Below are 72,089 nucleotides of genomic sequence, written 5' to 3'. Positions count from 1 at the left end.
TGCCACTCACTTCAGCTGCAGTTTTTAAAGTTTTGAAGTGAATCGTCAAGTGGGGGCAGAGAAAAAGGGTGTGGTCCCAAGATGTGTTTTCCCCATGCAATTTCCCATAGGGATTTTAAAGCCCGAACAGCTGGACAGAATTACTCCAAATTTGGCAGAAACGTAGCTTTTGGGTCAGAAAGAGCCCTTTTTGTGATTTGGTGTAAATCCCTTCAGTAGTTTTGTAGTTATTAATGTAAAAAGAAATATGGATATCTAGGCACCCAGATCCTCCATGGATCCGACAGTCCATGCTGATATCTGATTGGCTGGCAACAGTTTAACCAGGAAGTGTTGGCAGCTATTTTAGGACTCGGATTCAGCTGAGACCCCATTCAAAGTGACAAACAAAGTACAAACAAAGAAAAAGAGGCAGGTTAGGAATACCATGACCCCCCAAGGCCTGGTGCTGGGGTCCCCTAGGGGCCGTGCCTGGGCCTTTTTTGTTTTTGCCACAAAATCACAGAGGATTTGCGAATCCAGGCAATTTTTTTTTTTTTTTAAGTGCGGTCTCTTGCGCTTGTTTAACATTTAGACCCCAGTATGCCATTTCCCGATGGCATGTAATATTTAGATTATGAGGCAGTGGTGCATGCGGTCCCCATGGCAGTTCTTGGTCCTGGCGACTGCCAACTATGCAGGGCAGGATGATTCAACTTTTAATTGGAGGGAAACCACACAGACCCCTCTCTTGAGGGTCTTTAGAGCCCTGGGGACCACCGCCTCCTGGGGGCTTCATTAATATTTTGAAGGGGAGCCACACGGACCCCTCTCCATTGTCCTGGAGGGCCAAGTGACATCATGTATGGCAGAAGGCTATGCACGATGTGGTTTGGATTAATGTAAGGTAATTCAATAATACTTAACATTAAAACAAACCTTAGAAATTCATTGAAATGAATTGTCTGTAAATCAATGTTGTGTCAACATGCCAAATAAGACAAATACACTTGTTCACTTCCTTCAATATCCACTTTTAAGACGTAGCCAGATTTTGCTGTGACTATGCCAATCACAAGGTCTCCTTTCACAGGAGCATACTGGTTTACACTGGGGATGAACCCAGTACACAGTGGGCTCCTTGTGTCACAGACAGCTGCTCTTGCTGACAGGCTATGCAGTCTTTCCGTAGCACCTTACTCCAGGCACCCAGACCACCTTACACTCACATCCGCAGAATGTAGCTGAAGCCCAAGCACACCATCCGGCTCCCAGCCTAAAGGTGGAAGCAACAATACATCCCTGGGCAGCACCACCTGTCCCACCTTCTCCTTTACTGGTGGCAACCTGGCAATGATGCTTATGCATCATTGCTCAATTGAAACACAATCTCTTCTCTGGCAACCATGAAGAGCGGGACCTTTACACTGCTCTCCTGGTAATTACTACGAGTATTCAAATGCACAAAATGACATTGAAATGCATCCCTTTGGCCCTACCCTGTTTAGGTTAGTCCTATGCATCAGTCCGCCTGTGTTTTTCCAGCTTGATGGACAGCTTACCAAAGGCCCATAAGCGTTTGTGATGCAGAGGAATACAAGCACATCTTCACTAAACACAGACAAACTTACTTCCTGTAATTGACTGTGGTGGTCATGTAATTGACTGTGTTGACTGTGATGAGTGGTATCTTTCCAGTGCGCTACTGGTTAGAGAACAGTCCATTCTTCATTATTTTAATTACTATGAGTATACGAATGTCCAAAATGACATTGAAGCGCTGCTCGTTTGGCCCTGCCCCTTAAAGGTTTGTGGTATGCATTGGTCCTCATGCATTTTTCCAGATTGATGGAAAGCTTACCCAAGGGCTCCATGAGCATTCCTGTTGCCGAGTACTATGAGCACAGCTGCACCAAACAAAGAAGCACTTACTTCAAGTAATTACCTATCCTGGTGAGAGCAGAGTCCATTCTTCATCATTTTAATTACTACGAGTATGCAAATGTGAAAACTGAACAAGAAGCTCCACCTGTTTGGTGCCCGGTATGGATTAGTGGTATGCATCAGTTCTCCCATATTTTTCCAGCTTGAGGGACAGCTCACCAAAAGGCCCTCAAGCGTTTGCGATGCAGAGGAATATAAGTAGATCTCCACCAAAAAAAAAGCACTTGCTTCATTTAATGAAGAGGAAGTACCCTTGTTTGGTGCACATTCAACACTTTGTAGACTCACTGTTTTTTCTATATGAAGGTTCATGTTAGCACTGATCTCAGTAGGAAGATACCCAAAGAACAGTGACATTCACAAAATTACACCTAACGTGGTCACTAAAGGCATTACCTCATAGTCCTTTATGTAGTGGTAAAGTAGAATATGTACTATGCAGTTACCCAACCGTATAGCACTTAATAATTAGCCCGTAGAAAGTACTCCAGTTGGGCAGACATTTTGCATAAAACTATGGACTCTTCTTGGTTAAATAAGCAGCTAAGGATCCATTCTGGCACCAATGCTCGTATGTCAGAAATTAAACCTCAGCGGGAAGCACTTATGAACATAAACATAGCAGGTGCCACAATTGAAGCTTACCTCCTGTAAAGGACAAATCCTCCCAACTTATTCAGCTTATTCAAGGCAAAGCTAGGCTGTTTTCTGTGCAATTCCATGTTGAAAAATACCTGTGATAAATCCCTGTTGCGCATAGTCAAAGGCTATTGCCAGGTTAGGTGCCTATGGGGGTTAACAACATGGCCTCGACAAAGGCCTTGCGTGGTGCCCAATTGGATGCCTGTGGGATTAGTCACAAGGCCTGGCCTGTGGCCATGCCCTGTGGCTCACCCATGGTGCACACAGCCAAATGCTGCGCATATTAGGGGTTTGTTTGTCTACGGGAGGCTGTCTGCAGGACCTGTCCACAGGCCTGACACTGCTGCCAATTCATGCTGTGCATGGCCAAAGGCCATTCCTGGTGTGGGTTTAGATTCCTACGGTGGGGGTTGGCAGCAGGGCCCTGTGGCCAACAGTCACCATGCACCGTTGAAGGCCATACATGGCAAGGTTTGATTAACATAAGGTAATTCAATAATATTTCTTAACATTGAAAAAAAAACTTACAAATTCACCGAAAGAATCAAAGGTTAGAGGAACGTTATAGGTGGAAGATAGAATTGAAAAACACCTTAGAAAATCACTAAAAAAAACAAAGGTTTGAGGGAAATTATAGTTAAGTTCAAATTTGACATACACAAAACTATAGAAATTCAATAGTTACAATTAAATTATCTCAAGACACTATAAGTTGTGCTCTAAGGTAAATATAACTTACGCCGTCGCCATGCACTACTACTTACCCTACATATTACAGCAGTCATGACATCTTCTATAACAACATTGAAAATATCACTGCAACATTTGCAGTGAAATTATTGGTGAAGAAACTGTGCATGGCAGAGAAATGTTGTAGCCGACATTGGGTCTTGTGTGCAGGGCCTGGTGAGGTTCAGAAACAAACAAATTGTAATAAGATATTGCTTTATCAAAAAAACATGGACATTTACTGGAAAAAAACAAAAGTTAACATGGAGATGTACATAGGTCTTCTAATAATAAAAATCTGACATTTACAAACCAAATCACTGAAATTCCGCAGTCATACATAATCGACAAATATAGAAATTGCACAACTATGATGTACTGCTTATGACTGCACACATTACATCACTGTTGACCTCTGAAATGTACGATAGTGCAGGTTTTACGTATGTCAGTTAGGTATAACTGATAAATGTCAGAGTTGTTTCTGTTTTCTAATGTTTTTTGAGTTTGACAGTTGGGGTACTTGTTAGACTTGTCATCCTTGGCATGGTCTCCCTGAATGTTTTGCCTCTGTATCCCAGGTTTTTGATGTGTGCAGGACTCTGTTTTTACTGTTTCTGGTACTCTTTGCACTTTACCACTGCTAACCAGTGCTAAAGTGCAGGTGCTCCTGTGTACAATGTATGTATAATTGGCTATCCATGATTGACATATTTGATTTACCAGAAAGGCCCTAGTAGAGTGCACTGGAGGTGCCCAGGGCCTGTAAGGGCCAGCAGCACTGGTTGTGTCACCCACATTAGTAGCCCTGTAAACATGGCTCAGACCTGTCACTGTCGTGTCTGTGAGTGCAGTTTTAAACTGCCAATTCGACTTGGCAAGTGTACCCACGTGCCAGGCCTAAATCTTACCTTTTTATACATGTAAGGCACCCCTACGGTAGGCCCTAGGTATCCCCGTGGGCAGGCTGCAGTGTATGTTAAAAGTTGGACATGTACTGATGTGTTTTACATGTCCTGACAGTGAAATACTGCCAAATTCGGTTTTCACTGTTTCAAGGCATATCTCTCTCATAGGTTAACATGGGAACTGCATTTAAATATTATTAAAGTGCAGATTCCCTTGGAGAGCAGTTAGAAATATGGAGTTCGGGGTCTCTGAGCTCACTATTAAACTACATCTGTTAGTGAAGTTGATTTTTGGATTGTGAGTTTGAAAATGCCACTTTTAGAAAGTAGGCATTTTCTTGCTTAAACTATTCTGTGACTTTGCCTGTTTGGTGATTGCCTGTTTGGGTCAGTTTGACAGTTGGGCTGTTTGTACCTCTCCTCTAGACAGTGAGACAAAGGGAGCTGTGGTGTAGCCTGCATATCCTGATGAGCCATCTGTGATAGGAGAGGAGGGAGTAGTGGTCACTCACACCCAAAAGGGCTGTGCTTGCCCTCACACAATGCAGTCTCCTACCCCCTGGGCTGTGTCTGGGGCCTGGCCTGGGCTATGCAGGATCTTGCAAACAAGAGGGACTTTGCTTGGAAGTTTACCAACTTCAGAGGCAAAAAAAGGGTACAACCCCTGCAAATCAGATTACTTCAAGGATTCAAGAGGAACCTCTACCTGGAGAAGAGCTGAGGAGAAGTGATGCCCTGGCTTGTGACTATGCTCTGTTGGGCTATCCTGCAGTGGCTGCTTCTGTCTGTGCAAAGGGACAGAGACTGAACTTTGTTTTGCATTCCTGCTTGAGAGGTATCTCCAAGGGCTTGGAGTAGAGCTTGCCTCCTGTTTTGAAGCCTCAGGGACACCAAAGGCTTCTCCACCCAGTTCTGAGTCTGCCTGCTAGGGACTCTAGCTTGTCAGAGGGTGGCATTCCAGTTCCTGGGCCCCCAGAAGTGAATTTCTGGAGAAAAACCTGTCTAATGATGACGGACGACGCTGTGTGACTCTGTAAAGAATGCCGCTGTTTGGAACCGCAAAGATACCTGCCCCGTGGTCGTGGACTTCGCAGAAGTGCGACAACCCTGATGAACCTGTAGGCTTTGTGTCGCTGCAGCTACTGTTCCTGCCCAACTTCGCTGACTTTGGAGTGTGATAATTCCGACGTCCGTGACATCTGACGCCAGTGCAGCATCTGCAGCCCTGTGACATCATTGCGACCCTGTGAGGTTGCCCCACAGCATCGTGACTTTGACGGACTTCATGCCTGCCAGATCTAAGGGATCAACCTCACACCCAACTCCGCTTCACCTCCATCGCTCTGCAGTAAGTACCCAATGCCGTTGCACAACGTCTCTGCCCTTCTGCCCTGTAGCACCGGAACCGATGCCGCATCGGGTCCAGCAACGCCTTGCTCCCCAACTTCGTGCACCAGCCTTTTTTCTGCTTGTTTGCTAAGGTACTGTACCTGGGGGTCAAAGGACTCCCTAAACGGCACCATTGTGTTGCATTGTAGGAAACGACTCTGTCACAACGCCGCTTAGTACCAACTTACAGCATTTGTGCCTCTTGGCACAATTTTTGTACTTTTAAGTGCTAAATTCATATTTTTAACTGTGAATCGTGGATTTTTATCTTATTTGGTCTTGTTTATTTACATGAAATAATAACTATTTTTCTAAACCTGTGTTGTGTCATTTTGTAGTGGTTCACTCTATTACTCTGTGTGTTGGTACAAATACTTTACACATTTCTTCTGAGTTAAGCTTGTGAGAAGCTACCAAGGGGGTAAGTGAGGGTTCACTGAGTGTGATTCTCCTTTACCCTGACTAGAGCGAGGGTCCTTGCTTGGACAGGGGGTAACCTGATTGCCAATCAAAGACCCTATTTCTAACAGTACTCCATCACAAACTTGATGCCTATCCTGTCCGCCAAATTATAAGTGCATTAAATCCTGTGGCATTTGTAATACATCAGACGAGATTGCTGTAACATTTGTAATGGAGTATCCCCTCCACCAAACTCTAAATCAGGCTCAAAGTCACTTTTTGTACTGAGTGCCTAATTTCCAACTCGCACCTTCTAGTATCTTAGCTCCACTAAAAAAATGAAATTATGAGCTGCAAAAATGTAGACTGCACTCATAAAGAAACAAAATGCTCACTGGACAAATAAAAAAGAATTGACCAGTGAAAGTCCAGCTTAACCTACCAAACTCGCTTGTTACCTAATGCTATATTGAGATCTATTACTTTTCTATCACCAGCCATACAGTGTTTTCGAACAAATGGTTGCTGAGTAAAGGTGTTTTACGCCTATGTTTTTGTTGGTAGATGTTTTTGCTCTTCCTTTATTTTTACATTCTATATTTCTCATATATAATTTTTGTAGGCTACATTTCTACAGCACACATTTTCATACGCCCTCCTTTTTGCTAGAGTGAATATTTTTTCTTTTCACTGTCGTAGGTCCCCGCAGTGGACCAGTGGTGGCACTGCACGTGGCATCAGGCTTGTCATTATGTGCGAGTCTGAGATACCACCTAGGGACAGGAGCACGAATAGGGGAGTCCGAAGAGGGATATTGTTGCATGTGGAAATTCAACACTTGTTCATGTCGATCTACAGAAGGGATAACTACTGCATAAATAGGCCAAGGCAGACAGGAGCTTACCTTCAGCATCAGCCGCACCGGGGCCCAGAGAACTATGGGGACCATTGAACCCTGACAATTGTTGTATTTTTCTACATCAAAATCATTCAAAGGGGGCTTTTTTTCTGTTTGTAACAGGGCCCATTGCATCCTTACTACGCCACTGATCGCAGAGCAGGTCGGACTCCGTCTTTTATTTTCCAGCGTGGAAAACAGTCTGATTATATTATTGACTGTCGCATTTAGTTTCACGCTGAGAGTTGTTTCTGAGTAGGTGTTTTTCAAGCAGTGCTCCTCAGTTTTTTTCCACCACGAAGCTCGCCTAGAAGATCACGATGGAAAAATCCAAAAGATGAATTCTGAGTCTGAGAGAGAAGTGGTACAAACAGACTCGCGCAAACAGCAGGAGCGAGAAGGCGCCACGCGGCTATGAAGCTATACCGAATAATTAATCTAGCTTTTGTTGCAGCACACAGCTGTGACATGTTTCTTTTACAATATTTCAGAAACATGGCATTATTACATTTTAAGTGCTTTCTGGATTGCCAGCATATAATTAAAGCTGCCTGCCTACGTTTTTAATGCACGACGCCGGCGCTACCTGTCGTATATGTTTGACATAATGAAGTCTAAGAAAATGAATCTGTTCCTAAACATTTTCCTTGTAGTGACATTGTGTTCCTTGCTACAGTCATCCCGTAGTTTACGGTAAAACCAGTGCCTCCCTCCTGTACTGGAACATTTACATATTTATGTTGGAAACGCACATACCCACTCCTTAGGCAGTCGGATGCTTATTTTTAAAGACTGCATATATTTATGTGTAGCAAATAGAACACTATAAATTATTGACTAAACCAGAAAGCCCCCAGGTAAGAGCACCATATTTTTTTTTTTAATCCCGTAGCTCAATCGCACCAGAAATGTTCTTATTGGAATTATTGAGAACAATACTCTGTTTGTGGTGGCACTTGAGACCACAATGGTCACCTCCCTTTGTTGATGCCCACCGACGTTCATTGTAACCAGTGCTTAACTTGAGCCGGTGGTTGCAGTTTATGTTTCCTCAACAGACTTTAGCTTCAGTTCAAGACAGAGAAAATCACAAAAGGAGGAAAGCAGAAAGACAGAAAAACAGTGGCAAAGGGAGACTGCAGGATGAAAAATAATCTGTAAAATTGAGATGAAGTGGAAGGGAGGGTCTGGCAGTTGTCGTAGTTTGACTCTTACTCTAGGCCAGACTGCTGGTTTGAGGATGACAGCACTTATGTTTGTAGGCGACTATGCCAGTCCTACAACAAGTCATAACTATTGTCCCAATCCTCCTGGCTCACAATCAGTACCTCACCAAATACCCAAACAGTAAAAGTTGATTTGTGGCAGCCTTCGCACATGGACTCATAAGTGCAACATCTCAGGGAGTGTTGTGGTGAAACAGAGATTACCCCTTTCTCACATGAACAACATGTCTCAATCAAACACAAGCAACAAAGGAGATACAGTAAAGTTTTCAATAGGTTTTATTAACAAAACTGCAATCTACGATGAGTTCCATGGGCTGCAATAATAAGGATAATGAATAATACAAGGAACAGAATTGGGAACACGAGAGTCAATAATGCAAAGACTCCCTCCATCTTGAAATAACATAAAACAACATGAGATATGAAATATGTCCTAATACCCTAGCATGATGAACCTAATCGCTAACCTAAAGAGAGCTAGGTGAGTTAAACCTAATCTGCTAATGCCTTGTCCATGAGAAGAGCCCCCCAACCCTCATTACCTTGTAATGAGGTCTCTAGCTCAGACTCCGTGGGGATACGAAGACTGGGTCAGTGTCAAAGCGACGTGCAGCATCAGTAGCAACTATGCATCTGGTCGAAATCCCTCTGACTATCTGTCTAACTGAGGTGCATTTATACAGATCTGCTCGGACTCCTGACATAGGTCTGTTCCCAAACAATAGATAACAAGACATGCTTGGGACGGCAATTTATGTAAACAATTCCCTCAAAGGAGTGAAGAAGGAAAGTACCTAATGTAAATACCTAGAGTTTATCTTTGTCACTTGATAGTGACGCCTGAACACGTTGGCACTGATAACATGAAACTAAAACATTGGCCTAACTAGAAACAATGCAGCCATCTTGAAAACATATAATTAAATGATTGCACTAATACAGAGCAAGTTAAGTAGGGTAAAAGTCACTAGGTGACGTGGGCGCAAGTCCGCGAGCCAGAAGGCTAAGCTAACTCCTGTTCCCCATTAAAAATTAAAACAAGATAGGATTCACTACATTGTGGAATCAAGGCTACATGGCCTTGGTACTTGGCACCCTGTTTTTCAATTATACTGGTGATACACTTCTGAGCAAAGCTTTGAGCCCAGCATTTTTTCACAAACTAAACACTGATGTTATCTATAACCCCAAGAATCCCTGTAAACTAAGGCTGTCACAGGGAGCAGCTATGGTGAAAGGTAGGATTGTGGGAGACCCATAGAAAATGCAATTGCTAAAAGTAAATTATAGTGTCATTATGGGTTACTAGGTTTGTAGGGGTATATGGTAGGAAGTTAATTAATTATTAGTTAACAATTATTTATTAATTTATTATTAAGGCTTAATTGTTTATTAATTATGTAAATTGCTAATTAATTATACCTTTTAGTTATAATTTAGGTGCGAGCTGCTGGGTTTCTAGTGGTATAGTATGGGAAGCTATTTAAGTAATGATTGAATAACAATTAATTATTAATGTATTATTTGATTAATTATGTGAATTGGATACTTAAATTTATCAGTTATACTTTAGGTGCAGGCTTCTGGGTTTGTAGGAGTATGGGATGGGAAGTTAATTAAGTTATATTTAATTAACAAACCAATATTAATTTAATATTAATTAGTTAATTATCAAATATGTACATTGTGGTCTTATTTATTTCAGTTATATTTTAAGTGTGGAAGCTAGGTTTGTATGGGTATGGTGTGAGAAGTTAATTAAGCAATCTATAAATATCATTTATTAAATTGATAATTAATTATTGCATTGTTTACTAATGTGAATTGTTTAATTGTTTCTATATGTTTATGTATGTATTTGTAAAGGTGAATTAACAATGTTCATATATTTTTTTTATATTTGTTCCAAATGAATAGGGTTATTCAAATATGTAATATGTTTGAAGTGAAGCTCTTTCACTACTGTTGCTCAGACTAGAGTGGGAATAGTAAATTTAATTTCTCTGAAGTCTAACGGTTTCTCTAATGTTGCACAGTCTGGAGTGGGAATAGTAAATATTACCCTCCAACATCCAACACTTTCTCTACTGGTCCACAAACTAGAGTGGGAATAGTAAGTCTTACCCCTTGGAAGTCAAATGCTTTCCCTAATTTTTCACAGACTGGAGGTGGAAAAGCACATTTTACCCCTCCTAAGTCTGATATTTTCCCTACTTTTGGAATGGGAATAGTATATTTAACTGTTCTGAAAGTCTACACTTTCCCTATTGTTGCATAAACTGGAGTATATATTATACATATATGTATTAATTTTGTATAATAGTTTTTAGTTTTTTTTTGTTTTACATTTTTTATATTTCATGTATTTGTTTTTTTTGTTTTGCAATTGACATGTTAATATTTTTATGTTTCATATATATATATATATATGCATATATATATATATATGTATATATATGTATATATATATATATATAGATATATATATATATATTTTCGATCTTCTAGCACTGACGAATGCTCTGGCCACACCCTAACACCATGCCCCCGTTCATGGTGAGCTATTTAAAAGGACTCGGAGTGTGCGTCCGCGCAGCTCGATTAAAGACTAACACGGACCTGCCCAAGCACAACGCCCATTTTCCTAGTAGCACATTGTCTGCATTTTTACTGGGAGACGCCTGGCTCCTACAACATGGATGCCATCCCAGCTAAGGATCGTTACCCGTTTTATAATGGTTTTATGATTTGCTTTCTCACTGTTTCTTTATCTTGATTTCAGTTTCCAGTATTTTCCTCTAACACGGGAGCCTGTTACCTGGATGTGTTCTCCTCCTTCTAACGCCGATGAGCACTTTGGCCATGCCCCCATGGCACACCTCCTTTTTATGGCAGGCTATTTGAAGGCACTAAGAGCACAGCGGGTGCTTTGCTGGCACACCAAAGGCGCACCTAAGGCAACCCTGTCTGCGCCGGTCCACACAAGGAACGTGCTGAGCACCTGGCCCCTTAGATCAAATGACATACACCCCCTTTGCAGATTAACTTACACGAATGACAAACTCATTGCATTGAATTGCTCAGGTAACTTCAATTCATGCGTGCCAGTAAGCTTTCTAGCTCTGGCAAATGACTCCTCCATTGTTTGCAGTCTGGTCAACAAGGAGGAGGATATCCCACAATCAACAACAGAGGAGATAAACTGTTACATTATGCCTCTCTCCGTGAACAAAAAGTCCTCATGTAACAATATACAAGTTCACTAGTTAATGCTAGATCACTAGTAAAACACAAATATGATGTAGCTAATTTTATTGAAACAAATTAGCTCGATCTTCTTTTTATTGCAGAAACCTGGGGTGACCCAATGTCAGGACATACTCACAGGGTTATGACATCTTCAGGATGGATAGACTAGAAAAATGAGGAGGCGGGTTAGCCATAATTTCTGCACCAATTTGATGATCAATTGTCAACCTGTAGTTCTTCTAAATTATGGGGTTCTCTTCTTATCCATTAAAATCTCTAACATCCAAACCTTAAACAGAGTTCTAATTTCTCGGCTTCCTCGCTTTAGAAGAAATTTGATGTGAGATCGGAGTACCACCTTGCAATCAGGCATTCTATTAAGGAACACTACTGTACTTGTAGACCTCAACGATCATTTAGAAGATCTCTAAGACAAAGATACAATGGTCTTTTTAGATTTAACATTTAGCGCTGGGCTCAACCAGCTAGTCTTAGGCCCAACTCTTTCTGTAGGTCACTATTTAGATGGCATCTTCTCATACAATGCTGAGCTAAAGAATGTTAACATTTTGTCAGTAATGTGGGTAGTTCAGCATGCAGTTCTTTTTGAGTTACCATGGCCCCCTAGGGTTGAGACAGGTACTGCATCTACCAGGAACTTTAAATCTCACCCATGGCATAAAATTACATCATATGATCTCAATCAGGCCCTAACAAACTCCATGCCCACACTCACCGAGTATATAGACACTGTTGTCGAGAAATATTCTTCTTTGATCACCAGCGCAATGAACACCCTGGTGCCAGTTAAAACCTCTTTTGCCAAAAGACAGAGTCCCTCTGCACCATGGTTCAATGAACAACCTAGGGCCCAAAAACAACGATTCAGAAGGCAAGAACGAAAATGAAAGAAAAATTACCTGCTGACAGAAAAAGAGCTACATAAGCAACTCATGACTCAGTATAAAAAATTTCTCATTAACAATAAATTAATTTACTTTAGTCAAAAGACTGAGACTGCCAAAAAAACTCAAAGAACATTTTCTCATGATCAATTAGCTAATAGCAGTCCTTTGCAATAACTCAGTGGCCAGTAGCCAACAATTCCACAATTCTTTGGTGAGTTTCTTCCAAAATAAAGTGGAAACATTTGTTTCTGGTTTTTCTTCCTCCAACTCAGACCTACTTTCTTAGGTGGCTGCCCTCCCATACCAGCCCTGGGATGAAGACTTTTCTTAATTTTACCAACATTTTCACCAATAAGGTCATTCAGCTACATTACCAAGTCACGTTCCTCCCTGGATCCGTGTCCTTCCATGGTAGCTAAATTAGCTCCAGAAATCATAGCCGAGCATTTAACAGTCATGTTTAATCAAATGTTCGGAAAAGGTTACTGTCCCAAACAATGGAAGTCTCCATCAATACTTTGTTTGATAAAAAAAACACTATCCCCCACTGATCCCAACAACTATTGACCTACCTCACGGCTACCTTTTCCGATGCAGATTGCTGAAAAAATGATGAATCAAAAACTGACAACCTTCATAAAGGAAAATTAACTTTTGGACACCACTCAATATGATTTCTGCAATAGTACTGAAACCGCTCTTATCAAGGCCACTGAAAAGATTACAGAACCACTTGATCAAGGAGGCAGTGCCACTGTTATACTATTAGATCTCAAAGAAGCTTTTAAAACTGTCCACCACAATCTTCTGATTGGTCGTTTACGAAACATCAGGATTGGTAGACCTCCTATTGCCTTATTAGGCTCCTTCCTACATGATCAGAAGCAATCAGTCACACTCAATTAATTTACTTCAGACTCCTTTTCTTTTCCCTTTGGTGTTCCACAGGACTTGTTGCTCAGTCCCACACTTTTTAACCTCTACATTTTAGGATAGGCCAAGCTAATCAGATTTTTTGGATTCTCACTTACGTCTTATGCAGATGACATGCAGATTATTGTCTTCCTACCTAAAAATGAGCAAGACACCGGATTAATATTCCTCAACTGTATGCAAGCTTTAAATGAGTGGATGGTAAATCATTGCTTGGAACTCAGCTCCGCTAAAACTGAGGTCATTCTGTTTGGAAACTCAACATCACTGTGTTCTCTGTCTTGGTGGCCTCTTGAGTTAGGATCACTTCCCACTCCTTTGAAAAATGTTTGCAAGCTGGGAGTGATTCTGGATGACAAACCTGCCTTCGGAACCTAGGTTATTACAGTCACCTCATCCTCTTTTTACACTCTGAAGCCATTGAAAAAAGTCTTGCTTTTCATTCCATCAGAGCTTCAAATAAAAGTAGTGACTTCAACGGTTCACTCAACAATAGAATATTGCAAAGCTCTCTACCTGAACATGCAACAACAACATCTGAACAACCAAAAAGTTTTGAGAATGCTGCTACCCGAATGCTTTTGTGCATCCAAAAATTACAATCTGTCTCAACTGGACTCAGACAGCTACACGGGCTGCCTGTTAGACAAAGAGTTACTTCTAAAGCTCTCTGCATCACATTCAAGGCCTTATATTGCAGTGGATCACACTATCTGAAGAATAAATTCAAATGGCACACACAACTGAGGACTTTCAGACTTTAAGATCCTCGAATGCAAAAAATGTCACTATTTCTAGATTTAGGTTTGCTTCCTGGGGAGGCAGGAGTTTTGTTACCATTGTTTCCAAAATGTGGAATTCTCTATCTCTCCATTTGAAATCTATAAATAATGTACTTCTTTTCAGAAAAACTCTTAAAACATATCTGTTAACCAGTAACCTCCGGAGTGCTCAGTCTTCAGGTTTCAGATGAGTTAAGCGCAAAAGACACCTTTGGGTATACGTGCGCTCAATCAATCAATTTAACATCACATAAAAGTATGCTTTTTTACAGCAGTAAATTAAAAAATATAATACAAATAATATGATATAAAATATATATTTTTAATAGTTTTACATCATATATGTGTTTATATCAATACACACACACATGTTTTCATATAAGTATATACTTAGGTATAGTACTACATAATATTTAATTGTATTTAATTTACATTATGATAATGTTATAAATTAAGATATCTAAGATTTACTATTTTAACTATATATTAAAAAAAAAAATTGTATGTTTTTTTTATAATATCAGTGTTAAACAATATTTTAGTTTCAAAATGTTTGTACTTACCATTATAAATATAGGGAGACAGTATTTATGTAGGCAATATTTTTGACACAATATTTTTGTTACATACTATTCTTGTCAATATTGTGTCAGTGATCCGAAAATGTATATTACCCACAAATAAAAGTGATCTTCTGGTAACATTTCCAGCAACCTCAAATGTATAAAGAAGCATATGTAGTGCCCTACCACACTCTTCCTTCTCCTTCAGTGACTTCTTTTAATTTTAAATTCTTATTAAAAACAACTGGTGTTTTGCACCCTTCACTTTTTTTCAAGCTCTCATTGATTGACCATTATTTACAAATAAACCTGCACATAGGCTGCTTTCTCCATTTACGCATGCTTTCCCTCCCTTTAACCTTCGCATAGATTTACAAAACTGCTTGTTGACCTACCATGTTCCATCACTTCCCTCTGACTTCTCCTTCTATGCATTTTCTGACTTTGCTCCTCCTGTTTTGAGGGAGTGGAAACAGCAACCATGCTTGGCATTGACTGTCAAACTGAGTGGCTACCAAGAATGGAAGTGAGCTGATGGTTCCAGTGCATTTAAACGCCTAGTAAGCAATGAAGACAGCGGATAGCAAGGGCAAAATGTCTTCCAGTAATCCTCCAGTTTTCTCGGTTATCTGGTTAGGTAGATATTTAGAGTATTAGGCTCTAAGGAGACAAGACACAGAATTGATTTAAGCTGCAACTGATCTTCCACAAGACCGATACATTCTGCCCTTCATATGTAAAATGGTCCCTGTGAGGAATCCCTAGCTTACAAATGATTGTTTGGCACACACTGCAAGGCTTTCTGAGACAAAATGGATGCAATATTGTGCAATAATCAACCCTCTCAGCAATGTAGGTCAGTAAAGTCTAGTGCCACTATCCCTGGAGTAAAAAACGAGAGCAGAAGACACAGATCAAAACAACTCTATCCAATACATAGGCAGGCAGTAATTCTTCAGTACTGCAAGCAAGGGAGTTTCTCTTTTTAATTCCTCACAGATTCTCTAGTCACTCATTTCTGATCAGGCCTAGCCAACCCCAATAAACATGCCGGGATTTCCATTGCCAGAATTGCATAAAAATAATGAGATTCCACTCCTGTGAATATGCTTTTGTTCTAAGAAAAAAAAAACTGTCATTTTATTCGGTGAGTTCCATGCATCCAAAATCCAAATAGTGTATCCCAGTTTCAGATATGAGGAGCTCTCTCCTGTTTCTCAGTTTCACCCAAGGCCCTCCTACTAGATTGCAAAGGAAATCTCCTTTCTTGAATCAACACCGGGTCCATGCTTCCTGTAGAGCCTTGATCATTGAATCTCATGGCTTCAATCTCTAAATATGAAGAGTGTGTTTTGCAGGGGTGGGTGGAACTCATGGATTTTGACTCATCAGAAATGTGCAGAGTTACATACAATCTCAGCAAGATTCTGTGGAGTGCTGCCAATGGGTGGAAATAGGCATGTTGCAGTACTCAAGCTTTGATTTAGCGCCAGTAGCTCATTCTGCACTGAAAAATCAACATGAATGGCACCATTCGCTGCCCCAGAGTTCACAACTACTTGAGTTAATTTTCCTGCTGCAAGAGTAGATTTCCTATCTGAGCAGCAGCCCTCTGACTGAAAAAGTTCACAACTGCCTATGACAGCACACGTTAGAAAAATCTCACCAGATGTCCTCCTAGTCATTGTAAATCATGCTAAGAGATGTCCAATCTCATTTGCACTTGGCAACTTACCATTCTGTGCATGAGAAAAAATGCTACCACACAGCTACTGGTAGAACTTGGCTGGAACTCTGATTACAAGAGTAACGCAAAGTTGGGAAAAATCTGCTGATTCTGCTGGCGGAATTGAATAGTCTGCCTACCCTTAATGTTTTATGCCACAGTGGAGTCATGGAACATGCCAAGAGATCCATGATTATAATGTACCTTTACTAGTGTTGTTCAAATCTTTCTGTGTATTCTACATTTTGGTGACCAGTTGCCATCTTTATCTAGTTGTAGTCATTCTTCTTCAAACATTTTAGCTCCATATCTATGGATCCTCTTTTCTTCTTCAACCTATTAACTTGACCCATTTTAATGTCACACTTCATAAAATCATTTAAAAGAAATGAATTATGGCACAAATCATTATTATTACAGCGGATTACTCACTAGCTTTTTCAAAACTTTCATAAATTACTAAACTAAGGACTTACACTATATAACTCACATTAGAAGTATTTAGTTATTTCAGACTCTATCAATCTGCTGTTACCTGGCACATAAACACCGTGATTCTTTGCCTTTGTTATCTTGTAGACTCATCCTTCGTTCACTAGGATAATATCTAATGCAAGATGATTTTCCATAACTATTGCCCTCATTGCAAACATTTCTTATTTAACTTTTATAAAAGCTTCTGATATATCTTCTGCCATTCTATATACTAAGGTTGAAAGACACCTAGGGGCATATTTATACTCCGTTTGCGCCAAATTTACGTCGTTTTCTTTCGACGCAAATTCGACGCAAAACTAACTCCATATTTATACTTTGGCGTTAGACGCGTCTAGCGCCAAAGTTCATGGAGTCAGCGTCATTTTTTGGCGTGAACACCTTCCTTGCGTTCATGAGATGCAAGGTAGGCATTCCCGTCTTAAAAAATGACTCTCAGGCATGTGCGTGGTATTTATACTCCTGGGCAAAAATCACGCGTGGGAGTGGGCGGGGCAAAAAACCCCGCATTTGCGCCTCTTTTTAGCGCCTGGGTCAGGGCAGGCGTTAAGGGACCTGTGGGCTCAGAATGAGCCCAGAGGTGCCCTCCCCTGCCCCCAGGGACACCCCCTGCCACCCTTGCCCACCCCAGGAGGACACCCAAGGATGGAGGGACCCATCCCAGGGAAGAAAAGGTAAGTTGTGGTAAGTATTTAAAAAAAAAAAATGTGTGGCATAGGGGGGCCTGATTTGTGGCCCCCTACATGCCACTATGCCCAATGACCATGCCCAGGGGACAGAAGTCACCTGGGCATGGCCATTGGGCAAGGGGGCATGACTCCTGTCTTTGCTAAGACAGGAGTCATGTTAATGGTGTCTGGGCGCCCCAAAAAAATGGCGCAAATCGGGTTAAGACGATTTTTTTGCCTCAGCCTGACTTGCCCCATTTTGGGACGCCCAAACGCCATTTTTCCCTACGCCGGCGCTGCCTGGTGTACGTCGTTTTTTTTCACGCACACCAGGCAGCGCCGGTCGGCTAACGCCATTCAATAAATACGGCGCCCGCATGGCGCTTCAGAATGGCGTTAGCCGGCGCTAATTTTTTTGGCGCAAAACTGCGTTAGCGCAGTTTTGCGTCAAAAAGTATAAATATCGCCCCTAGTGTTCCCATCATTTATAGCAAGAATGACTGAGTAAATTATAGCTCCTAAATATATCTAAAACTACTGAACTAAAACTCCTAAAAACCAATTGAATCATCAGTCTCTTTCACATGATTAATACTAGGAAATAATTAATCCATATAGCACACCCTATCCCAATTTCTTCTTAAATTAAAATAAGGATTCTTCCCAATCACATAACAGATTCCCCTCAAAATTGTCAGTCCCTTAATGATCGCCCTTTATTTAATGGTTTTGTCACACACACCCTTTCCTACTTTTTCTTGCTTATCTTTCTACTTCATAGCAAACACAACTGGCCTTTTCTTCCTTGTTCCATTCTCATTTATGGATTTAAGTTTGACCTTCTTAATTATTCCTATTCTTTCATTTGTTCATATACAATTCCTCTTTCATCTGCATTCTGTACAATTTAAACCCCTTTTCACTATATTCAGTAATAAACTTTGATTTACCTTTATTAAGTCTACATATATACTCCCCATTATTCTTGTTGGTTTTATGCTTAAATTGTGCCATACGCCTAATATACTTAACATACAGAAGATTAAGGGGCTGATTCTGACTGAGGCGGGCGGCGGTAGCCGCCCGCCTCGCGGGAACCGCCATATGGCGGCTCCGCGGTCGAAAGACCGCGGAGGCCATTCAGGCTTTCCCGCTGGGCTGGCGGGCGACCGCCAGAAGGTGACCCGCCAGCCCAGCGGGAAACCCCTCCCCACGAGGAAGCCGGCTCCAAATGGAGCCGGCGGAGTGGGTATGTGTGACGGGTGCAGTGGCACCCGTCGCGTATTTCAGTGTCTGCATAGCAGACACTGAAATACATAGTGGGGCCCTCTTACGGGGGCCCCTGCAGTGCCCATGCCATTGGCATGGGCACTGCAGGGGCCCCCAGGGGCCCCGCGGCACCCCCTACCGCCATCCTGTTCCTGGCGGGAGACCCGCCAGGAACAGGATGGCGGTAGGGGGTGTCAGAATCCCCATGGCGGCGGAGCGCGCTCCGCCGCCATGGGGGATTCACACGGGCAGCGGAAAACCGGCGGGAGACCGCCGGTTTTCCGCATCTGACCACGGCCGAACCGCCGCGGTCAGAATGCCCTGCGGGGCACCGCCAGCCTGTCGGCGGTGCTCCCGCCGACCCTGGCCCCGGCGGTCTCAGACCGCCGGGGTCAGAATGACCCCCTGAGTCTGCAGAATGACCCCCTGAGTCTCTATAGACCAATTGGAAGGAATTCAATAGACACACTAAAATCAGTCAAGTAAGTGAAAGGTGCATCATATTCATTAAATGTAGATATAAACACACTGAAGGAAGGCGAATAAGACAACTAAGTATGTTATACCTTCTCCAACATAAGTAGGAAGCCAAGTGCAGATGTGACAGCTATTCATTTTTGTGATATCTTTGTACTAATGCAAGTATTTTCATGAAAACCACAACTACTAAACTTCTTATGTTCAGCTTTATCATAGCTAACCCTACCTTGATCATCTTATTTTGTCTGCCTTTGGAAAGTATCCCCTTGGAAATATTAAGCGCACCAACATTCTAATTAAGACCACTAATGTTGTAATTAACATTAAAGTGCCTATCATTTACAGCGTTTGCTATTTCCCATCTTCAGATTGAGACAGAAAAAAATCTATTGTGAAAACATAAATAAAAAATTCAAAATCATCAAAAAGATTTTGGTCAAAACTGTAATATTTTTCTCCTTTTTTCAATTGATTTTGTTAAAACAATACGAAACATGCACCTGATGAGAGACAGATTTCATCATACCAGCCAGATCTTTGTGGCAAACTATGACAATGTCATCACTTATTGAAACTAATGCAGCTGCTGGGACATAGACAAGCCTCATTGTTCTGCCAATGAATATTTCATGAGGGGATAACCAGTCTTTCTATCAGGAGTGCTTCTCACGCTCATCAAAAGAAAGTGCATCTGGCAACTTCAGCCCTGTTGAACAACCGATTTTCACCAGTTTATTCTTGAGAGTGCGATTGGCCCTCTCTGAAATTCCAGAAGACAATAGACACAATGAAAACTCTGCTTAATGGCATACGCATCACAGATGATATGTAGAACCTAATTTTTAAAATGGGCCTCACGATCTGTCTTAATTGAAGTCGGATGGCCAAATCAATGTATCAACTCCCTCAGCAAAAATTTGGCAACAGTGAGTCTACCTGGTCTTCTAATGGGATACGCCTCCACCTATTCAGAGAATAGGCAGATAATTATTAAGACATACTTTCATCCATTTTAATTCAGCATCTCAGTAAAATCTGTTTGAAGTTTTGTAAATGGGCCTTTTGATCTTTCAATGTGGATCTTCAATGTCTGTGTATGTTTACCTTGACTGTTTAATTGACACAGACACCTGGAGCACACATCATATACAACAATCCTACATTTTGATCACTCCCAGTATTTTTTTAAATATTCTGTTGAAGTTATCTTTTCCCACATGGCTATATTATGCAGATACTTGCACACGGGGTACGCCATCGAATCAGGTAATATATACTTTTATTCAGTATTTACATACAAATCCTAATAGTTCTTTTTATACCATAGTCTTCCCCATTTGTCTTCCCCATTTGTCTTTCTCCTCAAATGGGGCATCATTTCAAATCCCTCAGTTCGCTGAGTAAAGTCTGAACTGAATTCATAAAGGCACAATTTACACTCTCTGCATTTTGTATTGAACTCACTGTCATATTTTGGTCAGTCTCATCCTCTTGCACAATAATTTAATCTTGTATGTATAGTAATTTGCCAAGGTATCTGCGTAGTCATTGCTATAGCTATAAGCGTTACCAAATCTTTTCCAGATTTGTGGACAATAAACTTACCACAGCTATTTCCCTTGGTTTTCATAGTGCTTTCAACAAACCTAAAATAGAGGTCCTATTTTGACAGGGGCTTCTGAAGATGTTACAAAACCCCTTTGTGATCACCACTGACAAAAATCATGAAAATCTCAAACTCCATATTGGCTGTCTGTATAAATTGTCACATTCGACTTTTCTGCCAAGCAGCAAGCTGTTGTCAATGCAACCAACTTTGCCACTTGTGCTGAAGTTAAATTTGGCAGAGAAGATGCTTTCAAATTATTGGAAATAGTGCATAATACACGGGCAGCTCTCAGTGCACCATACTGGTCTCTTAAATAAGAACTATCAACAAATAATGCCAAATCAGACACATGAAGAGGAGTTTTGGTTTTAATATCTGGCCTTGGATTTGTGCATAACTCAGTCACCTTCAGACTGTTGTGGTCTATTTCACTGTCCACTTCATCATCTTCCCAGTCTTTACAGTCTCTGTCTGAAAAAGGAAACAGTGTTGCAGGGTTCAAAATATTACATCTCCTAATAGTAATATTTTCAGAAGCAGGTAACACCTGCTCATAATGAGTCAGCTGATTATTTGTTAAATGCTGTGTCCTTGTTCTTGTTAACAAAACTTTGACTGAATGTGGAACATAGACGATTCAAATATGTCCCACCAATGTACCTTCATGTTCTTTAATAGCTGTATAAACAGCTGCAACAAATTTCAAACACTCTGGAAGACTTATAACTACTGGACTAAATGTAGCTGACAGGCCACTGGACGCATACCATTTCCATTTGCTTGTGTATGAATCAAAAGTGCACTTTCATCCCTCTCAATACTAAAACAAAAAGATAATAAATTGTAGTCAAGCATCTCGACTGTGAGTGAGAGATACACACTCTCGGTTTTTCAAATGCATCATAGCATTTTTTGTCAAGTGTTACCAGATTTTGTATATCACTGCAGGTTAACCTTGCCAAGAGTTTTGCAATCAAGAGAACGTTTCGAATCCACTGACAACAGTGGCCAACCACTCCAACAAACATCTAAACTTCACTCTGGGTAGTCTGGGGACTCAATTTCTGAATTGCGCAAACGTATTCTGTTGAGACTTTCCTCACACTTTCTTCAATATGGTGTCTAAGGTAAATCACCTCCTTTTGACAGTCCTGCATTTCAGTTGGGGTAACTTTACATCCATTCTCTGCCAAATGATTTCACAAGGCAACTGTATCTTGTTTATAGCCCTCCTATGTCTTGGGTGTGATCATTATTCTGCTACGCTAGCACTGAATTGCATGGCCTCTAGATCTTTCTTCAGCATTTGTAAGAAGATTCAGTATATCCTTGCTAGATGCTAAACCCACAAGAACTTTATTCAAAAATTGAAATGCAAAGAGGAACTGTGACTCCTCATGCAAGGAGTTGAGGAGAATCCTTGGCTGAAGTCAATAACTACATATCAGTCTACTTCAGATGGAATTCCAAACAAAATCATCACAGGACTTGGTAGCACTGGACAACATGGAATTATTATCTTGTTATTCCTTCCAAGATCCTGAACGATATGCCACTGGCCATTTGCTTTTTAATCCTCATCACAGGAGTTGAATCACTTTTTCAATTACTGCCTTCATTCCTCTTCTGCCTATTTTGTGAGTCTTTACTGTCTAGTTCTTGGAAATATTGCAACAGGTTTAACCTTTGCATTGACTAGCTTTGCTATTTTAATCAATCCAATTTCTTTTTCAATGAAATCCCATACCTTATTTATGATAGTATGTATTAAATGTGGAAGAAAAACATCTTTCATCAAAACTGAAAACAACTGTACTCCTAAATTTTCTGAGTTCATTTTGAAAACTGACTCACCTTATGTTTTAATTGCAACACTATCTGGTGTACAATAAATAACACAATTCATCACCCTTCCCAACATGTTCACAGGATGTGAATCACACAAAATAAATCGATGTTTGTTCTCTGGCCAATTTTACCAGGACCATCTGCTGAACAGAATTAAAAACACAAACATCCTTCCCCCTCAGGCACCATCATTGTGAACTAACCCCTGCCACTCATTACTCAGAATCAATGGATTCTGCTGATACCCATCATAACAGGGTATTTTATTTCTGCATCACTAGTGCTTTAGGCAATGCCTTTCAAAATGATTTCAAAATTATCTCTGACCCTGCACATTCTGCTCAAAATACTCCATATTGAACACATTCCTCTTCATGTGTAGAACCAATGATCCATTTCCTTGAACCCTGTTATGATTCTGTATGTATTCCCTATTCAAATACACGATCTACCCACAAAAGTGACTTGCTGTACTCTTTTTCAAACTGCTTTGTCTGAGCAATCATAAGCTTCTCCTTGAGCCTTTTCAGCTTTGCATGAAAATAATCACTACTATGCTCTTGTCTGCCAAAACAAGTCCACTCTGTTAAATATGATAACTAGTTTCTGGCCTCAATCCTAAGTTTAAAGCTGACAAAAAATATTGATCCCATCTTGTTTGAGAAATGTGACTTGTCTGTATGACTCAAAAATATGCATAAGACACTCATTATATACATGCACTGACTGGTTTGGCTCTACACAAAATCTTTTGCCTATTTATAGCTTTCTCAGGAACTCGTTTTTTGAAATGTTTAATTACAGACTGTTAGTTGTCCATTATGTATGCTATGAAGACTTAAATGCAGAGTACATATTCAGAAATCAAAATAAGTCCATCAATATAGCAAACACATTAGGGAAATTCGCACATTAGGATACGTTTATAAATTATATTAACAAGTTGACAGAGTCTCAGGAGGAAAAGGAAAAGTCTCTGAACAAAATGGGCAGAATCAGGAGGGAAAGGTAAAGTCTCTAAACAAATGCAGTCTCAGAAAGAAAAAGTAAAGTCTCTCAACAAATCCACAGAACTGAAGCTTTTTATACACATTTTCACATAGTAATTGAAAAGAAACTGCATATTCAGCATAATATGATCAAAGATATCACAACATTAACAAATTACAAACAAACATTATAATTTCTAATACAATACCGCTTTCTAGGTGTGATACACCATCAGCTCCTGTTGCTGTCTGGAGACACAGTAGACATTTTCTTGCATTTGAGACAATAAGCAATTTCATCTAGGCAGCATGAGGAAACTACAGGTGGAAGGCCTGTAGAAATAGTTAATTTCATTCACAGAAAATGTATTTCTTTCACAGTACATAAGCTCAAGGACAATAACCAGCTTCGTCACAGGATTTTGTGCGCTGCAAAGTCTGCAGAAACAATGAGGAGAGAAGACATTAAGGGGGCATGAATGGGAGGGGAAATAAGCAGGAGCAGTGTTGAATAGATCATGGTGTCTGGTGTCTAAACAGGAAAATGTGGCAAACTAAAACACTCTAATAAACGTACTTCTCCATGATTGAGAAAACTCTCTCAAATGCATTATTATTATTTCATCAGTGTGTGTACAGGGAGGGAAAAATTAAGTTGGAAACCTTGTTTTTGTAGACCATTAACTTCCATCATGTAGCATCATAAATTTTACTCACAGCCTCACAAGCCACATGAGAATGTGGATTAGTTTGTAGAGAGACAGAGAAACATTTCCATAAAGTGCTGATAGTAGCTATGGTGGACAAGCTAATCAATGATCAGTTAATTGCACACTGCAACAATACAATGATGCAGCAGTGGCTTAGGGTCCAAAAATCTCATGATGAAGAGGTGGTAGTCTATGCCAAAGTGGTTGAGAATTCTAACCCGTTCATGAGGGAGATGGAGAAGATTGAGGAAAAGAGCACAAGTTACATTGAAGTAAAAGTTACTGGAAAGTTCCACCTGGAGTAAACGTTATAAACAATAAAGGCGCAATAATTCACAGCCCTAGCCCAAGATATGGTAATGCTGCCAGTGATGAAGGATCCAGTCGTTTTATGCCCTTGTGAAATCACTGAGCCTGAGGTATTGTTGCACTTAGGGCTCACTGTCCCTGTTTGTGCATTGGCATACCTTTAACTAGGTGCGGCGGGTGCAAACAGGAATGGTGCACCCTCTTAGAGATACTGTGCTGCCACCATGGCAGATGCAAACTTGTGGGTGCCCTGAGGCAGCACAATAGTGAAAGAAGAAGTGGCTCTTTTAAGCAGCCACTGCATCATTCACAGTGCACCCAACACCTGGCCAGCACTTTAAGGGGGACAGAGATTCCACTGTAGGTGTGTGTAGTGAGTGACTGAGTAGATAGGTTGATAGTGGATAGATATGTAAAGAAATTCAAGACAGGGAAAAGGTGTAATGGACTGCTCTTAGCTGTTATAATAGTTGTTGTTTGTCATTTTGTTTATATCTATGTTCATGATTGGAGAATCCTATAGGGTTCAATGAGAGGGCATGAAAAGGGGAAAAGAGGGAATGCTGATTTAGAGTGGTGCCATGAGTGGGTGATGTGGATGTACTTGTATGTGGACATTCTATTTGTAGGCTTGTGTGTTGTGCCTGGGATAGTTGTGTGGAATGGCAATTGGTGTGTTGTGAGTGGTTTGCAGTATTTAATCAGTTGAGAAGTAAGTTATCATTAGGTGTACACTGGCTACAGCGTGACTCTTATGTGAGAGGTGATCAGTGGAGATCAGTTTTAACCAGTGCATTGCTTATCAGGCGTAGGTTCTGAATTGTGTACAGTTCATAGAACAGAGAGGTCCATGGATCCACAGCCAAGATGGGGATGTGTGTAACTTCGGTTCATTTCTACTTCATTTATCTTAGCAAGCAGGGAGGACGAGCTAGATCAAAATGTGTTAAAAGGCTGGTGTTTCGGACGTTCAGTTTAGAAAGTTCTGGCCCCACACAATAGAAGGATTGGTATGATACACAATGGTTTTGAACTTCACACCATCGATGATTGGTAGTTAGTATTTCATGTCTTGTATTCAGATATATTAACAGTGGGGATCATTTGTAGCAGCAGGCAGACTCCTGCAGTCTGGACCCGTTGGAATTTCCTTGTGAACTCTGCTTGGGAGCCCTTGAATAAGCCTTTGTGTACTAAAATCATGAATCACTAACATATTAATGACTGATACCTTTTATGAATGTGCTAATATGTAGTATATAGTATATGCAGATAGAACAAACAGGTGTACATTGCATGTTTGATATATGTTTACAGTGTGAGGTCAGAATCTAGTGTCTCCCTTAGGTGTCAACGTGTTTGGTGCATATAAGCCTGTCCTGATTGCCCAGGAAATGATCTTGGATCTTCGGGTAGTTCATTAGAGATAGAGAAATCCATTTTGTCAGGTTAAGTTTGAAGCTGTATTGGTTTTATTAGATCTATCAGCCACTTTCAATATGGTCAACTATTAAGTTCTACTGGATAGAATGAAGGAAATTGGGGTGGAAGGCAATTTTCTGGACTGAGTAGGTTCTTATTTAACTGATAGATACCAAGCCATTGCGCTTTCCCTTTTCCAGTGAAAATTTGAAAAGATGACTAATGGGGTCCCACAAAGCTCTGCATTAAGTCCTATTCTTCTGAATATATATTTGCAACCTTTGTTGAAATTGATAAAGTCATAAAGAATTACCTTTGTTAATTATTCTGATGATACTCAGATCATTAGATAATGACAGCTCATCCCACCCGGAAAGGTTGAAAGACAGATATTCTCTGTTGTCGACTGGAAAAAATATCATTCTCCCTCCCAAATAATTTCTGGACATGGAACACCTCTGAGAGCATTGATACTGCTCAAATTGTTTGTAATCTGGGACTACTAATAGATGAAAATCTTACAATGAAAACCAAGGAAAATAATACAGTGGCAAGATGGTATGGCTTGTTGAGGAACTTAAAACAAATCATTGTTTTATTACCCCAACCAGCCAGGAAGCTGGTGATACAAAGAGGGGTGCTTAGCCAATTAGAGTATTGCAATGCACTTCTGTGGGTGTTTGAGACTTCCTTTTGAAAAGATTGGAAAGGGTTTAAAAAGTGGCAGCTAAGCTTGTGCTTAATAAGTCTAGGTTTGATTCAGCCTCCGGTGCCTTAAGAGAGCTTCATTGGTTACCGGTGAATGAAAGGATTGTATTTAAAGCAACGTGCCTTGTGTTTTAAGCTGTGAATGGAACTGGTCCATCACTTATGAAAAAGAAGTTACGCCATTATAAACCACAGAGGCAGCTGCAATCCGCATTGGCAAATGTGTACCCAAATTTAAGAAGGTTAGCTACGGTGGCAGATGTTTCCAGGTGAAAGCTACTCAGTTGTGGAATAAACTACTGCTCCTCCTTAGGAAGGAGCGAAATCTGTTCAGTTTTAGGAGAACGTTAAAAACTTGGCTATTACCTAAATGTTAGAAGAGTCAAGGTCATAATTGATAATCCAGGTCTGTGCCTAGTTCTCTGTGTCCATTGCCGTGTTTTAGCACCAAGATACACTTTTTAATTGTGGGTTAATAATAATAATAATGGTTCTGATCATCATCAGTTAAATAAGTGGGTTGTAGAGTAGAGTTGATCTTTTTATTAACCACATTTTACTGTTTTTCAAATTGAACATTACAGAGTCAATTTCTTTCAAGGTATGATATATTAGGCAACATTTGATTGATAGGCACACACAATCATGGTCCCCCATTTAATCTGATATTCTCAACATTTACACAAGATTTTATCAAGTTTCCCAGGACATCCACTCACCTCGTAGATCAGCTGTTCTAAGCAAGCGACCAGTTCACCCCTCTTCTCCACTCTGTCAATGATGGGAGGTCTGGCTGATTCCACCTTTGGGCAATGTCCCTCTTAGCCACCAATGTGGCCACCCCTAAAAAAAGTTCTCCCCAATCTTTGTTGCGCTGAGCCCCCAGCCTCTCGTGCAGAATACGAGGCCCCAAATTGGGCATGGGTCCTCGTTTCTTCATTGCGCTGCACTCATTCGGGCATGTTTAACCCTCCCCCACTCACCTGCTATTGTGTCCTTTTCTTTCTGTCGCCCTCATTTGTGCCTCCCTTTATGTTTTTCCTTCTTTCCCATTATTCCCCTCTCTTCCCAGCATGCTTTAGTTCCCTACTTTCTATGGCTCCTTGTCCATTACTTTCTATGTGTTTTTCCCTATCTAATATGGTGTCCTTGCACTTCCTGTTGGTCGCTTCCTGCTTTGGGGTATTTAACGGCTGTGATTCTTTCCCTCCTTGCGCTGCAACACTTTCTGTTTGGATGGTGTCTTCGCTCCTTCTTCCTTGTGTCAGAGACTGGTTCACATCAGTTCCAGTGTTTTTCCTGTTCTTTTTTGATCTTGTATTTACTTTTTGACTTTTGCTCCTGTTCCAGGACATTTCCTTTTTGGATGCTTTTTCCCCTTATCAGGGTTTTTCTCCTCTGGCACTAATTCTGTAGGACACGGCCTGCCCTTGGCGTTCCTATCACCTGCAGCACCGTGGCTACCAGAAAGAGTCGCCCCTACCTGGGCAAAGGCCGAACATTCAGGAACAAGACCCTCGCCACTCGTTCAGCGGACTCCAGGTCAAAGCAGCGCGTAAGTCGTGACAATCTTGGCCTTCCAATACCTTCCAGGAGTCCAGCAGCATCACCCTAGGAGTAAGTGCTACCAGGATCCATGATAATTCCCTCCTAATCTCAGCCCAAAAGGAAGAGATTAAAGGGCATGCCCAAACCATATAAAAGAAGTCAGCATCAGTTAGTGAGCATCTAGCGCAGTGGGCATGTGAGATTCTCCCAGCTCTGTGTGGACACTGGGAAGTCAAGAAGGCCATATGCAGATAGTTTACTTAAACCATTCCCAATAAGGCAGAAATAGTCAGCTCCTTTGGGGCTATCCGGGCTGCACTTCAGTAGTCATTGTCCAGCTTCCCCACCCATGTCTTCCACCTCTGATGGAGGGTGGTGAAGAAGTCGGGGGTGTTAATGATGAGGGATCAGTAAATGTGAGAAACAGCACCTCTACCCAGCATTCTCATCAAAATGTTGGCCTCAATATAGTTGAAGCTGGGTATAGGTATGCCAGTGGGAATGTGTGTTGACAATACAAGGCATGTTGAAGGTAGCAGTAGAACTGTGTACAGGAGAGTCGGTAGCATTCCTGGTGCTTTTAAAAGGACTTCAGGGTGCTCCCTCATCAGATATCTTCCAGATGGGAAATTCCTATTTGGTCCGACGGGGCAAAACCCTGCAGCTCAGCTACCTGTCACAGCCAAGTGCTTTGCCACAATGGAGTTCTCCTGGTGAATATACTGTCCCATGAAATAAGGAAAAGTGCTGCTCTTCAACTGAGCAGAGTCACCAGGGTACAGTTTGGGAGGGATCGAGGAAGCCGAGTAGACCATCTAGGCCCAATGGGTGTAGTTCCATGTGGTAAGTGGAGTCATCATAACTGCCATTGAGCCAGTCATTTATTGTTGAAGTATGGGCGGCTAGGTAGTAGCCATACAGGTCCATCATACTCATTCCCCTGTCATATGGAGACTGCCGTCTGTTATTGAAGGCCACCATGTGGCAACCACCCTTCCCACAGAAAGGCCAGAAACTTTGCTGTAATAGTCTGAACGACCTCCTAGGAATCAGATGGGGATAGTTAGCAAGGACATATAGAAAGCGTGGGAGGCTGATCATTTTAAATAATGCCACTCGTCCCAAGGGGTTTAGGGGTAATCATTCCTAGTGCTGGAGATCACTGGGCCAATTTTCAGGCTCCACTACAACTCCAGTAGGTGGGAGATATGAACTCCCAGATATTTAAAGGCGAGACACCATCATGGATTTACTTTTGTTAATCTGTAGTGTTGATGCTTCCCTGTACAAACAGAATTTCTTGTCATCCTGGGCCCGAAGAATTTGGGTTGACAAGCAACAGTAGCAAGTCATCTGCACTTCTCTCTGCTAGTACCCCAGGACCATCACACCACCCTGGAATCGCATCGAATGAGCTGCACCAGGGGTTTGATTGCTAAGATGAATAAGAGTGTGGAAAATGGGCATACCTGCCGGGTGCTAATGTGAATGGGAAAGGGTGTAGACAGCATGCTGTTCACTCACACTTGGGTGGCTAGGGTGTTATAGAGCAGGCTGATCCGTATTCAGGAGTGAGGTCCAAAGCCAGCCATCTGTAGCACTTCCATCATGAAGGGCAATGCGACGGTATCAAATGCCTTCTCAAAGTCAATTAAAAGCAGTGCTGTTGGTTGGGAAATACAGTGTACCTGTGAAAGTGCTAATTGAACTCTAAGAATGCAGTGCTGAGTGCCCCTCTTCAGCATGAACCCACATTGATCAGAATGTATCATGTGGGGTAGTGCTCACATCATCAGGGCTGCCAGAGCCTTTGCCAAAACCTTAATGTCAGAATTTATCAATGAAATAGGAATAGCCGAGGCACATTGGTCAGGAGGTTGAGCCGCCTTGGGTATCATCATAATGGTGGCAGTGTCCAACTCTGGGGGAATGAGCCCCAGTCTACCACCACCGCACTGGGTGCTACAAGGTGAGGGAGCAAGATTGAACAATAGCGTTTAAAGAACTTAACAAGGTAGCCATCAGGCTCTGGTCTTGTCAGACTTGAGGTCCAATAGCACCTCCCCAAGGTCCTCGAGCGTGAGGGGCTGGTGAAGATTTTGGCCAAATATTGTGGGATCATGTGTAATGGAATTATGTTCAATATTGGGGAGTAGAGTTCCTACGGTGACACAAGGGCAAACAATGTTTGATTACAGTTTGGCAAACACTTATGACACTTCCAGAGCAAGCTCGCAGCCTTCTCCATTCTTATCTTGTATGCCTGGTACTAACCTGAATGCTGTGTCTCTAGTGGCTAGCCAGTACAGTAGTTTGCCTGACTTTTCTCCAAGTTCATAGATACACTGAGTCGAGTGCCTCCAAGACAGCCTGGCCTCCTCTAGTAATACTTGTATTATTTGCAGACTCATTAGGGCTAGCTTAAGGGATACTTCAGGTAAGGACCAGCAGTTAGTCTGTCATTCCAACACCAGAACTCATGCCTCTAGTTCTGTGCCATTTGTTCAGCCTCTTGGCCTTGCTAATAGCTCTTGATACAACTTCACAAGTACCCCACTGACTCTAAAGAGCTGCAATTCTGCTTAAAGTAAGTTGTCACTTCCTCTTCTACAAAGTCCACACCATCCAGGTCTAGTATGTGCCATGCATTGAGTCACCACTTTGAGCGCATAGTCCCTTGTGTCGGACCCAGTTCCAGGAGCAGAGGGCATGGTCTGAGATACTGTTTTTTTTTTTTGCATATGTCGTCAGGGAGGAACCTCTGCAGGTGGAAAACAGAGGGCGCAGACGTGAGAGTGTATGCCTAGAGGGCAGGGTGCCAGGGTCACCATCTATCATACAGCCCCAATGAGTTGGCCCATAAGCACAGGTGAGAAGCGCATGTGCCCTGGTTTGGTTGGGGAGGTTCGGAAGTGTCCAATAGTGGGTCGTGGACCGCATTAAAGTCACCCCCTATAAGTGTGATCCCTTGTGGGAAGGCCAGCAGGAGCCCCTGCAGTGTATGTAGTGTTGATTGGAAGCACTATTGTGGGACGTAGCTGAGATAAAGTCTTGGGTTTCGTAGCAACCCTCAATCCTTACATAACACCCCTGTGAGTCTGCATGTGAGGCAGTGACAGTCATTGGGAATCTTTTGTGTAGCAGAATTGCCACCCCCGGGGACCTATAGGAGAATCCTACATGGAATATTTGGTCATACCCAAAACGACCCAGGAAAGAACAATATGTGCTTAGTGAGTAGGTTTCTTGGGACAGAACGACCTCCGGTAGGAGATACTTCACATATCTCATAACATCAAATTGCTCAATACGATCCAATAGGCCATCAACATTCCAGGAAATAACCTTAACCACTTGGGAATGTGGGGTAGAACCATGTTTGTGCTTTCTCCCAGAGGAGGGCTTAGTGCTCTGACCCCTAGAGTACATCCTGAAGACTTGAGGTGCATCTTTGACTCTATGTAGACTAACATATAAACATGAAAACAAAACATTAAACCCCCTTTCCAATGCCCACCATCCCCACACTTCCACCCCTGAAGTACCTGTCACAACACCCGTGTCCATGGAACAGTTTTAAAGGGCTGAAGCATGTCTAAGTACTCCTGAGCTCTCCACCTGAAGGATTCTAATGCCTTACACCAAATGGCTACGGGAGGTACAACTGTGCCCCTGAGGAAGTGACAATCTCCCATCATCCTCCCCAAAGCTGCACCCCATCCACCAAACTAGTTGCAGTGACACAGTAAAATGAAGTATTCTGCAGTCTGTATGTCCTCAGTTTGAGGCTTTGGCGTATGAAGCAGGATGTCCGGAGTCTTCAATTGTGATGCAAAAGAGTTTTGATGTGTCAGAGTGTGTGGCCTCAACCACAGGGGTCTGGTCACAGTGCCATCTCACAATAAGCTTGAGGAAGATCTCTGAATCAGAGATACACACATTTTCTTGTTCGGCCGCTGTCTCAACCATCCATGGGATCTTGCTGGGTTTACTTAGGGGTAGATTTTAACTAGCAGGCTGTGACTTGTCTCCATTGCATGGGAGCCATATGTTGCAGTGCTCCATCATCCACTCCCATGCCTGCTCTGGGTATCAAAAAAGTAGGTTGAGGATTGAAAGATGACTTTCATGCGGCCTGGAAAACAGAGTATATAGTGGAGTTCTAAGGCCCTGAGCTTCTGTCTGACCTCATCTAACTATCGACTGTGCTGTTGGACTGTATGAGTGTAGTCTGGTAAGGTCATACTTTTGGCACTGTGGAATCTAAGGTCTTGGTGGTTCCTGGCTTCCCGCAGACTTGCTTCCTGGCCTCAATGGTTTGGAATGAGGACAATGATCTGCTGGGGGAGCTGCCAGGCGGGTCATTTGGCAAGGGATCTGTGAGCCCTCTTCATTACAGAGTGTTGTGATAATTTGTCAGAGGGTATCAAGCCTCAAAGCCACTCTTCCAGCAAGGTGTCCACCAGATGATTCCACTCTCTCAGGTATACCGACAATCAGCAAGTTGTTTCTATGGGAGCGGTTCTCCATGCTTCGGCCCATTCTTCCAGGAAAGCTGCCATCTACAACAGCCTCAACACTTGGGCTTTAAGGGTTGTTAGTTCATCTTCCACTGAGGAAACACTAGTTTTGGCTTTGGTCACCCTATCCGCCACCTTACGAAAATCCTAGTTTAGTTGAAGGACATTCACTCGAACCTCCTCCACCTTGTCTTCAGCTGCCTCCCTGGGCTCCCTCATGGCCTGGAAGATAACATCAGTGCCCACAGACGGGGAGTGTTTACCCTTGAAGGGGGCTGCGGCTGGCTATTCACAGGCACTGGCTGCAGACTTAGTGTACTGGTCCATCTTGATCTGGGCCTGTGCTTGTTGAGCAGGTCTATTGCACCCCATAGCCACTAGCACATCATTTCACCACCTGCTGTGCTTGTCGTGCTGTTGCTAGTGGCCCACTTGCCAGTACCCAGAAGCACAAGCAGCCACCCTCTCCAGGCAGGTTTAGTGCACCCCACATAGGTTCCCCAACAGGACCACCACCTCCCAAGGCTCAGACAATTCTCTGCAGCTGCTAAGAGCAGAGGGGTGAAGACAGGTTCCATGTCTGCACTTGTCAGACTGTAAGTGGAGCAGCCGGGCCTCTGTTGAGTGCGGGTAGGGGGAGTGGTTTTCCCACGGTCTGCCCCACACGGTGGCTGGGCTGGAGAAAGCCTGCACAGGCTCCCAGTCTGCCTGGGAGCACCCTGGCTGGGCCCTCACAGCCAATCCTGACACTGCTCTGAGCAGCGTCAGGAGTGGTGCAGGGCAGGCTGGGAGCCTGTGCCTGCAGCAGAAGATGGAGGTGGCAGAGGAGCGGAGCAGCACGCCGCGGGAGCGCATGTAAGGTTTTTTTTTTAATTTTCTTATTTTGCATTACATTTTCACACCTCCCCCCACGGTCTGCCCCACCCCTTTCAATTTGCACAAGCCGCGACTGACTATATTGTCAGCATAAGACATGCAAATTCTTCAATAATAAAACTTTTCAATGGTATAGGTTTAATATTCTGTTACAACAGCCACTGCAGAGGCCAAAACATCAGATGATATGATCAGCAAAAATGGTGAAAGACAATGACAAATATGGATTCACATATGCTAAGAAAGATGGGAAGGCACAAGCATGTGCTTCACAATGGTTTTCACACCCCTTGAGTCGCAGCTGGACCAGGATTAGTTTCAAGTGTTCATGCTAATTACTGCCTGGGAAAGCCATACATAACATCTTTATTTATAACATCTTTGATACTAGTGCAGCATTATTTTGTAGATGTTTTTAACCAAGCAGAGTGTCACATTGTTTGAAATGAATGACCCTGTGCTTCATACTTAAGCCTAGAAACAATGACAAATAAAAGGCTCACCCCTTGGACTTTATCCTAATGTGTGATCTATATCCACACAAAATGTTAAGTGGCTGATTTAGATTTTAGTGGACAGATTGCTCTATCACGACGTAAAGGATTTCCCATCTACCTTATATAAGTGTCACAAGCACTTGCAGTAAGGTGGACAGGATATCTGCCATGGCTGGAATTGTGTAATCCATCTATGAAACTCCAAATCAGGCCTTACCTATAAAAAACAAACTCCACATCTGGGTGGCTGCACTATGTTTATATTCTTCCTTGTGAATTTCAAATCCAGAAGTTCCAAAAATAAATGCATGCAGCATCAGACCGGTTGGTATTTGCCTCTTGACCCCTGAACAAAATATTAATACATCCTTGACTTTTCCTCAAGCTTTACACAGTTCTGGGAAAAAACTAAAGACTTATGTGTTGACTATCCTCCTGATACCTATTTCAGGGCTACACCACACTCACCGTTCTGGTCATACATTTCAGAATACCCACAACTTGCGATGCATTATGCAATCATAACCATGTTTCCTCCAAGCTCTATTAGCGTCCTTGTGTGTACTCTGTTCTGCACAATCCTAAAGGGGGAGAAGGGTGAGGGACTCACAAAATAATTATTGAGCATTGGAATTATTACGCTTTAAAGCACTCTTACGTGTGATTAGGCCAGAAAACGTCCAACTTTCTATTAGTTAAAATGAAAAAAGGACACAGTCCTATTTATTCGTACTAAGGCCCGTATTTATACTTTTTTAGCGCCGCATTTGCGTCGTTTTTTTACGCAAAAACGGCGCAAACTTGCAAAATACCATTGTATTTTGTAGGTTTGCGCCGTTTTGCGTCAAAAAGCGGCGCAAATGAGGCGCTAAAAAAAGTATAAATACGGGCCTAAATGTATGCGACTGCTCCACGATTATTCCCATTTTAAATATGTCCGGCTAATTCACAATGGCAAGTGAGGGCGTGTAAAGCGTAGAACAAGAACACCACTCTACGTACACTAAATTGTCTTTGTAAATAAGCCTCTTAATGTTTCTTGAAAATCTCCTTTCAGGGAATGTCTGCAGAAAATATGTAACGAAGCAAAGGCCTAACCCTGGAAAGTCACCATAAAAGAAAGATGGTAGTTTTATGGGTTATGAGACTGGAAGCTCACAAATTGTCACCAATATTTTCTTAAGGAGTTGGGGCCAGATGTAGGAAGCCTTTTGCGCCTCGTAAACTGCGAAAAATGCAGTTTGCGAGGCGCAAAAGGCCTTACACGATGCAGAGTCACATTTTGCGAGTCGGTACCGACTCGCAAAATGTGATTCCGACTCGCAAATAGGAAGGGGTGTTCCCTTCCTATTTGCGACCGCATCGCGATGTAGAGTTGCTTTGTGACCGCGAAAGCGGTCGCAAACCAACCCGCAGTTACCATCCACTTGAAGTGGATGGTAACTCATTCGCAAAAGGGAAGGGGTCCCCATCAGACCCCTTCCCCTTTGTGAATGCCACAAAAAAGTATTTTTCAGAGCAGGCAGTGATCCTATGGACCACTGCCTACTCTGAAAAAACCGAAACTGAATGGTTTGGGTATTTTTTCTTTTGCAGCTCGTTTTCCTTTAAGGAAAACGGGCTGCAAAAAAGAAAAAAAAAACTGCTTTATTTAAAAGCAGTCACAGACATGGTGGTCTGCTGTCTGCAGCAGGCCACCATCCCTGTGAGTGCCTAGACTCACTATGGGGTCGCAAACTGCGACCCACCTCATTAATATTCATGAGGTGGGTCTTTGCGACCCCATAACGAGTCGCGGAAGGTGTCCGAGACACCTTTCTGCATTTCATTTTGCGAATTGCAAATTGCGAGTCGCTAGTACTCGCAATTTGCAACTCACAAAATGAAACCTACCTACATCTGGCCCATAGTTTGTTAATGTTTATTGAGAAATTTCAGTGCACACACCTTCAGCTAGAGCGACGAGTAATTGTGTGCAAAGTTACTGATTTCTCTTGAAGAGGAGCAGCATCTGCATACATATGGAGATATTTTGAACCAAAGAGCCAATCATTCATCAATTTGTTGCTTTTGATATAGTTGTTAATTATGGCTTATCACACGCACAGGCATCTCCTCCGAGTTTCTTAAGGCTGTCAGTAAGCTAAACACAATTCAGGTATGAAAAGAAAAAGGAGAAATACGTTTGCATGCATAAATATACATTTCAAAGCATTGTGATGGTAATATTGTTAAGTCGTTAACTACGTTACAAAACAAAAAAAGTAAAATACAACATTTTTAAGCGACCAGTTAGCGTAACCATTTTGGGGACAGCATTCTGGTAAGGGTAAAACTTAGTAATATGATCATGATCCACTCTGGCATTTTACTATGTGTTTTTATTTTTTACCATGCATTGAATGTTATGTACCTAGATTCTGAAACTTGCCCCCCTGTTTATGAAACAGTTGTATGTTTTCATGAGTAAGGTACCACTGCTTTAGCTGTGGACAATTACAATGGTAGCAATAAGTCAATCGAGGCCGCACATCCATAACAAGTGACATAGAGTAATTTAGGTAGCTAGTGATGTACAGAAGAGTGCTCATAAATAATGTGCCTCGCTACCACAAGGGGCAAAGCAGAACTGATCATCCAGATCAGTTCCTAACAACACATATATCAGTTTGTTGCTCACCTTGAATGTACCTATAATGTCAACAGGATAAATTACAATAATAGAAATGAAGCGGTAAGGGTAATAATCTGGCTGGATTTCTTTATTCTTCTTTGAGAGCAAATGTGCAATTTCTCATTACTTAGGTGATGGTCTCTCATTCGTCATGCTTCTACAGCACAAACAGCCAACATATGTTTTGTCCTTTACATAGGACTTTGTCAAGGCTGTGAAATGTAAGGACGCACAACTATAAATATGAATTTTAATACCATGTGTTCTGCAAACAAGAAGAGACACCATTAACCTCATGTGATGCCACTGTATACCTGAAAGTACAAATTCCCATGTCTTCTTATCTAGAAGGTACGATCCAATGTAACGTCGACTCAACATCGGTTGTGGAAGATACGTAACAGGAAATGGCATCAGCAAAAAAAAAAAAATGTATACGCAAAATAAAATATTAATTTGCAAGTAGGGTGACCACCCGTCCTGAATTTTCACGCACTGTCCATGATTTAGCCCTGCCTTCCGTTGCCCGTGTTGGATGGCTTAACAGACGGCATTTGTCCATAATTTTAGCCTTTGAAAAACTGACAAAATTTAAATGTCAATTTAATTTCCCCAGGTAAGGGAGGGAGTCTCCTGTGCTTCAATCCTGGAGGAGGGGCACACTGATAAGAAACAGTCCTTCTTGCCAGGGTGCCTGCTTCTTCAAAGAAATGGAAATGTGCACAACTGGTACATCTGCTAATGTAAAGGAGGCTTGGAACCAGATGTAAGCCTTAATAAATACTGTCACTTGGAGCTTCCTGATGGCAAATATATTTTCTTTTGGAAAGGTATTGCAAGGGTTTTCCAAGCTGAGCTTTAGAGTGCCTGTTTTCAATGGACATTTATAAATCATGAATGCACTAGCTATAATCTGTTTATTATTGAAATCTATCCTTTAGAAGCACTTTTTATCTTTGACCTAAATTTATATATGCATTTTGTGGCAGCCTATATTCTACTGAGTGTATTCACCTTTAAAATAATGATCAGGGCTACTGGAATTATGTGTCAGGAGAAGGCCAAATTGAGGCAGGGTTGACTAAGTTATGCAGCAAGAAAAGGCACATTTTGCAGAGTAATGTGGCACGCTGATAGTATTACTTCATTTTTTTGTCATTTTTACACCTGTTAACACGTTCTGAGCATAGGTTGCACTTCAGCTTACCACCCAAACATAGTGATAGACAGGTGACAGGTCAAACTCTGCAAAGGACTTTTGGATTGTGTTGCAACATTTGTAACTTTTGAAAAATTTGAGCGAGAAGCAATTTGCTTTGTATGTCAAAATCTGAAGATTATGCGGCAGATGATGGATTACGTGGCAAATGTGACATATATAATTATGTGGAAAAATACCACAGCTGTACAATCGTATATTTCAAGTGGCCCTGATAATGACTTACGTATTCACAATGCTTTCAGCGACCGTGTAGCACTAAAGTCACTTTCCCTGCTGCACCAAACAGGATTCAATTCTATGGGCCTCTGATTGCACACACATACATCTGTAGTGACCACATTAACCAATAGAGGTTTTATAACATAAAATAGTGCATTTCCCTATGATATGTTTAACCTCCATTTATTTTTCATTTAAGGTGTGTGTTATTTTATATGTAGCTACTTGATTGTGAAAGATCAAAAAAATTGTTACAGAATACTGTTTAGCCTTGCCTTTGATTCCATCTCTTCACTCACTGACCCTGTCCCACAGCAGTATCCATGCGTTTTAATGGACTTTGACTACTTTATTTATTTATTGAATAGCTATGTAATGTGTGAAAAAGCCAGTGATAATAGCATCTACCTTCCCTTACATTCATTGTGTATCTTTTCTTTTTTAGATGATATCGGATTCACCTGTGATTTGTATTTCTTTAACACAGTGTAGTATTCATTCTACACAATTGTACAAAAACATTGTCTTCTGGTTTTACAGGGGATTGGGAAAAATAAATTAACCTAGCCAGTGGCTTATGTGCACTATGTGTGATCAAAAAGCCTGGGTTCAAATCCCAGATTTCTTACATGACAAATTGTGTGATCCATGTCAAATCAATTTACTTCATATGTCTAACTTACTTGAAAGTGAGATTTGAGAGACAGCGGGCCATATTTATACTTTTTGACGCAAAACTGCGCTAACGCAGTTTAGCGTCAAAAAGTTTAGCGCCGGCTAACGCCATTCTGAAGCGCCATGCGGGCGCCGTATTTATTGAATGGCGTTAGCCGGCGCTAGCAGACCGGCGCTGCCTGGTGTGCGTGGAAAAAAACCACGTACACCAGGCAGCGCCGGCGTTGGGGAAAATGGCGTTAGGGCGTCTTAAAATGGGGCAAGTCAGGTTGAGGCAAAAAAATCGCCTCCACCCGATTTGCGCCATTTTTAACGACGCCCAGACGCCATTTACATGACTCCTGTCTTAGTAAAGACAGGAGTCATGCCCCCTTGCCCAATGGCCATGCCCAGGAGACTTATGTCCCCTGGGCATGGTCATTGGGCATTGTGGCATGTAGGGGGGCACAAATCAGGCCCCCCTATGCCCAAAAAAAATATTTTAAAAAAAAAATATATATACTTACCTGAACTTACCTGAATGTCCCTGGGATGGGTCCCTCCATCCTTGGGTGTCCTCCTGGGGTGGGCAAGGGTGGCAGGGGGGGTCCCTGGGGGCATGGGAGGGCAGCTGTGGGCTCATTTTGAGCCCACAGGTCCCTTAACGCCTGCCCTGACCCAGGCGTTAAAAAGAGGCGCAAATGCGGGGTTTTTTGCCCCGCCCACTCCCGGGCGTGATTTTTGCCCGGGAGTATAAATACGACGCATTTGCGTCGCAGTCATTTTTTTAGACGGGAACGCCTACCTTGCATCTCATTAACGCAAGGAAGGCGTTCACGCAAAAAAATGACGCTCATTCCTCATACTTTGGCGCTAGACGCGTCTAACGCCAAAGTATAAATATGGCGTTAGTTTTGTGCCGAATTTGCGTCGATAAAAACGACGCGAATTCGGCGCAAACGGAGTATAAATATGCCCCAGACTGTTTTAAAAAAACTCACTTGTGTGTTTTATAAACATGTAGTGTTTCACTATCCATAACAATAATATTGACGATGATGTAACAGACACCAGATAATTGGTTCATTTTGTTCACTCCTGGTGTAGTCAAGAAGAAGGGTTAATAAATGTTTTAATATTTCATGCTTAGAAACTTTCACTCCATATAAATGTCAATGCAATATTGTAGTCTAATATACTAAATTGAAACATTACCATGTTTTTTTTAAGATTGTATTGTTGTATGCCAAAAAAGGCTGCATAGCAGGAAAGTAGCCAGGTATGTAGCAACAGATTCATAAGTACATTTACAGAAGAACAGTGTGGGACTGCATACATTTCTGAAGAGTTAGAACACAATATTTACATTTTTCTGTGTAACAACCCGGTCCATATTAAACTGTCCCTCCACACTTCCTGCACTCAGTTGCCGCTGCCTTACCTATCAGGATAGGGTAGCAGAGCAATGAACCCTGTGGTGCTTAGGGGAAAGAGTTCTAGAGGAGAAATCATTAATGTGTGTCAGATAGGCGCCCATAGACCACTGACTTGTATAGTTGCCTAGATATGGCAAGAACTAGTACATAGAAACTGAGAGTGTATGTGTCAGGGGATGTTTAAAGGGGGGGAGTTATCATTCTTGGTGCATTCTTTGAAGCCCGCCACCAAAATATCGCACATTTGTGCAATAAAATATTTTCTCAGACCTGCTCATTCTTCTCTGAATAACAGGGTGTTCACAGATCGAAACTAAGAGAGTGAGACCTTTGTCCAACTTACGATAGTTGGAGGAAGTGAATCCTTCCAGTGCAGTGTGATTTTGGGTTTTGCTAGAAGAAGAGGCAGTAGAGGAACTTAGTGGAGGGTTTCTCGAACCCAGGGCAGGGGCATACGCCCACTAGGACCACTTCTGGAAAACATGTTTGTACATGGCCCTTGTGGTTGACAGCACCTCAAGAACACTCTGCCAGTATGAAGGGAGAATGGGGCAAGACCAAAGCTTATGAATCAAATCGGCATCTAATTGCATACAGCAAGGACATGCTGCTATGGCTCCTATGTATATTTTGATAATTCGGGCAGGTGTAAGGTAGGCTTAGTTCAGAATATTAAATTTAATATACTTGAAATGGCAGCAGTGGGATACTTTGTGGGGTAGTCTGATTTTCTTTAGCCCAGTCCACAATGTGCAGAGGTTTGGCCATGTTTGCCTCCCAGGTAGCACAGAGAAGCCCTGGAGGGGTGTCCATGTTGCAGAAAGGCTCTGTACGCCTATCTTATCAGTGTGCCACCAGTCCCTATGATGTAGAGTGTTTGGTAAACCTCATGGGTGGTTGGTGCTAGATGGCAGAAATGAAATAGGGCATTTAATGATTGTTTAAGTTGTTCACAAGTAAGAAGTTGACTGGGGTGAAGCCTGTAGTGTGTCAAAAGGGTTTGGAAATCTAGTAGCTCACCATCAAAAAACAAATCCTTCAATTTTGAGATGCATGCAGCATGCCACTGATGGAGTTACCATGAGTGTAGCTGTCCTGTGAGTGTGAAGGCCTAGCAAAGGTAGTACAGGAGCACAGGGTTTCTTCATGTTAGTGAGTTTACAGGTTTAGTGAAGCAAGAGAAAGCTGTTTGGAATAACCATTTGGAGCTTTCCGTAGAATGGTCAGTAGGAAAAAAAAGGTAGTGCAGTAAGCCTCCCTAAAGTCTTTACGCGTAAACCCCCATCTCATGCAGGGGATGGACAGACAGCCACCGAGCCACCAAGATTGCCCAGATTTCCATTTTGCAAATCGGTGGGGGAATGGTAGCTAGTAATCACTGGGTGTTGAAAGGTAACTGATTCCCTGTTCAATCTGGGGCCTAATTATATATAAAGGGGAAAACACTACCATGTATTAAGGGAAACACTTCTTACATTTTAAAATGTTTATCATGTTCTTACATTTGTTTGTGTAATTTCATCCCAAATATTTTGAAGGTTCTACGTGTACTTTGGCCCTTAGGGATAGGCCAGGTCACTGGTTTGGCCTTGGCTCGACTGCAAAGCCATTTTAAGACAGGGACAGAGTGAGCAATTGTTCAGCACAACCTTGCAAGGGGTATGGACCCTGCGTACCCTTCACAAGCATGACAAGGCGACTGTTGCACCAGAAGAGTTTGCCTGCTGCTTGTTCAACCACTTGCCAGTCCCTCTTCTGTTTCTCTCCTCTCTGCTGAGACAACTCCCCGTGTACACAATATTTTATTATACTCATTGCAGATCCATCTTGTCTGATTTTAGGAATTGTCCCACCTTGTTCTTCTTGTCCTCATTTATCCAGTTCTAAGCAACAACCGTTTGCTTTAGTTGCTGTGGATCTCCCATCTGATATTGATTTCATCCTCCTCTTTAGTTCTCTTTGAATGGTAGTCTGAGCTCCCAGTTCTGAGATAAATGTAGAGTCCCAGATGCACACTCTAGTGCTTTGAGACTAGAGACAAGTTGTGAGTACCTCACATCCTGCTATTAGTGTGAGACTTTTGCCCACACCATCTCCTATGCCTCATTAATTTTTTTCTAGGTTTAAAGCCTACTAGAGATTGAGGTGAGCCAGATGTTTTTGTGCAACTTGTTTGAACTAGTGGAAGGCTGCTTACCTTTATGTTTCCCCAGCTGGTTGCCATGGGTTTTAAAAAGTTTAGAAACATAATCAAAATTTCGCTGTTAAATTTTCTCCAAGAAAGGGTGGGTACATTTGGAAAGGGGTGATGGCCTTGACACCGTGCTCAAGGGCATTTATTTACTATTAAATAAGAATGAAATGTGCCACCTGAATGTAGCATACCTAGAGGCAATCACAAAAAGACCACAGTGGGGTTAACGCGTCCCTTTATGACTATTTTACTCACTTTGGGACTCGTTTTAGGCCAATGAATCTTTTGACCCTGATTGAAGACACCTTAAGACGAGATAGCTAATCAACATGTCAATCAATATGTCAATAACGTCATCAATATTTACCAGAACCAAACAATTTAGTCAAAGACATTAATAAGACTCTGAAACCACCATGATCTTGCAGTCATGAATAACCACACCAGTTTAGTATGAATTTTGTGATATTTATTCCCTATTGATTACAATCCTACTAGCAAGTTTATTCATCTCAAAACCAAGAAACACATTAGCATAGTCACAATATGGCAACTCTGATAAGATTTCATCAAAGCAAGAATCACAAACATTAGAACATAACACGATGTCAGCATAGCTTGTCCTTAGCAGAGTAACATTAGCGCATTATTCAACAAAGCATAGATTCAATCATTTGTCTATTTGCGTCAGTTTAGTGAACCCCTCACCTAACCTCGAATTAGCATTGGCATGTTGGGCTTCATGCAAATCAATTTGGAAAACATCTAACTATGGTCTCTCTCAAAAGAGAAACAGTTGGTACCTAGAAAGGAAAAGCAAACAGACAATCACAATTTCATTGTCATATAGTTACCATCCGTATTAGGTTATCATTCAGGTTCAGTCTTCGTCCTCAGGACATCAGTTGATTCGCCATCAGCCAGGAACTCAACTCGGGCAGGAAGGGCAAAGGGGCACTTCCCTCATAAGGAGGTAAAGTGTAAATGGGCAATATAAGGCACAAATGGTTTTAAGAACCAAACAGCAAAGTCTCTAAGCAGAGTGACAAAGTGTCTGGGTCATAGCAAATCGCATCAGCATCTCCCTAACTACTTAGTCTCCTATTCTCTCCTGTTCTCCATTCTAATTTACTTCCTGGTGTGAAGGGTTTTTATCCCATTTTCGTTGTACATTCCCCTAAAATCTGGTTGGACAAGGGTTTGCACCCCTCTATCTTTAACCAATTAACTTCAAATTAGCTCATCAAAGTTGTCACCCCATAACAGTTCTCACGTATTTTATTGGTCCTTATGATTGACGTCTTTAGCGGGTGGAATGTCCGGTATGATTTCATCCGCTTGTGGTCCTTTGCACATCTTCAGTCAGTAGCTCCATTGTCTGTACCGGTTTAGGCGACCTTGTACCTACGAGTGATCTACAGTGTTGCATTCAGCTAAAATGTTTCTACAAGCAAGTTGAATTTCATGAGAACGGATCTACTACAGTTACATTCAGCTTCTAGCTTTTGGAAAAAACAAGAGTTCATGTCCTTCAGCAAGTCAGCACACTGCACGTTAGAAAAAAACACATTTAATATGAGAGTCAGGCAGCTAGGCCTCGACTCATGCTAAATAAGGCCTAATGATTTATTAGCAAAATGCTAGTATATAACTTTCAATTATTAGTGTAAAACCACATTTCAATAAACATTTCATAATTATTAGTCAGTTTTCATTAGTCCCCGTACACATTGGGGGCCACTCCCGTGGGCACATTTTCAAGCACGCGTTTAGCAAAAATACATTAATACATTTTCTATGCAGCATTATTATACATTAGTCCATACTTATTTCAAGTTAATATTGATTATATAAGCTACGCTCTCTCAGTCCCTCCTCTGATGACACTTGTCATCACACAAACCTTCCCCTTCTTAACCTTTCACTTTACGCATTATGCGCATTTCAGCATCTTGCCCTTTGTGTGAGCGTTCCCAAATTTCATTGAACATTTTCTCCCTTTCGTTTTCTTCATTTCTTTTACTTTGTTTTGTCAGATTTCTTTTAATTCTTTCATTAGTTTTGCATGATAACCATAATCCCAATAAACAAATCAGGACAATCAATAGACCCCCTAATTTTTTGCAAGGATTCCAAATATTACTAAAGCAATTCCCTACTCTGGTAATTCCTCTCCCTACTTTCTCCCAAATTCCAGGTACCTTCAGCTCTTTCAAATCTGCACTATCTCTTGTTAGGTTAGTAAGCATGCCTCTAATCTTTTTGCTGTTATCTGGTATGAACACACAACAATGGCGCACATTAAGCATCTTGCAGACTCTGCCACTCTTTGCTAAAAGAATGTCTAAAGCAAGCCGGTTTTGAAGAGTCATAGCTTTTTCCGCAGCAAGTTCAGTATCCATCAGGAGTATAGCCCCTGTGAAGTTTGTCAGCATGTTATCCACAATAGTAGACAACTTTCAAATCTTTATGGAGTTTAAGATAACCCCTACTGAAGGAATTATGGCTCCTAATATGTCACCTACGACAGCAGCCGCTGTCTCTCTCTTTTGTCTAGCATGTTGTAATTCAGACATTTTAGGAATTTGCTTCAAGTCATCAATCTGGTAAATCTTTGGGAAAACTATTCCCAAATAACATGTCCCATACCATCCTTTAGGAAGGCGGTAATAAGCATTAAGTCCACATATGTAATAGATCACAGGGATTGCTGGATCCTGTCCATTTAACATGAATGTCCACTTACTATGAAACAAAAACATATGCCTGCATTCACTCGTTCCCACAATAAGGTGTCATGCTCAGATTTCGGCCTGTATATACAAAGCCTACTTACATGTAATGCATCTATAGCTAGTTTGCCCTGCGTCTTTATTACGGTGTAAGCATAATTTGCAAGCGTGCATTTTTCTAATCCCTTTTCTAGCCTTTCCTTTAATGCTTTTCGTCTATCATCAGTGTGATCTAAGAAGCTCTTTTCTACAGGTGTTAGTAAGCAGGTTAGATTATTGCGGTGCGCATAAACTGTTCCAAATGTCAGTGTCGGCTCAAAGAAACCCCTAACTAATTTTATGCTGTGTTCTTTGGATAATTTATTTAGAAACTCAATTACAGGCACAAAAGAAAACACTACATCTAAGTTAGAGTAGAAGTATTGCACATGTTCTTGATTATAGAATCTTCTTAACAGCAAACTACAGCTTATCCCATAAGTTAACGGCAGACTATGATAAGTAACCCCTTCTTGTACTGATGAAGGAATCTTTGTACACACATAACAATTCTTTGCATCCATTGTGTCAACATACTCATTCAACAAGCGATAGAAGACATTGGTAGAGAGTTCCCCTTTTGGATTAGTTCCCTCATGCAAGTATTTTGCATCCTGCTCAAACTTCTCCCATGGTGTTAGTGTAGCAGTCTCAGAATTCGAAGCATTGTTTGTCACCTTCTTATCTATCAATGGCATTCCCACAATCACACCTATAATTATTATTGCGCACACAATACCTAATACAGCACTCAACCAACCACACATCCTACCCTTTTTGCTATTACCTCTAGTGTAAGCCATGATCTGTAAAGAATCAGATAGCAGAATAATACAAAGCAAACAATCAACTTGAGGACGATATGAAAAGCTCTTTTTTTTTTTTTGTAGTGGGTCATGGCCTTTTCTTGGATGTGTCTGTAAAATTGACCTTTGTCCTGGCTTTTTGTACTGAATTTTGACCCTTTGTCCTCAATTTTTTACAGTTCTGTCCAGAATTTGCCCCCATGCCAGGAGGTCACCCTAATTGCAAGTTAGGAGGGAAACCCAATAAATATTGGTGAAGCATGCCAAGGGCCAAGCATATTATCTGAGTTTTTCTTATTTTTCTTTGTGACATGACAGACAGAGGACCAGCAGATTATCTAAGCACGAGTTAGCCTCTTCTTATTTCTTTGGAGTGGAATCAAAGAGTAGGGAAAACAGTAAAAAAGTTCATAGTATATCAGAAGATGTTAGTCTTAGGTGTTCCTTATTTCAATGACGATGAAAAAAGATAGAGGATAATATTCTGATGCAAAAATAAGAATGTTTCCCAGGAACTTTATGGTGATGTGAGCAAACATGTTGCATTAATTTTGAATTATGTCTTACACAACATTGAAATCTCTCTGGCCTTCTACCACATCCTTTTTAAAACATCTATTTATTCATTTGAAAGTTGCTTGTTTGAAAACCTTCAAATTAGAACAATTTATTATATCATAGGCAGGTCTAACACTCTACTATGCGAGCTCAACACACTTCCAGCTACTGTATTAATTAATCTTTTAGTCCAAGTATTATTAGGCAAGCTTAGCAATCACAGGAACCCAATAAGCGTCCTTACCTTTTATTAGCACTTAAATGATGATCCTTATGTTGGTCCTATATAGGTTATGCACCATTATGTAGCACTCACAAAGAGTGCCTCTTTGTTTCAAAAGCTTGATTTGGTGTAAGTAGACGGCAGGAATATAGGGCCAGATGGATGAAAAAAGCCTTTCGCGAATCGGAAATAGCAATTTTTAAGAAATAGCTATTTCTGATTCGCAAAATGCAATGTATCATATTTGCGATTCGGTAAAAGCGATTTTTTAAAAATCGCAAATGCTATTACCGAATCGCAAATTGCGATACCAGCTCCCATTCGCATCTATGGGCCTGTCGGCCCATATTTGTGAATATTTTGCATGTCCGAAATTGCGAATTTCTAACTGGAATTCTCAATTTTGGGAAATGCAAAGTCCAGGGTGCTGGGGGCCTAAGGCCCCCTCTGCTGCTCCCCTAAACAATTGTTAACAACATGTAAGGTGCACACATGCCAAAAGGGCATGTGTGTTTTACATGTAAATTTTAAAAATGCATTTTAAATGCATTTTTTAAATTTGCACATGGTTACCACCAAGTTCAACTTGGTGGTAAAAGCATTAAGGAATTGCTTCATACATGTGCTTTAGAATTCGCAAATAAGGATTCCTTAATTGCGATTTCTTATTTAGAGAGTCACAATTTGCGACTCTCTAAACAGGGTTGCAATTTTAAGGAATCGCTATTTTAGCGATTCCTTAAAATTGCATTCAGAATGCCTTTGATACATTCTGAAAGGGCGTTTTGCATTCGCAAACGGGCGGCAAAAGGCTTTGATACATCTGGCCCATAGAGCCTGCATTTAAACACATTTGATTGCCCAATTCAAACAAAAATGTAAATAGAATCAATACCTGTAGAATCTGAATTTACAAAATTGTGTTATTCAGAATGATATTATTAGAAGTGTCAGTTAAAACTGTGGTGAAGAATTTCCACCAGGCATGTATAAGGTTCAGAGTCAAAATCAAAGCCTAGTGGGAGACCCCAAGCTGGGTGTCAGGAGAGTGTAAATGTGGAACACCTTCACCATGTCATAGCATTTGGTCTAGTCACAAACATATTTGTTACCGTTACCCTGTACAACAGCACTTCAAAACATACACCTGAGTCAGGACTCCAAGGCTGTATTGATTTTGTGAATTGCAAAAATATAGAAAATTTGCAGTTTCGTTAAAAGCACCTGAAAATTTAAAAAAGGGGCTTACCTTGTTGACCTCGTGTACTATGCTGATTGCTGTGGGCCTGCTGCCATCTGAAAGGCCATTGACCACTTACCCCTCTTCCTACCCCACACCTTAACCAGTGCTGTGGTCCCACTCCCTCGGGTCCTCAAAACTTGCCCCTCTGTTCAAAACATCCCATATTTCATGCTATTCAAAGAAAGTAGAACCATCGAATGGAAACTCTTCTAATGTACAAAACTAAAGAAGCTATGTGTACATTTTACAAATATGCTAACCCTATGACTACTTTGATCCCACAATGAGAACTATCTGCAGTTATAGACTTAGGTGACACAGTTCTTGATCAGAAAAGCTAGAAGACCATACTTTTGAATAGATTAAGCCAGAGGACTTTTCACAGGTTTAGGGATGAAGGTCCAAATACGAGTAGGGATATGCATATGCACTTTGTGATTCTTGATCACCTTTAGAAGAAATGATTCACTGCTTACAAACACATCACACTTTTAGGAACTATAAAAGTAAGTGATTAGAATCTCTTCTTGTTTTGGTTAGGGAATCTGTGGCGTTGGTCTTTTCCTGTATTTGAAATTGTGCATTGTCTATGATGCAGGCATACAAACCCACAGAACGTTTATACACTTAATTGGCACTCAACTGCTGTTTCCGAGTCTGCTCCTGATCGTGACACCACGACTGAACACACTGTAACAGGCAATTGCATATTCTATTGGTTCTGGTGTATTACAGTTTGAAGGTATAATAATGCTTACCATAAAACAAACTTTTAGAGAACATGGTTAGGATTTATAAAAAACACATCTAAAGCTAGGTCTCACAACATCTATCGAATAGCCACTTAAAACAAGTATATAAATAGTAGGTAAGCATACAATTACATAAAGCAATTCGTATACTTTTAGATCAGGGCAATTAGGGTCTACTTTTTTAAACGAGGGAAAAGGTTTGATGGCTAAATTAAATGTTGGGGGACAAACTGGGTGCCCTTCTTCGGGGCAGGTGGCCTGCTGTTTTCTATTGACTCACTTTTAAAGTTGAAGGTACCAATGCTTGATATGTTGCAGCTTCTTGCTTATCAAATACTTTACATTGTGAGGTCTCTTCCTGGCAAAGTCTTTGTTTACATCTTGCTCTACATTATTGCATGAGATGCAACAGGCCACAGATTTCTGCATAATTGTCACAACAAAAGGGGCACACCCGGCTACAGTCTTATGTCCTGCTCCTAGTGTCTTTGAGTGTTTTCAACAGCAGATCTCTGAAAAGACTGTATTATCAAACTATTTTTCTGTGCACGTATTAGCTAAGAATAATGTTTTGAGCAAGTCTGTAGCACGAGCATGGGCTTTTTCACCAACAACAGACCACTGAGTGGCTTTTGGTTTAATCAGGCTATTTTGAAGTGAATCCAAATAATAACTACAAAGTACTGATTGCTTCAGGATATTGTCAGTCATAGATCATAGAGCAATTCTAGGACTTTATATATATATATATATATATATATATATATATATATATGTTTTTCTAGCAAAGTTTTTAGGCATAGGATTGGCACAGTTCCCTCCACTCCGAGCTAGAAAATGACACAGTCTTTTCCTATTTGTACAGCAAAATCTTTAAGCATAGGATTGGCTCAGTGCCATCCTTGCCAAGCTGCAAAATGACAAAAGCCTTTCACCACTCCAGGCACAGTATTACGGCTTTGGATTGATAAAATATCATGCAAGCCAACCTGGAATAAACAAAAGCAACACCTGACACATGTTTTGATGTCATTACACCTCTTCAGAGAGGTTTAGCTTTGTCCGGACACAAGGGAGCAACCAGTATAAGTCAAAACAATATATATATATATATTACCTACTTACAGTCCCCAGTAGGTAGTTATAGTGAGGACCATGTTTCCATAGAAAAAGCATTTTTTGACTTGCTTATATCTTTGACACCGTTTGACAAATCTTCCCAAACATTTCCCAAATAAAATGACCGAGTGATTCTTTTCCACATGGGAAGTTTCGGGGTGTTCTGACAAGCAGGGGCCAAGAAAAAGGGGGCTCCAAAAATGTCTACAGCCTAATCCACTGGACAGAATAACACCAAATTTGGCAGAAAGATAGCTGCTGGTACACCGATTGTTTTTTTTTTTATTTGGTGTAAATCTGTTCAGTAGTTTAAGAGATATTTAAGGGCAAATAAATGTGTATATTTCTGGCCACAAATAATTCGCAACATTCGCACATTTTCACAAATACACGTGCATAAAGAAGTGTTGCATTTGGCAGACCGCAACCTAAATCGAAATTTGCAACTGCCATTTTATTACATGGGGCACAGTCCCCGGGAGAGAAAATTTAAATTGAAAGTGGCATAAGGGGTTAACGTGAAGGTACCCTGACCCCAGTGGTGTGATATAGGTGTGTTTTAGGGGCATATTATAGGTTTATTATCATTTTGTGTCACGGCGCATCATAGTCACGAAAATTCACAAATGTTTGCAAATTTCCGCGAATTAATCGCTAAATGTTTGTGATTATGGAACATTTTGAAAGGAACAACCACAGGCTCAGTCATACACTTATTCATTCACTCATACATGCACTCAGAGGCTCAGGTGCCCACTCGCACACCCAGTCAGACACTCGTGCACCCACTCAGACCCACTCATAGACTCACACACCCACTTTCAGACCCACACGGACACTCACGCACCCACTCACATATCCACTGACAGAGACAGGCCCTGGGCCCAACCTATGCTGCACATGGCCAAAGGCCGTGCATGGCGCAGGTTTGGTTGGTTATAAGGGCTTGGCAACCAACCTCGTGCGCAACGGGGTTGGAATAACGTATAGTAATTAAAGTTACTTTACATTACAAAAAAAATGACATTTACTGAAAAAAAAAAATGTTACAGGGGCGTTATATTTATGTTTTGAATTTACATGCACAAAACTATAGAAATTCAGCAGTGAAAGTTAGAGCTCTTTCAAGTAACTGTTACTCGTCCTTTCTCTCTATTGCCTTTTATACTCTCAACTCCCAATTACCAATAAAAGGTATTCTGGGACTTGTAGTACATTCTAATATTCTAGATCCATATTTTTTGTAAAAATGAAATATTTATTATTAAATTATTCCTTTATCCCTTCCCAAACGAAATATTAAGAAAACAATTAACTGTGAAAAAATACTGAAATGTTTGTGAATAAAATATATATATATATATATATATTTAAATCTACAATAATTCTCAATAATTCATTATTACCATTATCAATTCAAGATCAATTTTACTCATCCTCATTTATTTAATTAATAATAATATTTCCTCAATGTCTGTATAGTACCTTAGATCATGAATTGATAATAGTGTAACAATTTACCACTAGGCTGTATTTCCATTTAATTTTGGAATCGCTGTAAATGTACAAAAAGCTACTCGTCATTATTCATTCCCCAAGGTGTTTTAGTTTTAACTGAATAATGTATCTACACTCCAGCTGTCTCAATTTCCTTGTCCTAGCTCCACCTCTTTCATGTTCTGGAAAGTGATCTATTCCATAATATATCCAACTATTCATTTCATGTGTTTTTTAATGTTTTGCAACTGCATATGTGAAATCATTCTGCACAATCGCCCTAACATGTTCCAAAATTATTTTCTTAAGCATACAAATGGTACTCCCAATATACTTTAAACCACAGTGGCATTCAATTACATATATCAAATATTTTGTATTACGGGTGATCCAATGCTTAATTTGAATTTCAGTATTGTCATACATTGAGATCGTATCTGTTGATTTTCCAATTTTACAAGCTTTGCAATTATTACTTCTTTTAAATCCTTTTTGTAGCTCAACTAACCAATTTTGTTCATATTTCTGTGAAAAATTACTCCTCACCACAAAGTCCTTAATGGATGGTACCTTACGATATGTTGTTAGTGGTGTAAAACCCACTTTTGCACCTAAATCCTGGTCTTTCCAGATCACATTCCAATGTTTACGTAAGATGTTTTTTATTCTGCCACTTTCTTTACTATAGTCCATTATCATTCTCATATGGTTCTTCTCTTTTGTCTCCTCCTCTTTGACATTCTTTAAAAATAAGACATCATTACGAGTTACAGTTTTCACCCTTTCCAAATTCTTACTTAAAATTCCTTGTTCATAACCTCTCCTTTTGAATCTTTGAAACGTTTCCTTAAATTTAATTTGTACTTCCTCTTCATTTGAACAATTTCTCTGCATTCTTATAAATTTACCATAGGTATATTTTTTTAATAATGGCTTAGGATGAAAACGTTTCCCATGTAATATGCTGTGCATTGATGTCTCCTTCTGATATAATGGCGTTTTTATATTGTCATTTTGAACATAAATTGTCAAATCCAGCAAATTTTTAGAATTTTTACTCATCTCACATGTAAATTGTTGACCAACATCATTTGCATTTGAAGTTAAAAAATAAGTCAGAAATTAATTTTGTGACCATGCCAAATAATAAATAGGTCATTGATAAACCTCACTCATAATGCAATCTTTTCTACATACAAATCATTGTTTTTACCCCATGCTATTTCTCTTTCCCACCAGCCCATTACTAGGTTGGCATAATTTGGAGAAAAAGAAATGCCCATTGCTGTACCACACATCTGTTGAAACATCTCATGAATAACATAAATATATTATTTTTGAGACCCATTTCAATCATAGAAAGTAGCATTTTAGAGTGTTCTAACTCTCAAATGCTCCTTTGTCTCAAAAAATAATCACATGCTTTCAACCCAATTTAATTTTTTAATAGATGTGTATAAAGATACTACATCAATTGTGACCAAAAGATATTAATCACTCCATTTTATATTTGTTAGAATTCTCAATAGATCACTTGAGACTTTTATATACGAACTCAGTTATTAAATTGATGCCCAATAGTGATCTACATAATCAGATATTCTTTCATAGAGTGAATCACATGCCAATACAATTGGTCTTCCAGGGCGATTTATCAATGATTTGTGAATCTTTGATAAAAAAATAATTTTGGGTATGGTTGAATTTTATTTTTTCAAAATTTTTTATTCATCAATATTGAGTAACAATTGTTGATGCCAATCGTCTAATTTCGAATGTAATTGATGAATCATCCGATTAATTGGATTTTGGCTTCTACAATATAATCCTGTGTATTGAGAATCACAATATTTCCCCCTTTATCAGCTGGTTTAATTATGATTTTATCATTATTGGTTAGATGTGTCAACGCCAGATGTTCTTTCTTAATTAAATTCTCACATGATCCATGATGTTTTTTTAAATTTTTCTAGAACGCCCAACACAAGTTCTGAAAAGATGTCAATTTTGTTACCTGGTGTCAGGATTGGACAAAATTTAGATTTTTCCTTAAAAATTACTGAATTTATGTTGGTTAGTATCAATATCCAATTGTTGTACAATTTCCATTTCAGTATATCCCTCATCCTGTAGATCGTAATATAAAATCAAAAATAGTTTTTAAATCCGAAATTTGATCAATGCATAACTCTCCATATTCCCGCTCATTGCTTTTGTCCTCATCTTCATTTGATTTAGATCCTTATGACTGAGTTGCATGAAATTTTACTAATTTCAGTTTTCTGATGAATTTATAAATGTCAATCTGAGATGCAACATAATTAAAATGAATTTCCGGACAGAAGAAAAGGCCTTTATACTGTTCTTTGCTCTACTGTTGTTAATTTATGGTCAGATAAATTAACTCCTAAATTTGATGTTGTATTGTTTTTCTCTGACTCCTGAGAGAGTATTGTTTCTTTTCTATTTCTTTTCGCTCTTCTGGTTTTTCTTTTCTTTTTTTCCAGTCAATCTAAATTTCTCACCGACCCTCGACCTCTGTTTCTTCGTCTTCCCCTTGATAATCGTTGGTGCAAATAAAGTACTTGCATTTTTTCTAAAAAAAGTACTCCTGATCATATCATCTTCATGTCCCAAAGATCCTTCTCCTCCACTTAATTCAATATCAGATCACTTACAACTTCATCACAATCAAGATCTTGTTTTGCATCCTTCCACTTTGCATTGTGTTTCAAATTCTAAAATCTCTTTGCAAAAGTCAAAACTCTTCCATATTTATAATCTTGCTCATCTCTTATAAATTTACCTTTTTTCCGTTCTTGTATAATGTTTTTGTCCTTATCAAGCCTGCTTTCCATGTTTTTGCTCAGTGCCACTTGTTCATCTTTATCCTCATAATTCTGCAATTTTTCTTCCATTTCTTTTATCTTATTATGTGTTTCTTCTAAAGCCAATTTAGCTTATTTTGATCAGAATTCTCATCATGTCTAGTGAACCTTTGGGAATTATTTTCTCCCTATTCTTTAAACAATTCTGGCTTGACCCCTGTGTATGTTGGTAAAGTGAATATACATTAACCTCTTGGTATTCTATTTACTTCAATATATTTCTCGAATGATATTACTTCCCAACTCCTATTAATCTCTTTTTTTATACAATTTTTCTAATTGAATAAATTGATATTTGAGAGACAAGTCTTTTTGTTCATTCACTCGGATGTCATAACATTAGTTTCCAATTTCTGATTACTTTTCACAAATAACGTATTTGCCACAGTTAAGCGTTTAGCTTTTCTAGCTTCCATTTTTAAAAAAATATATAAGAACTACAAAGATCAAAAGTTCACTTGTTGCAAAATAAAGAACTTAATTATCAAAAATCATTTTAGCCTTCACCGCCCGTTTCCTGGGCTTTATATCCCCATATTCCCTCGGGCCGCTTTGACAATTGCAAAGTGTATTTATTTTTGGGAAATTACTACATATATATATATATATATATATACACATAATCAATGGAAAAAAAAGGTTACAGGGATGTTATAGTTAGGCATATATATATATATATATATATATATATATATATATATATATTTATATAAATCCCAAAACGTTGCTAGCCGTCCGAGGCTGCTAATGCAGTAGCGGTCTGGGCGTGGACCTAGCCATCCACTACTTAATTCAAAATGACTTCTGAAACCATACAAGAAGTTCCCGGACACCAAATGAAAGTCCAAAGTATTTATTCACCAATGCTTCCTCCCAAAACAACGCATTTCAGCCGTAGCCTTGCTCACGTATTGTTTAAAAGTGCATTACACACAAACTATATACCTCAACCAAACTAAACATAAAGGAAAGACTATCAGAATGTATGTTTCTCTCATACTCTGCGAATGGAGGCACCATCTTAGAATGTCTAAAAATGATCTATATAAAATACTCAGATGATATCCTAATCACAACTCCATCCACAGTAATTGTTCATTGTACGTCAATTATTTGAGTATCCTCATTATAATAATTCACATTGAAATATTATGAATATTTTAAACATTTCAAACATTTTTAAATATTAAATATTAGATATTAAGTAATGAATATTATTAATCATCACAAAATACAATAGTTTAAGAGCATAGTATGGATAAAACTTATTCTATTGGTAAGCATAAATTAGTCATAAAAATACATTTATTCCTTACTGTCCCTATGTTGCTGGTATATATTTCAATGTCTGTGTGTTACTTCATACCGCACTGTGCGTATACCTCAACTGTGTCACATCTATCAAACAATGTCCCATAAAACCCCCATACCACAAATAGAATACATACTAAAATATATAATATAATAATAAATCAGTGTCCAGCAAAATCTATTAGCCCAAAAGAACATTCATCTCCTCACTTGAATTTAAACCCACCGGGCTCAAGGTGTTGAGTCTGATGATCATTTTAGATTCCCAAATCCTCATCTTTTTCTCTCTATTACCTCCCCTTGTGTTACATCTGATCTGATCTATGACTGAAAAACTCAACAACCTCTCAACACCATTGTGAATTTCATGGAAATGCCTGGCTACTGGGTATGTTCGATCAAACTTAAGAATTGCACGAATGTGTTCCAGAACCCTCTTTTTGGCCTTATGTATTGTACTGCCCAAAGTCTTTCCTTTATGTTTAGTTTGGTTGAGGTATATAGTTTGTGTGTAATGCACTTTTAAACAATACGTGAGCAAGGCTACGGCTGAAACGCGTTGTTTTGGGAGGAAGCATTGGTGAATAAATACTTTGGACTTTCATTTGGTGTCCGGGAACTTCTTGTAAAAGTCATTTTGAATTAATATATATATATATATCTATATATATATATATAAAGCCAAAGCAAAGCAAATGGGGACATTATAGTTAGGCTCACTTTTTAAACGTACAAAACCATAGTCATTTCAAGTAGCTATCGTAACTATTACTCGTGCCCTAAGGTAACTAGAACTTGTGCCCTCGTCATGCACAGTTTTCACCTCAGTAGTTTTACTGAAAATGTTTTTGCCATGAATTTGTGATGTCTACAAGAATTTGTGGTGAATCATTTTTTTTAAAAAGTGCTTTTTCGCCCTGGCAGTGTCCCTCTGGGGCCCCAGCCCTGAGTTAAGAAGTCTGGGTGTACCCACCCTGTCCCTTTTCTTTTTTTCCTCACTTTTTAATGAGAGTTGGCTGAAGCTGGGTCCAAAGATGACTACCAACACTTCCTGGTTTGAAGTGCTGGCAGCCAATCAGAGCTCTGCAGCTTCTTGCACAACCTCTTATTATTCAGAAAGTCATCAGGAAGGATCTGGGACCCCTAGATATACAAGTTTCTTTTCCCTTTCATATCTCATAAACTACTGAATAGATGTACACCAAATAACCAAAAGCACAATCTGTGGAACAAAATCTAGCTTTCTGTCACATTTGCTGTAATTCTGTCGAGCAGTGTCGGGTTGTAGTCATGTTCAAAACTCCTATGCAAATTAACATGGGAAATGCAAATTATTTGCCCCCCCTTTCCTTAGCCCCCACTTGACGGATCACCTGGAAACTTCCCATGCGCAACAAGAATCACCAGCACACTTTATTTTGGAAATTTGGTGAAGATTCATCAAACAGTGCCAAAGATATAGGTAAGTCAAAAAAAAATCCCTTTTCTATGGAAACATGGCTACAGCGATAACTACCTATTGCCTATATATATATATATATATATATATATATATATATATATATATAACAAACCACTGGATGGAAGTGCACCAAATTTGTCACAAAGCTAGCTTTTAGTACACAAATTGTGGTTTTGCTTAGTTGGTGTTAATCCATTAAGTGGTTTTTGAGAAATTAAAGAAGAAATACATCTGTATATCTAGGGCTGTGGATCCATCAATGCACGCAACAACTCGAATGCTGTGATTGGCTAGCTGCAACTTGACCAGAAAGTTGCGGCTGCCATTTTAGGCAATGGGACACAGTTCCTGGGGCTTTAAAATAAAGTGAAAAGTTACATACGGGGTGAGGGAGGAGGTACCCTGACCCCAGAGGTATGATATGGAGATCTGTGAGGGTAAAATTATACCCTTAAAACATTTTTGTTTCACCAAGCACGATCATCATGAATAACCTGTGATGCACAGCACAACCCCCTATGTAACTTGGCGTCACATTTGTGAATATCAGTGACAACAACAAAAATTCAAAGATATACTCATAAACTATTACATTGAGTCAAAGTAGCAGTGAGGCTGTCATGCTCCCACTCACAGATCCACTCAGAGTTGTACATCCTGATTAAGACACTTACACCCAGTTTAAGACCCATTCAGACCCTCACACACCCATTTAAAGACCCACTCAGGGACTGCTGCATCCAGTCACAGACCCACTCTGGCCCTAATGCACCATCTCACCCACAGAGTGCCTTGCGCACCCACTCAGAGACACACTAAAAAACTCATGGACTTACAGACCTACTCATAGACTCAGGCACTCAGCTACAGACCCAAAGAGACACTTATGCAGACATCCACAGACCTATTCAGACTCTTAGACACCCACTCACATATCCAGTCAGACCTTCATGCACACACTCACAGACCCACTCAGACCCTTACGTATCCATTCACAGACCCACTGAGACACTTGTGCACCTACCCACAAAGCCATTGAGAACCTAACACAGCAAGTTACAGACCCACTCAGACACTGTCATACCCATTCAGAGCCTTACACACCCACTCATAGACCCACTCAGAGACTCACGAACCCACTCACAGACCCACTCATGCACCCACTCACAGACACACTCAGACTCTCATGTTCCCACTCACAGAGCCACGCACACACTGACTCACCCACTCACAGACATACACCTTCATCTACCCACTCAGAGACCCACTGAGACACTGACATACCTACTCACAGACTGACTCAGACCCTAACACATCCAGTTACAGACCCACTGAAAGCCTTATTCACTCACTCACAGACCTACTCACACACTCATATACCTACTCACAGGCTCACTCAGAAACTCGCACACTATCTCACAGACCCACATAGACATTCATGCACCCACTCACAGACCCACCCAGACAGTGATGCACCTGCTCACAGACTCACTCGGATACTCATGCATTCACTCACAGGCCCACTCAGACACTTTCACAGCCACTCACAGACCCAGTCAGAGTCTCGCACACCCTCTCACAGACCCACTTAGCCACTCATGCACCCAGTCACAGACCCACTCAGACACTCACACACCCACTTGCATACCTACTTACCGACCCACTAAGACACTGACACACCTGTTCACACACCCACTCAGACCCAAACTCACCCACTCACAGACTCACTTGGACCCTCATGCACCCATTCACAGACTCTCTGAGACAGCCGTACACCTATCCACAGAGCCATTCAGACCCTAATATACCAAGTCACTGACCCACTCTGACACTGTCACACCCACTCATGGACCCACTCACACACTCACACACCCAGTTGTAGAACCACTACATGTACCCACTCACATACCCATTCAGAGACTTACCCACCCACTCAGAGACTCTCACAGACCTACTTAGACACTTACACACCCACTCACACGCCCACTCAGGTACCCAGTCAAACCACAGGCATACTCAGATTCTCATGCACCCACTCACAGACCCACTTAGACACTGACAAACCTGCTTACAGACCCATTCAGACCATAACGCATCCACTCACAGACCTAGTCAGAACCACATGCACCCACTTACAGACTCACTCAGACACCCATGCACCCATTCACAGACCCATTCAGACTCTCACACACCCACTCACAGACCCTTTCAGATCCTCAAGGATCTATTCACACACCCACTGAAATCCTCATGCACCCACTCACAGACAAACTTGTACTCCTACGCATGCACTCACAGACCTACATAGACAGTTTTGTACCCACTGAGAAACCCACTTAAACACTTATGCACCCATTAACATTGTCAGTCATATAGTTAAACACACACTCACAGACATACTCTAACTCTCATAAACAGAGTCACAGTTACAGTCAGAGTCATAGATGTGTTTATAAAGTTGGTTAGAAAGTAATGTCAGAAGTGTGATGTAAAAAATGTCATACAGATATAATTATGAATTTTTAATGAGCTGGTGTCTATTAAATGCTACATTTCTTTTATTGAAGACATTTCTTAACATTTTGGGCGATAGGGTGGACCTGAAAAGAACCTTGGAGTTCATTGTATGTAAGCCACATAAAAGACCAGATGCAGAGTTGCTAAGAAACACCCTGTTGCCTTCATTGGGAAAGGCACACTGCCACCTCTATAAATAGCATGCATATGAAAGCGGAGGTTGTGGTAGATACAGCCCATGTTATGGTCTCCAAGGAATGCATAAAGAGTTTTAATAACATGTTTCCTGGATTTGTCAATCTGTGGACAGATATGATTTGACCACTTTCATGTCTGTCTTTGGCATATGTTGGAATATACTAAGACAGTGTGAGGCAAAAGTGTCATAAATTGTGGAAAGGTATCCTTCATTAGGATTCCCTGTCCTACCCCAGTCAGTATGCCGAGGTCATTACCACCACAGTGTACAATCATAAGGTCAGGGGGTTGGTAATCTCTAATGGTTTTAACCAAAGGCAACAATTGATGCCACTTTAAACTTCTCTGGCCAATTCAACTAATATCCACATTAGGCAAACCCAAGTCCCTGTCAATGCCACTCTTTCTAGCAGCCCCCCAGCCCAAAAAAACATAGCTATCTCCAATAATCCACACTCTCAAATTTTTCAAATGAAGCAGTAGTAATAGAGATGAGAAGGCTGAGGTAAATGAGGTAGTAATTAAACTGGAGGGCAGTTAAAATGGAGGTCTGCTTCACATTTTTTTTTAAAATATTTGATAGTGAGAATGTCCTAGTGAATAAATTTAGGTTGTGATTTGATTATTACGTTGCTCTATATTTGGGTCTGGCAAGAATACAACAATGTAAGACCGTCTAGGATATGGTTTTCTTTCTGTGCCGTAAGCCACACATGTTGCAGTTCATTTGTTACTAGTATGCCCCTTCTAGAATGTTTCCTGAACTAGTGACCTACTGATTGTACTGGGTTGCTATGAAGACTGTGGTGTGAGTGTTTTCAGGGAAAGGGTGTTAAAGAGAGAGTTCTGCTTTAGTAACGCTTAAAGGTGTTTGTACTTATTATTGCTTAATAAGTGTTTGATTTACTAATGGGTATTTCTAATAAAGTGTACTGTACTTCTAAATCCTTAACAATGTAAAGGATATATATGTTTTTGGACACCTGTGTTTTTTGCTAATTTGCCACAATCATTGCAATTAAGATGCGATTATGTAGAAAAAGTCCACCATGTTGGGCTCATTTATAAAAGTGCATGAAAGGTTAAACATGCTAACCATTCAGAAATGGACTTACAAAAGTAAAATTTGAATGGTATGTTTTTATTTGCTGATTCCCACAATATCAAAGTTGAAAAGGTTGTCATTCATGGTTCCTTTGCATTAGAGTGCTGTGTCATCCTTATGCTTAGTTCTTACAATTCCTGAGACGTTTGACTCTATCAAATAAGAGGAAAAAAACATTTAACTATTTCAACACTTAACATAATCTCCAGGTATGTGAATTGCAGTTAATTCTGAGAAGAAACAATGAATAAAAATGCATATGTCTATGTGAAATTGTTAAAAGAGTGTATGCAATATATACAAAATTACAATGGTTTAATTGTGGCTGAGGCCTAGTAGTGCAGAGCCTGTGTGTGCTCTCTCACTGCCTATCTAATGTTGGCTCGTAAAACCCATTTGTCAAGGCTCAAGCACACATTCTAGTACAAATTACTCAGCTCTGTGATTTTCTGCAGGTATTCTATCAGGCATAGTGCATTGTACTTAAGTGGTTAAGAAATGTGCTTTTCAGTTTTAGAAACTTACTCATGTATTTACAAACTCCTAAGCCAAGGACCACATACAGTGTACCACTCACCAAGGAACTGGCATATGTTTCCAAAGCATAGGTCCTGTATCTCAGCCACTGACAGAGAGACACAGAAATGTCTACATTCACTCACATACTCATAAAGTACTTATATATGCAGCACTATTGTAGGGAATTGCAGACAAACTGATATACCCCTTTATTCCATAACACAAGCACTGAGGTATTTGTTCACCCACTTACATACACCTTTACCGAGCCTTCTAGATACTAAAACAGGCAGTCCCATACCAACAGATGTACTAAAACATGCCATGGTGCACATCTAAATTCACTCAGACAAATAGGTAACTACTGATGCAACCTTGTGTTGATATTGTAATAACAGAACGGTTTACATTGATATTATGTAATTAAAATGGTTACCTTTAAAAGTATATAATTTAAACAAACAATCTAAAGTTTTTTTTGCTTTCAGACATAAAGTTATTCTTATCTATGCACAGTTACAATGCCGTTAAAAGGTCAGAGAAGAAAGAAAAAATACCGCCCCTCACAATTGAGAAACAAAAGGGGCAAAATGCACAAAGAGCAGAAAAAACTGCCGATAAGAGAACAAAGACATTTCTTAAAATATTGTGTGGTCAACTCGAAAGACAGCCAAATGGAGAACATAACGCACATAGTTTGCCATCAACTAAGAAAGGAGTGAAAGTATATGATAAGAAAAGTAAAAAATCTTAAAATGAAGGATAAAGTTTAACTAGAAGGCAGCGCCAGTTCAAGAAAATTAGAGTTAGAATGTTTGTCAGCAGAGTAATTTGTAACCTAATGAGACATATGAAAAAATATAAAAGAAAGAGACACACTATTGCTCAAAAAGGACATGTTGAGGACGTGGTTGACAAGGCTTTTACTCAGAATAAACAACTTCCTTTTCAGATTCTAAACAGGATGAAAACCCTAGATAAAACAGTCTTGAGTATGAGAAGAAAAAGTCAAAAGAAAAGATTAGTTAATAGAACAAATGTTTGCAAAGTTTTCAAGGTGAGTGGAGACACTTCTAGTACTGAGCCTTTCTTCAATGAAGAAAGCTACTTAGAAGAGAACATGTTGATGCATACAGTTGTTGAATCTGGATGATGTTATAAAGTAAAAGATAGTTCCCCTATTGAAAAAGAGGTACTGGTACTGTGAAGTGTAGAGTAAGTCAAGGCTATAGAGGTACATGGAAGGCAGAGACAGGGCCCTGTACATCAATGGTGTTGTAATAGTACTTGTAGTATACAACAGCAATCAATTGACATTCTCAGAAATGTTCTACAAATCTAGCCATGCAAAAGTCTTGAACAGAAAATTAAAATTTTGCAAGAATTTAGATCTATGTAAAGTAAGGAAATAGACATATTAGTAGGTGTCCCTGTATGTTTATATATCTAAGAAAGTGTGCCAAAGCACCTTTCACCATTTTAGAATGCTAGCTGTACATCACTCTCAAATGTCAACTTTATTTAGGAGTCTTTACCATGTGAAGACTCCTGCACTATGTTTAGAAGAAATTAGTAGAACTCTGCATGGTACTGTAGCACAAGTAGAGGGTTAGTGATGATTTACAATTGTGTTTCTTTTGTCCTAAAGAGGGGCATAGAGAAAATGAATACTTGATGTCTGCAGGTGTAACAGAGTAAGGGACAGGTATTAGTCTTTACTGAAGAGATTAGAAAGTTTAAAACAGCCTGTCCAGCAAAAACAGACTGTGGCCCTCATTACAACCCTGGCGGTCAGTGTTAAAGCAGCGGTAATACCGCAAACAGGGCGGCGGAAAAGAAAATGGAATCACGACCGTGGCGGAAACCGGCAACATAGACAGCCACTGTAACACTCCGACCGCCACTGCGGTACAAACAAACAGCGCGGCTGTCACCGCCAACAGACAGGCGGAAGTCAATGTACCGCCCACACTATTATGGGAGGCAAATCTGCCACCTTTTCCGGGGCTGAACCAACATTAACAAAAACACGGCGGAAACAGGACTTGGAAGGGAAAACACTCACCTCTCCAAACCCCATGAGGAACCAGGACTCCATGGAGCCAGAACTCCAAATACTCCCTGCGATGGTATTCCTGCTCCTCTATCAGGAGCAACAAAGACGGCGGCGACGACCACGGTGAGTACTGCACCTACAACGGGGGGGGAGGGAAAAGAGAGTGACACACACACGCAACACCCCCAGCCTCACCCACAACACCATACACACAAATGCATGCTGAAACACTACATTTACACCACCCACCCCCTTTCAAGAACGCTAGGACAAAAGGAAATGAGTTGAACGATTGTAATCATGAAAAAAACAGTAGTCAAAACTCAATATACAGTATATAAAATTATGTACACCAACTACACAAGTCCGGATAGTGCACCAATAATTGTCCATGGACCACTGGGCCCAAAATGCATGGGCGAGGCCCACACTCGATACCAGACATCAAACGGAGAGAACACTGCAGGGGCATCACATCGAAATAAAACAGGCACCTCAGGGGGAAGGGAAGGAGGGGCACCTCAGCCGGATGAGTGCACGACGCCACTGCTCCACAAGGGGGCTCCATGCCCACTGCTGTATCCTGGGGAGTACAAAGCCACAGTCTCTCAAGTCTCTCAGGTGGGTGGGTTGCCCACTGCTTTATCCTGGGGAGTGCAAAGCCACAGTCTTTCAAGTCTCTCCAGTGGGTTTTTTGCCCACTGCTTTATCCTGGGGAGTGCAAAGCCACAGTCTCTCAAGTCTCTCCAATGGGAGGGTTGCCCACTGCATTATCCTGGGGAGTGCAAAGCCACAGTCTCTCAAGTGGATAACAGTCTCCACTTTTTCTGGAGGGGGCTTTGTGCCCAGAGTGCTTCATCCTGCCAAGGACTGAGGTAGTGGATGTGATACTCCACTGGTTCTGGAGGGGGCTTTGTGCCCAGAGTGCTTCATCCTGCCTAGGACTGAGGTAGTGGATGCCTTTCTCCACTGGTTCTGGAGGGGGCTTTGTGCCCAGAGTGCTTCATCCTGCCAAGGACTGAGGTAGTGGATGTGATACTCCACTGGTTCTGGAGGGGGCTTTGTGCCCAGAGTGTTTCATCCTACCAAGGACTGAGGTAGTGGATGTGATACTCCACTGGTTCTGGAGGGGGCTTTGTGCCCAGAGTGCTTCATCCTGCCAAGGACTTAGGTAGTGAATGCCTTTCTCCACTGAAGGTGTTGCATCATGGAAGCTGCCCAGGCTCCTGGAACTGACCACCAGGCTCGGTCGACTGACCACTGGGGATGGCAGCCATGCCTGCGGTGGTGCCACTGGTTCAGGACGTTGCGGGGCTGCTGGCGGTGCTTGCGTCGGTGTCAGTAGTGGCGATGCTTGTGGCGGCCTCTGTGGCATCGGTGCTGGCGGTGGCCTCTGTGGCATCGGTGCTGGCGGCGGGCTCTGTGGCAGCGGTGCTTGCAACGGGCTCTGTGGTGGCAGTGCTGGTGGTGGACTCTGTGCAACAGTGCTTGCGGCAGCCTCTGTGACATCGTTGCTGGCGGCGGGCTCTGTGGTGGCGGTGCTGGTGGCGGGCTCTGTGATGGTGGGCTCAGTGACAGCAAAGCTGGTGTCGGGCTCAGGGACTGCGGTGCTGGTGGCGGTGTATGTAGCAGTCTTCTCTGCCATACCGGTTGGCGTCGACGTGGACAGAAGGTGTGACACTGGTCCCATAGTCGGTGCCACCAAGCCCTCTCCTGACCTGCCCTTGATTTTCTGGCCCTTCCCCACCTTGGATGGTGGCACAGCTGTCTTGCCACTATCCCTTTTTGGTTTCCCTGAGCCCTTGGTGGCAGGTGTTTTGGCCTTCTCCTTCCGGGATGTGGGCAACTTTTTAACTTTTGTAGGTGGTGGAATGTCCTTGCCCTCGCTCCGTGGCACACTGGCTACCCTATGCCTGGCGCACTCCAAAAGCCCGCTGTTGCTGGGACCACTGTGCCCGGTGATGTGGTGGCTGAGGTGCTGGGGTGGGACTTGGAAAGCCTGGCCCTGGGGGACAGACGGGGGTGGGAGGTAGCCAGGAAAATGTTTTTACACGCCACTGGAACGGGTAGATGGAGTGGGTTTGGGAGTGGAGGAAGAGATAGTGGTTGTAGGAGGTGTACGATTGCTGAATTTGGGTGAAGGTGCATGGGCTGGAGGATGTTGTGAGGTGGATGGCTGTTGGGTGGGTGTGTGCCTGCGTTTCGGTACTTTAGGAGGAGGGCTCACAGACACACTGGTAGAGGACACAGGGGATGTGTGAATGATAGTGGGGGTGGTGAGTGCACATGAGCGGTGTGTGGTGATGGGCGTGCTGGTGATGGAGGTAGTGGCTGAAGATGTTGTGCATGCAGGTGTGAGTGGAGACGAGACAGGGAGGGAGGAGGACGACGTGGAGGAGGGGGACACAGTGGAGACAGTGGATGTTGGTATGTTTGCATGGGAATGATGCTTGTGTGAGTGCCTGTGGGATGTGTGGTGCTTATGTTTGCCTGAGCCACCTTTGTGTGATGAGGTGTGTGCATGCTGGTCTGATGGTGTGCTTGGGATAGGCTGAGGTACAGGGGATTGGGTCTGGGTGGAGGAAGTTGGAGGGAAGAGGCTGGACACATCGACAATGGCTGCCATCAGTGCTGAGGCCAGAGCCTGAAATGCTCTCTGTTGGGCTGCCTGGCCAGAATGAATGCCCTCCAGGTATGCATTTGTTTGTTACAAATGCCTCTTGACACCCTGGATGACATTCACAATGGTAGATTGCCCAACAGTGAGGGATCTCAGGAGGTCCATAGCCTCCTCACTGAGGGCAGCAGGGCTGACTGAGGCAGGGCCTGAGGTGCCTGGGGCGAAGGAGATGCCCACCCTCCTGGGTGAGCATCCACGGGACACACGCCGAGGGGCTGCTGGTAGGGTGGTGCTAGTAGGGGGGGTGGTGGCTGTACCTGTTGATGCAGGGGGCACAGAGGGGCCCGCCACTGCAAGGGAGCTCCCATCAGAGGAGGAGTCTCTGTCCTTGATGTCACCTCCTGTCCCCGCCGTGGAGCTCCCCTCGCCCTATGTCCCACTGGTGGCTTCAGACTCCTTTGTGTCGCCCTCCAGGGCCAAGTGGGATGGAGCTCCCTCCTGCTCCGGTGCCACTGCTCCTCCACCTGATGATGCTATTGCACACAAGAACAGGGAGACGACAAAAAGGGTGGGGGAAAGACAGAAGAAAGACATGTTCAGTGCATGCAATACCACTACCGTTGGCGGACACTACAGACACAGCAGCCCTCTGCACTACGCCATGCACTTAGAGTTCCTAGATTAATCACATGCCCATGGGGTACAAGGCCTATGCCCGATTACTGCACACATGGAAGTCACAGGAGCCTAAATAGGTGTAGATGGCTCTTACCACTAGTGGGGTTGGGGTGCCACATAGCCTGCCTCACAAAGGGTCCTTGCCTACAAAGCTCGCCCTGGCCTAGGGGAACCCACTGACCACCTCCCCCACCCAGACACCTAGTAATGCGCGCAGAGTCAGATGGATGTGATGGTACTCACTGTCTTGTGGCTGCTGTGATGCCCTCAAGCACTCATCCAACTCCGGATACGCCACCGCCAGGATCTGGAACATCAGGAGGGTCATTGTGCGATGGGCATCCCTCCGACATTGGGAGGCCATCCCCAGCTGGGCCTTCTTGCTCCAGCGGCGAATGTCCTCCCATCTTTTCCGGCAGTGGGTGCTCCGTCTGTGGTGGACCCCCAGGGTCCGGACGTCCTTAGCGATGGCACGCCAAATATCCTTCTTCTGGCGGGCGCTGACCTAGAGGAATAGTACAGGGGAAAAGGAAAAACTTTAACCGTGCGGACCGTCACAGTCATTGGCCCACGTTACCACCCTTGCCCTGACACACATACACTCACCGTCGCACATGCAGGCCTCAGCCCCTCCCCATGTATCTTCCATCCACACCACTCCAAACAGCCATTGCCCATGCAGCATGCTCACAGTGTACTCACCTCTTTGTCTGGAGGACCGTAGAGTAGCGTGTACTGGGGGAGGACCCCATCCACTAACTTCTGCAACTCCTCCGAAGTGAAGGCAGGGTCCCTTTCCCCAGACACATGAGCCATCATCGCTTCCAGACTGAGGTCACAGCAACACTTGCAGTGTAGGTCCTCTCCTGACTAAGGTCAGGTATCATGTGAGTGCACAGACAGAAAATGGCGGTCACGTCCACGGCGGTGCGTACCGTCACCGCCGGCATACATCGTCATTGGCTCCTGGGACCTATAGGGTCCAATGTTAACCAATGCAGGATTGCGCCACGGTCTTCGACCTCCTACCGAGACGGTGTACAACGGCAGCGCAGTTACCTCATATCCCCTTGTCCCACCTTCCAGGTCAGGCAGGCGCCATTTCAGGGGGCCACATGGCATTAATAATACCTGCGTCACACCTATCTAGGCCTTGCATACACACAGTGACAGGCACCTTGCAGATTTACAAATGTTTGCTAATGACATTTAGTTAAACCTCAGTGTTGGCTAACTCTCTGCTCGCTGTTCTCCTCCATTGGACACTTCCGCTGGGGCAGGTGGTGAGATGTCGGCATCCTCCGGTGTACAGACCGCTGGTGGACCTGTCGACAATGGAGGAGAGACACGTAATAGTCACCTACAGACTTGATCGTGCAACAATCCATGAACTGTGTACCCAGTTGGAGCCGGACCAGATGTCAGCAATCCGCCACAGGAATCCCCCCTACAGCGCAGGTCCTGTCAGTACTCCATTTCCTGGCAAGTGTGTCTTTTCAAACAACAGTGGCCATTGCATCAGGGATGTCCCAGCCTATGTTCTCAAACGTGTTGTCCAGAGTGTTGTCTGCCCTGCTGAAACACATGCGCAGCTACATCGTTTTCCCTCATGTGGAGGATTTGCCAACAGTGAAAGTTGACTTCTATGCCCTGGGACATATCCCCAACATCATAGGTGCCATTGTTGGGACACATGTGGCCTTGGTACTCCCCGCAGGAGTGAACAGGTGTACAGAAACCGGATGAGTTACTATTCAATGAGTGTGCAGATGGTGTGTTTGGCCAACCAGTACATCTCCCATGTGAATGCCAAGTTTCCTGGCTCAGTGCATGACACTTACATTCTGAGGAATAGCAGCATCCCTTATGTGATGGGGCAACTCCAGGGGCACCGTGTGTGGCTAATAGGTGAGGACAAGGGCCCTATACCCTGTGAATAGTTGTCTTGGTCTGGGGTTGTCCCTAAGGGTTAGTGTGTGTCTAACAGTTCTCCCTCGACATTTGCAGGTGACTCTGGTTACCCCAACCTGTCATGGCTACTGACCACAGTGAGAAATCCCAGGACAAGGGCAGAGGAACGCTACAATGAGGCACATGGGCGAACTAGGAGAGTGATCGAAAGGACCTTCAGCCTCCTGAAGGCCAGGTTCCGGTGCCTCCATGTGACAGGTGGTTCTCTGTACTACTCACCAAAGAAGGTGTGCCAGGTCATCGTGGTCTGCTGTATGCTGCACAACCTGGCATTGCGACGACAGGTGCCTTTTCAGCAGGAGGATGGTCCAGAAGGAGGTCTTGTGGCAGCTGTGGAGCCTGTGGACAGTGAAGAAGAGGAAGCAGAAGAAGAGGATATCGACAACAGAAACAACGTTATCCAGCAATACTTACAGTGAGACACAGGTAAGAAGATGTCACTGCCTCACACCTCTCATACAATTTGTAGACCTATCATAGGTCTGTCACTTTCACCCAGTGTATGGGCCTTGACTTGTCACTTTGCCTTTCCATTTCACAGATGTGGGTCCCACTGTGTGGCCTCTGCTATATTACCTCATGGACTAGAGCTGTGTTACATCGGTATGTTGACAATAAATCGACATTGCTATATTCCATAGTTGTTGCAAATACACATTTGTGAAAGCACAGACTGACTCTAGCTTGTTTTGTGATTCAAGGGTGTTTATTTCAGTGCAAAATAGTGGAGAGGGTTGTAAACTGGGCAGGGGTGATGGTGGAGGATTGTCCATGGCAGAGTCCAGTCTATTAGTTTCACAGGTGCATTGTCCAAAGGGGCATAGGAAGTGGAGCAAGGGCAGTTGATGGATGGACAGGGTGACGAAGTGGGACAGAGGGATGACATTCAGGGGGGTCTCATTTCCTGGCGGAGGTCTTGGCATTGTTCTCTGTCTTTGTCCTGGATCTCAGGGACCATTTGTGGGGTGGTTCTCCTTCTGCAGGGGGTGGGGTGCTGGTGTTGTGGTCCTATGGCGGTGCCTCCTGTCCAATAGCGCCGGCGGAGGTGGAGGGCTGTTCATCATCCAGGCTAGTGTCAGGGGCCCCTTGTTGTGCCACAGTGTCCCTCCTGGTGTTGACAAGGTCCTTCAGCACCCCTACAATGGTGACCAGGGTGGTGTTGATGGAGTTGAGTTCCTCCCTCATCCCCAAATACTGTTCCTCCTGCAGCTGCTGGGTCTCCTGAAACTTGGCCAGTACAGTTGACATTGTCTCCTGGGAATGATGGTACGCTCCAATGATGTTGGAGAGTGCCTTGTGGAGAGTGGGTTCCCTGGGCCTGTCCTCCCCCTGTCGCACAGCAGTCCTCCCAGTTCCCCTGTTATCCTGTGCCTCTGTCCCCTGAACTGTGTGCCCACTGCCCCCAGGTCCCTGATTTTCTTGTGGTGGTGGGTTTGCCTGGGTTCCCTGTAGTGGTGGACACACTGCTGCTTGATGTGTCCTGGGGACAGAGGGATGGGCCCGCTGGGTGGGTGCTGTGCTGGTGTTTCCTGAGGGGGGAGTCTCTGTGGTGGCTTGTGCCAGTGTCAGGGGAACCGACAGTCCCGATGGCCCAGGTGGGCAGGGCTGGTCATCTTGATCCAGTTGGAAAGAGCTGCTGTCATCACTGTGGGCCTCTTCTGTGGGGGGGAGTGGACATGTCTGGAACCTCCTGTCTGGTGACGTTAAGGGGGGCCTGCAGGGGTGTAAAGGCATGATTATTGCATCTGTGTGTGCCATTGTGTGCAATGGGTGGGTGACCCTGTACTCCAGTGCTTGCATTCTTGTGTAGGACCTTGTGTGATAATTGGTTTGGGGATCTGTGTGGGTATCTGTAGTGGACATGCTTTGGTGATGGGTGTCCATGCTTTGGTGTTGAATACAGGGCTTGGTGTTGGGATGTGTGGGTTGTAATAGTGGGACATTTGTGAGGTGTTGCAGTGATGGGGGTGAGGGTGGGGTATGTAATAGCATGCAGGTAGGGTGGGGGATGTAATAGTTAAGATTTGACTTACCAGAGCCCATTCCTCCTGCAACTCCTGCGAGGCCCTCAGGATGCAGTATAGCCAAGACCTGCTCCTCCCATGTTAGTTGTGGGGGAGGAGGTAGGGGTCCGCCGCCAGTCCTGTGAACTACAATCCGGTGTCTTGAGACCACGGAACGCACCTTCCCCCGTAGGTCGTTCCACTTCTTCCTGATGTCATCCCTAGTTCTTGGATGCTGTCCCACTGTGTTGACCCTGTCTACGATTCTGCGCCATAGCTCCATCTTCCTAGCTATGGAGGTGTGCTGCACCTGTGATCCGAATAGCTGTGGCTCTACCCGGACGATTTCCTCCACCATGACCCTGAGCTCCTCCTCAGAGAACCTGGGGTGTCTTTGAGGTGCCATGGTGTGGTGTGGGTGATGTGTGAGGTGGTTTGTGTTATGATGTGTGAGGGGATGTGTTTGGGTGTGTTGTCTGAGGTGCGTGGATGTTGTGTGAGTGATGGTGTTGTGTGCCTGTGGATGCTAGTATTGTTGGTGGTGTCTCTCTCTGGGCTTCTTTCTCAATTTTTGTCGTAGGGGTTTGTGGGTGATGTGGGTGTGTGTTTTATATTGTATTGAGTATGTGGGTGTGGTGTGTGTATGTGTATCAGGTGTGTGTATTTGGAATTGTCCAATGTGGTTGTGTTTAGTAAATGTGTGTGTATTTTGAGCGCAGCAGTTTGTACCGCCGCGTGGATTCGTGGGTCCTGATAGTGTGGGCGTATTCTTATTGGCGTGATGGTGGAGGTTTTGTTATCGCCAGTTTATCACTGACCTTTGGTGTAGTGGACTTGTGTGGGTGTCTGGATTTTGGCGGATTCCATGCTGTGGTTTGTAATAGCTGAGCGGAATTCCGCCGCCGCAGCGGTGTGTTGGCTGTCTTCTGCACGGTGGTAAGTGGGATTTACCGCCAATGTTGTAATGAGGGCCTGTATCTGAATATGTTATGGAAACACTCACTACAAAGGTCAAACTTGTTATGTTATTGTATTTTCAAAAACTGAAGAAGAAAACAGAGACAAGTGGCAAGAATGTGCAACTTATATGTTTGTAGAAGAATGCTTTGGTTGTTTTACATGTCAAACTATATGTAGCTATTGGTATAATAAGTTAGAGGACAA

This window comes from Pleurodeles waltl, chromosome 4_1 (assembly GCF_031143425.1).
Source record: "Pleurodeles waltl isolate 20211129_DDA chromosome 4_1, aPleWal1.hap1.20221129, whole genome shotgun sequence".
NCBI classification, from domain to species: domain Eukaryota; kingdom Metazoa; phylum Chordata; class Amphibia; order Caudata; family Salamandridae; genus Pleurodeles; species Pleurodeles waltl.
This window is presented reverse-complemented; position numbering follows the sequence as displayed.